This window comes from Pelobates fuscus, chromosome 9 (genome assembly GCF_036172605.1).
Source record: "Pelobates fuscus isolate aPelFus1 chromosome 9, aPelFus1.pri, whole genome shotgun sequence".
Taxonomy (NCBI): domain Eukaryota; kingdom Metazoa; phylum Chordata; class Amphibia; order Anura; family Pelobatidae; genus Pelobates; species Pelobates fuscus.
In genome coordinates, this window is record NC_086325.1 from 131,321,008 (window position 1) to 131,393,096 (window position 72,089).

The window sequence follows — 72,089 nt, forward strand, 5'->3', positions numbered from 1 at the left end:
ACTTATATTTAACTCTGTTTATTTAACTGTTTTATGTAGCATGTTAATTCCTGTTTATTCTCAAGACTAGTGGCCCCTATTCTAACATTGCTGTCAGTCAGACAGTGAGTGATGTCATTAAGTAAAAAAATCCATAAATATTAATGACATGAAATATAAAAAAAAAACATTATATTATATAGCATTTTCCTCCCCTGTGACTGTGAAACACAATGCAGTTTAGCCCATACTTTGTGGTTTTAACCAGACTACTGGGTCATATTCATCCTGAATGACCGATGGAAAAATTATTTTAATTGAGCAATATGGGCTAATGTCCACACTTTTTTTTTTTTTATCAAAAAACAGCCACTAAGCATAGTTAATACTAACAGTAAGTGATTGTCTATCCTTGTGTTCAGGTTCAGCATTGCTGATTTTACTGCCGCGTACCGGTTGATTTTTACTAATGCTATACCGGTTTATTTTTACTGATTCCATGTGGGTTTATTTTTACTTCTGCTATACCAGTTTATTTTTACTAATGCTATACCAGTTTATTTTTACTGCTGCTATACCAGTTTATTTTTACTGATGCCATGTGGATTTATTTTTACTAATGCTTTATGTCGGTTTATTTTTACTACTGCTATACCAGTTTATTTTTACTACTGCTATACCAGTTTATTTTTAATGCTGCTATACCAGTTTATTTTTACTGATGCCATGTGGATTTATTTTTACTAATGCTATACCAGTTTATTTTTACTACTACTATACCAGTTTATTTTTACTGCTGCTATACCGGTTAATTTTTACTGATGCTATGTGGGTTTATTTTTTACTAATGCTATATGTCGGTTTATTTTTACTGCTGCTATACCAGTTTATTTTTTGTAATGCTATATGTCGGTTTATTTTTACTAATGCTATATGTCGGTGATGTAGATTAATTTAGAAATAAACAAATATGTTTAAATGTCTATCTGTTCCTGTCCAAATCTGAGATGATTAAATTGCGTATACGCAGAAGTAAGTTCACACTGACACATGGAGTTCAGGTTAAAAGCACTTCAGAAAATGTAATGGCATCTGGGCAAAAAACAGGCTTGCAGGCCCGTATAAGACCAAAATGACATCATCATTGAATATCAGATAATAACAAATAAACATCATTAATTGGATTAAATGTTAAGTGGCTATGTCAATGTCCACCCATCAATATTATTAATTGGCTCAGGGATTTGAGTGACTAGTGGGGCACCCTCCCATCATGGGATGTCGTCTTTACTCGATGGGAGGGGGAATCTGGCGGCTAGCCATTTTGGGTAGTTAGTGATGTCAGACTCATGATCAGGCTCAGGGTTCTTTTTATGAATAGAACATTTCATTAGTACAGTGTTCTCATGGCCTTGGTTATACTTTGTTGCATATTACAGGAGATTCAATAATTCCGGAGTCAGCTATGTCTTTTTAGAAAATACAGTCTCTATTCATTATACTAAATGCTGTTAGGAAATTCTGTCATGTAATGTAGACAAAATGGAGGGTCTGTCATAATGTGAGGTTATGTGAGATTAAAATGGAGTTAGTACAATAATTCAATACAGGTGCAATAAAGATTTTTAAATAATTCTACATCAGTCCCCCCTATGAAATGTTAGATTCTAAAAAAGATAAACTTTATTGGTTAGTTTCAGAAGACAGGTTAGCCCAAAGGCACAAAACCCTATGAAGTAACGGTTCTTAAAGTCTTCTTAGTTCTTCAGAGGGACATCATAAAATAGACAAGCTTACATTACCATATGGACCTGTGTTATCTGGAGTATAGGCACAACAAGTCATGGTGACAGGTAAACGTTATTGGTTGCAATAGATATAATAAATGCAAATCAAAATATTATTATTAGCAGTGACGGTTGGGAAAATGGACTCAAACTTTCCTTTTACTGCAAAATCATCTGGTACCCCCCTTGGCACACCTATGGCATCACTATATACATGTGTCAAACTTTCCCTTTAGAGGGGTGCTCCTCTTTGTGTTCTGAAGCATGAATGTGGTGTGTCAAGAGTACCTTGTCATGTATCATGTGTATGGACATAATAACCTTGGCTAGGGCACATTTGCTTATGCATCGTAGTATTAAACCTGTCCCACGCTACATCAGCGTAGGTGGACTCGGATCATTTAGTCAATATTAATATCACCACAAACTCAGGATGGGCAAATAATCCTGAGGAAGCTTGGCGTTTGGATCTCTTTAGCTTCACAAGGTCTCCTTTTGGGGTCCTCGGCTTTCCATCGCTGGCAGGTGGTCAGGCATTATTATGGCCATCAAACACCTACTTGTTGGTATCTTTTTATTTTTTTTAACAAGTCATTTTTCCTTTAGAGTCAAAAGTGTGTCAAAATCAACAAATGTTACTTCCCATGTTGCAGAGAGAGAGAGTCTTGAATCTGGAACAATGAATCCACTGAGTGATCTCTGCAACTTTCACAATGCACTATTGGGTATATGGTCTTGGTTGTCACATTGATGACCGGCTAGGCTTCTGGCCATCCTGACAAAATGTCTATTATAACTAGTGCATATTTGACCCAGCAGCTCTTTGTCACCTGGATTCTTGAAAGGGATAGTGAGAGTTAGCTAGGTGCTTAGGATTCTCCTCCTCTTCTGCCTGAGCTGTCCTTGGCACAAATAACACAGGATCGGCAGTAACTGATGATTAGAGGAGTAATTCTAGGTGCTTTAGAGTATTTAGAGATCAAAGAGTTCATGAGGGTCTTGGATAGGTATAAAGTTCCATGGGCCCACTGCCCAGTACATGTTTTTGGGTAAACAGAACTTGAGAGTGTTGGAGTACAGCCCGTCTTCAAGGGTTGCCCCTTTCTGTTTTTCCAGCTTTGTATTTCTTCAGGGTCAGCAGCTGCTTGTCATTCTTTCAGAAGCTTGAGATCTGTGGGTAGGATCTACATGGTGAGTATAGAAGTTTCTTTAGCGGACACCCTTCTGTCCACTTCCCTTGGTGCACTTGTGGCTTGGTTGGCAGCTTGGTCAGCTGAGTGGTGCTTCTTATCTTCCAGATTGATCCAAAATAATGTGCTGCACCCAGGGCATATCTTGAGTCAGTGTAGGTATTGGCATGTCTTCCTTCAGGCATTTTGTATGCCACTGAGAAGGCTGTCAATTCAGCGTCTCGAGCAGATGTGGGTGAGGAAAGTGAAGATGCTTGACGTACCTGATCTTCTGTAGCAACAGCAAATCCAGTATGGTACCTTTCCTCTTTATCCGCAAACAGAGTGGAGTCAGGATCTGGTAAAGCTACTGCATGCTCTGTTGAAAGGTGTCTTGTTTCTTCTTTCATCTGTTCAAAGCAACCATGAGGAGCAGTTGAAGAGGTTTCCTCACCTATTTCTGTGTGAGATTGGGGGGTATTTGTCTTTCTATTTACAGTTCTCTTGCTGACCCCCCTCTGTAGAGAGTTGTAAATTGATTGTTAGTGTTTCATGTTTCGTTCTAATGAGTCAGGTTCCTTTCATGAGATTTCTGGGGACTTAGTGAAGAAAAACATGAGGGACAGCCACCTCCCTTACAGGTGTCTTACTTCCATGGGAATCTGGGTCAGGACCGCACTATTTCCTTGAGAGTGCCCAAAACAGTTCTTTCATGATGAAGTGCACCTCCACCAGTCTGAATAATTTTTCGTTAGAATAATTTTTCGTTAGTGTGGTATTCCCCCCTGGGAAGTGGCGGAAGAGTGGCCAGAGCAACTTTTCTTCAAAATATAATGTTGTCAGGTAGAGGCAGAGTTGTCTATGAGCGGAGGAAATTGGTAAGGAATAAGAAGGGAGGAAGCATATAAAGGATATAGATATGGTAGTGGGGAGATGGAGGAATGAGTAGTGGATAGAGCGAGAGGGGAAGAAGGTGGAGTAGGAAGGACAGGGGAAGTAGGAAGAGGAGAAGGTGGAGTAGGAGGAGGAGAAGGTGGAGTAGAGGGAGGAGTAGAAAGAGGAGGGAGGAGTAAGAGCAGGAAGAAGGAGTAGGAGGAGGAGAAGGTGGAGTAGAGGGAGGAGTAGGAGGAGGAGAAGAAGGAATAGAGGAGAAGTAGGAGGAGAGAGGAGAAGGTGGAGTAGAAGGAGAAAGTGGAGTAGAGGGAGGAGTAGGAGGAGGAGAAGGAGGAATAGAGGAGAAGTAGGAGGAGAGAGGAGAAGGTGGAGTAGAGGAGGAGGAAAAGGAGAAAGTGGAGTAGAGGGAGGAGTAGAAAGAGGAAGAAGGAGTAAGAGGAGGAGAAGGTGGAGTAGAGGGAGGAGTAGGAGGAGGAATAGAGGAGAAGTAGGAGGAGAGAGGAGAAGGTGGAGTAGAGGGAGGAATAGGAGGAGAAAGTGGAGTAGAGGGAGGAGTAGGAAGAGGAGGGAGGAGTAAGAGCAGGAGGAAGGAGTAGGAGGAGTAGAGGAGAAGTAGGAGGAAAGAGGAGAAGGTGGAGTAGAGGGAGGAGTAGGAGGAGGAGTAGAGGAGAAGTAGGAGGAGAGAGGAGAAGGTGGAGTAGAGGGAGGAGTAGGAGGAGAAAGTGGGAGACTGTAGATGAAGGGGAGGGATCGGTGGAAGGAGTAAGCGGGGGTGGGCAGGTAAGGGAGCAGACAGGTGATGTAGCAATGGAGGCTGCAAATAGCCCATGTACAACAACTATTAACTGGCCCTATGCTTTCCCTAGAGAAAAATAATAAAAGGCTAACATGCTCATCTTGTCTGCACAGGCCTCGAACGTTTCACTCCGTGGGTGCCCCGCAGTGGCTAGCCCACCACTTCTCCCACACCAGACTTGTGCCCGTGGAGACAGACGCTATCCCTGACTCTCGTTCTTTATTTTATTAATTTATATCTAACATCTCAAAATGTAATTCCTACTTATATCACAAATATACATTATCACAATTTGATGTCTCGCAAATGGGATAAAATTTATTCTACTCTTCACTGATAATGTATTTTTAAAACATACAAAATAGACAAATAACATTGTCTTCTGCAAAATAAATGAAAAAGATAATGGAGATTTTGTTAAGCTTATAAATAGCTATACATTAATTCACATTTCTTGTTCTCCAGTTTCTGGCTGTTAATGACAATGTACAATGTAATAGAGCAGCAGAAAATGCTAGCAGAATGCTTGGTTGCATAGGGAGAGGTATTAGCAGTAGGAAGAGGGAAATGCTCATGCCATTGTACAGAACACTGGTGAGACCTCACTTAGAGTACTGGATACAGTACTGGAGACCATATCTTCAGAAGGATATGGATACCTTAAAGAGAGTTCAAAGAAGGGCTACTAAACTGGTTCATGGATTGCAGGATAAAATTCACCAGGAAAGGTTAAAGGATCTTAACAGGTATAGCTTGGTGAAAAGACGAGACAGGGGAAATATGATGAAAGCATTTTAAATACATAAAGGGAAACAACACAGTAAAAGTGGAGACTATATTTAAAAGAAGGAAAACTACCATAACAAGAGGACATAATCTCAAAAATAGAGGGACAAAGGTTTAAAAATAATATCAGGAAGTATTACATTACTGAGAGGGTAGTGGATGCATGGAATAGCCTTCCAACTGGAGTGGTAGAGGTTAACTCAGTAGAAGTGTTTAAGCATGCGTGGGATAGGCATAAGGCTAAGCACTTGCTGCTAGTAACAGATCTAGAATCAATACACTATAATGCCCAAAGTCTCAATTCCTATGCATATGCAATAATAAAATATCTGGGCTTACAACAAAAATTATGTTAGTCAGTCTTTTAATCTTGGAGGCAAACATTATCCAGTAAAAAAACAGATTGGAACACACTCCCACCTTATTCATTTGTTAATAGTTATGCTTATAATGTTAACTGGTTCCTTTTCAATTAGATCAAAACATTTTGAAACCAATCCTTAATTGTATTACCATTTGTTCAAGAAATCTTGGTTTATTAGAACTTTCTTTTAGTAAATGTTCTTTAAGATAACCCTTCTTCCAGCATGTTATCAATCTTTGTACACAAAGTTCAAACACATTTGTTACTTACACATGAATCGATACACATATATATTCTATCTACATATTAACCATCACTTGTCACAGACACTTTCCTGATATAGGGAAACTAATAGCAGGATTATTTTAGTAATTGTAACTTTCTTGTTCATAATATGTGGGAATTAAGGAAGACAGCATGTCTTAGGATAGGATGAGCATGGTAGGAGTAGATCTCGTCAGCCAGAATTGACACGATATATGGGCGGATATGACCTCACTAAGGGCAGAGTGAGGGCACTTAAGGACAACCTTCTTTTTTTCTAGGGGCCATTTTCTTTTAGGGCATTTCAGAAGCAACATTCTGTCGGCAAAATGAAATACCAAACTGTGGACAGACTTGACGGATTAAATAAGACAGTTTAAAACATTATACATCAACATGATGCAAAAATAAACTCACGGGATGCAACTAACCTCCCCCATCATTCACCAGCCATTAATCACTTAACACGTCCAAATATATATAACGCTACGGAAGAAACAAATCTGAATTTGCAAGCATGCACCCCCCCCCCCCCCCCCCCCCGAACCTCCGCACACGGAGACCAGAAGCAGGAGGGAGAGAGAGCAAGCATGCCCGCCCCCCCATCCCCCTCCGGCCAGAAGCCAGAGAGAGAGAGAGAAGGAGGGGGGGAGGGGGGAAAGGGGAAGAGCGAGACAGGCAAGAGAATTTACAGGCATAAGGTTTAACCATGTCACTGCTGGAAGGACAGTAACAAAACAGAAGGATAGTTGCATTACGATTATTGCAAAAGCAAAGAGACGCAAAAACACAACATTTAGTAATACTCTCAGTGAAACTCAATACAAAACCCCCACCCTCTACCAGGGTAATGGCTAACACAAAATACAAAAACAATTATTATGATATACATACATTCTTAACCCTTTGTGATCTAGTTCTTCCTCAACCCAACCTTCCTGCTGAATAGCTCTTGCTACTCTGTACCAGTAAAGCATTATCTGTAAGCTTGCTTTCTTCTCTGTCAGCAATCTACGCCAGCTTTCTGGCTGCAATCTACCACATGAAGGCACAGCAATTTTACACACTTTAGCAATCTTCAACTAGATCACACGCTAGTCAGCCCTTACCGGGCTTTATAATCCCTGTCTCATATCCCCCTATAAAAGGCGTCCCAGATATAGGGGAAAGAAGATGAAACAGAGTGTCTACAATGGTCGGCTGCCACTCAGAAGGGTGGGTCCCCCCAAGTGCGTCTTCCCAAAACGTAGACTAGTCACTGAATCCGTGTACCCGAGGTGGTAGCCACGGATTGGAGCGGGGTGAGAAGTGTGTGACCAATCACTTCTCTCACAAGAGAAATAGGAGTGGATAGTGTAAATAATACAGGAAGTAGAGTAAGAAAGTAAAAAAAAAGGTAAAGTGAATGCAGAGACAGACACAGGAGTTTGAATGACTCCTAATTAAAACAACAATTCAATTGAAATACAGTGCATGCATCACAGTTCAAATAAAATCAACAGTAATCCCTTTCCTTTCCTCGTGTGACCAAAGTCACCTCCCTCAACCTCGTAGTGTCCCCGCTCGGAGAATGACTTCCTCAAGTCTCCCTACCAGCGGCCACGGAAAACAACTAACACCGGCCCGAGATCCGTAAGCCTCCCTCGTTACAGCAGTCCACTAAGTGTGGCCACCTCTATCCTCACCCCCGTAGCGCCCCTATGAACCCACTCATAAGTCTCACTACCCAGTGGTGATGGAGACAGCAGTGCCTGCCCGAATCCACGCACCACAAATAACAATTGGAATGCCACCAGCCTCAGCGCTCGAAGCTGGAGGGTACCACCTCTCTGCAAGCAGAGCTATGTGCACAATGAGGCTAGCTAGGCTATCAAAGTGACATCAGAAGGACCCCCAGGAAACTATGAGTCTACACAATCTCCACAGATCCAACACCCTCTTTTTCCTTACAGCCACAGCCACGAGGCTCCTAAAAGAGGTAAACAGGCAAAGAAGACCCCCAGGAAAACTTCCACAGGTCCACCCCCCTTTTTCCCTACAGCCACAGCCACGTGGCTCCTAAAAGGGGTAAACAGGCAACAGAGGACCCCCCGGCAAACACCACAGGTCCACCCCCCTTTATCCCAAAAGGGGCACACAGACAAACAGAGGACCCCCAGGCAAACTACCACAGGTCCACCCCCCTTTATCCCAAAAGGGGCACACAGTCAAACACTCCACCCGGGCACTTAAGCTAAACAAGCCCAATACAAACACACCCAGGCAACAGATAGACTAAATGCAGGTAAACAAGTATTAACAAATAAGGTATAGGCTCTCTGGGCAAGATATTACCTGTCTTTGATGTCCTCTTGGCAGCAATCACAGACACTTGAATAGATAAATCAAAGGGGAAAGAATCATACCGGGCTGCTGCAGTCAGTCTCCACCGTGTATTTAGAGGTGATCAATCTCCATCTTTCCCCTGGGATTCACCCACCCAGGTCTTCTTGGACGGCTGCCAGATAGGTCATAACCCAGGCCCCACGTTGGATGCACCAAATTGATGTAGATTAATTTAGAAATAAACAAATATGTTTAAATGTCTATCTGTTCCTGTCCAAATCTGAGATGATTAAATTGCGTATACGCAGAAGTAAGTTCACACTGACACATGGAGTTCAGGTTAAAAGCACTTCAGAAAATTTAATGGCATCTGGGCAAAACACAGGCTTGCAGGCCCTTATAAGACCAAAATGACATCATCATTGAATATCAGATAATAACAAATAAACATCATTAATTGGATTAAATGTTAAGTGGCTATGTCAATGTCCACCCATCAATATTATTAATTGGCTCAGGGATTTGAGTGACTAGTGGGGCACCCTCCCATCATGGGATGTCGTCTTTACTCGATGGGAGGGGGAATCTGGCGGCTAGCCATTTTGGGTAGTTAGTGATGTCAGACTCGTGATCAGGCTCAGGGTTCTTTTTATGAATAGAACATTTCATTAGTACAGTGTTCTCATGGCCTTGGTTATACTTTGTTGCATATTACAGGAGATTCAATAATTCCGGAGTCAGCTATGTCTTTTTAGAAAATACAGTCTCTATTCATTATACTAAATGCTGTTAGGAAATTCTGTCATGTAATGTAGACAAAATGGAGGGTCTGTCATAATGTGAGGTTATGTGAGATTAAAATGGAGTTAGTACAATAATTCAATACAGGTGTAATAAAGATTTTTAAATAATTCTACATCATCGGTTTATTTTTACTAATGCTATACCAGTTTATTTTTACTACTGCTATACCAGTTCGTTTTTACTGCTGCTATACCGGTTAATTTTTACTGATGCCATGTGGGTTTATTTTTACTAATGCTATATGTCGGTTTATTTTTACTAATGCTATACCAGTTTATTTTTACTACTACTATACCAGTTTATTTTTACTGCTGCTATTCCGGTTAATTTTTACTGATGCTATGTGGGTTTATTTTTTACTAATGCTATATGTCGGTTTATTTTTACTGCTGCTATACCAGTTTATTTTTTGTAATGCTATATGTCGGTTTATTTTTACTAATGCTATATGTCGGTTTATTTTTACTAATGCTATACCAGTTTATTTTTACTACTGCTATACCAGTTCGTTTTTACTGCTGCTATACCGGTTAATTTTTACTGATGCTATGTGGGTTTATTTTTTACTAATGCTATATGTCGGTTTATTTTTACTGCTGCTATACCGGTTAATTTTTACTGATGCCATGTGGGTTTATTTTTACTAATGCTATATGTCGGTTTATTTTTACTAATGCTATACCAGTTTATTTTTACTACTACTATACCAGTTTATTTTTACTGCTGCTATTCCAGTTTATTTTTACTGATGCTATGTGGGTTTATTTTTTACTAATGCTATATGTCGGTTTATTTTTACTGCTGCTATACCAGTTTATTTTTTGTAATGCTATATGTCGGTTTATTTTTACTAATGCTATATGTCGGTGATGTAGATTAATTTAGAAATAAACAAATATGTTTAAATGTCTATCTGTTCCTGTCCAAATCTGAGATGATTAAATTGCGTATACGCAGAAGTAAGTTCACACTGACACATGGAGTTCAGGTTAAAAGCACTTCAGAAAATTTAATGGCATCTGGGCAAAAAACAGGCTTGCAGGCCCGTATAAGACCAAAATGACATCATCATTGAATATCAGATAATAACAAATAAACATCATTAATTGGATTAAATGTTAAGTGGCTATGTCAATGTCCACCCATCAATATTATTAATTGGCTCAGGGATTTGAGTGACTAGTGGGGCACCCTCCCATCATGGGATGTCGTCTTTACTCGATGGGAGGGGGAATCTGGCGGCTAGCCATTTTGGGTAGTTAGTGATGTCAGACTCGTGATCAGGCTCAGGGTTCTTTTTATGAATAGAACATTTCATTAGTACAGTGTTCTCATGGCCTTGGTTATACTTTGTTGCATATTACAGGAGATTCAATAATTCCGGAGTCAGCTATGTCTTTTTAGAAAATACAGTCTCTATTCATTATACTAAATGCTGTTAGGAAATTCTGTCATGTAATGTAGACAAAATGGAGGGTCTGTCATAATGTGAGGTTATGTGAGATTAAAATGGAGTTAGTACAATAATTCAATACAGGTGTAATAAAGATTTTTAAATAATTCTACATCATCGGTTTATTTTTACTAATGCTATACCAGTTTATTTTTACTACTGCTATACCAGTTTGTTTTTACTGCTGCTATACCGGTTAATTTTTACTGATGCCATGTGGGTTTATTTTTACTAATGCTATATGTCGGTTTATTTTTACTAATGCTATACCAGTTTATTTTTACTACTACTATACCAGTTTATTTTTACTGCTGCTATTCCGGTTAATTTTTACTGATGCTATGTGGGTTTATTTTTTACTAATGCTATATGTCGGTTTATTTTTACTGCTGCTATACCAGTTTATTTTTTGTAATGCTATATGTCGGTTTATTTTTACTAATGCTATATGTCGGTTTATTTTTACTAATGCTATACCAGTTTATTTTTACTACTGCTATACCAGTTCGTTTTTACTGCTGCTATACCGGTTAATTTTTACTGATGCTATGTGGGTTTATTTTTACTAATGCTATATGTCGGTTTATTTTTACTGCTGCTATACCGGTTAATTTTTACTGATGCCATGTGGGTTTATTTTTACTAATGCTATATGTCGGTTTATTTTTACTGCTGCTATACCGGTTAATTTTTACTGATGCCATGTGGGTTTATTTTTACTAATGCTATATGTCGGTTTATTTTTACTAATGCTATACCAGTTTATTTTTACTACTACTATACCAGTTTATTTTTACTGCTGCTATTCCAGTTTATTTTTACTGATGCTATGTGGGTTTATTTTTTACTAATGCTATATGTCGGTTTATTTTTACTGCTGCTATACCAGTTTATTTTTTGTAATGCTATATGTCGGTTTATTTTTACTAATGCTATATGTCGGTTTATTTTTACTAATGCTATACCAGTTTATTTTTACTACTGCTATACCAGTTCGTTTTTACTGCTGCTATACCGGTTAATTTTTACTGATGCCATGTGGGTTTATTTTTTACTAATGCTATATGTCGGTTTATTTTTACTGCTGCTATACCGGTTAATTTTTACTGATGCCATGTGGGTTTATTTTTACTAATGCTATATGTCGGTTTATTTTTACTGCTGCTATACCGGTTAATTTTTACTGATGCCATGTGGGTTTATTTTTACCAATGCAATATGTCGGTTTATTTTTACTGCTGCTATACCGGTTAATTTTTAATGATGCCATGTAGGTTTATTATTACTAATGCTATATGTCGGTTTATTTTTACTGCTGCTATACCGGTTAATTTTTACTGATGCTATCAGAGCATCAGTAAAAATCAACTAACATTTCAGCATAGCATTGCTTGATTGGTTGTTTTTTACTAATGCTATGTGGGTTGATTTTTACTAATGCTATGTGGGTTGATTTTTACTGATGCTATGTGGGTTGATTTTTACTGCTGGATAGTGCTCTTCGGATTACCCTCTCTGGATTGCTTTAATAGTTTGATTTATTGGCTTGAGATACGGATTTGCATAAGTGAGGTGGGAGGGAGGGAAAAGCTAGGCTTTCCTATTCAGGCAGCACTGGGAGCGCTACCTGCAAGGGAGAATGTCATTACATCTGTCACCAGTGCGCTGTGTGCTAAGATGACAGATGTATTTTATTCCATGAATTGACATTAGGCAGCCAAGAACAGTTCCAGACTGCCTAAGTCACGTATGCCGGCTGCCGAGGGGGCAACTAGCAGTAATTCTGGAACACGCACTAGGTTAAATATGCTATGTCAGGAAATGGGCCAGATATAATGAACAAATTATGGTAGAGAAATTAAAAAGTTAATGTTATTCTTAAATCTTTTGTTATAATTCAGTATTATCATTCTTCTTTATATTTTGTCTTTTCTAGAACCTTAGTTTTATGCTTAAAAGTCAGTTTGAGTGAAGAAAGTCAGAATGGATAACCGCAAGTTTTTTACAAAGCCTAGTAAAGCAAATACATCCTCATCAAGCTCAAAACATGTCAACAAAAAGAGATCACTGAATCACCAGTCAGGCATAATTTTGTTGAGCCAGAAAAGGAATATGCTGAGACAGTGTCTTTAGAAGCAGTTGGCCTCATGAGTGACTCAAGTAGTGATGATAAGGAAGACCATGCTTGTGGTCCTGCAATCAAAACTGTAGAAGATGTTCATAGTAAATCTAAAACATACACGAAAGGAAAATGCATTTCTCTTCCAGCTGATGATGAGAAAACATTACGAACGGCAGTGATACCAAATCAACCAGACTACAAAACAATTCCAGCTCAGGCCATTGTAAAACAAAAGGCAAAGAAGTGTGTTCTACATTTTCAAGAGTGCTGGTTCCAAAGCTTTCCATGGCTGCACTATAGTTTTACTCTTAAAGGGATACTATGTTTCTACTGTGCTAAAGCAGCCGTCCTGAATCGGACTCAACTCGAAAAGAACACTGAGCCAGCATTTGTGTGTGTAGGCTTTAAAAATTGGAAAAAAGCTATTTAAAAGTTTCAAAAACATCAGAGTTGTTCTGCTCATACATATTCTATAAAGCAACTATTGCATCATAAAGATTCGCAACCCATTAATGCTCAGCTTTCACTACAAATTCAACAGCAAAAGAATGATGCATGGCTGTGTCTCATCAAGATAGTACAAACAATAGCCCTGTTGGCAAAACAAGGTCTCCCTCTTCGTGGCCATGAAGACAATGATTGCAATTTTAAACAGTTTCTGCTTGCACGAGCAGATGATTTGTCTTATCTAAAAAATTGGATATCACACAAAGAAGAATACATGAGTCCCGACATTCAAAATGAGATTTTGAAGTTATTGTCTCACACCGTATTACGCCTTATTCGGAAACAGATTGGGAATAATGCCTTTGCAATTATTGTTGATGGCACACAAGATATATCTGGTCAAGAAAGTTTCTGTATCCGCTATGTTGATGAAGACTTGTACCTACATGAAGACTTCATAGGCTTATATCAAGTTGATGAAACAAGTGGATCTGCAATCGCACAGATTTTCAAGGATGCTTTATGTTGTAATGGGCTTTGTATGTCAATGTTGCAAGGGGCAAACATATGATGGAACTTCAAATATGGCTGGTAAATATCATGGTGCCCAGGCATTAATCAAGCAGGAACATCCCTTGCCATTTATGTCCATTGCGGTGCACATTGCACAAATTTAGTTATGCAGGCCGCATCACATCAATGTCCAATAATGGAAGATGCACTTATGTGTGTGCAAGATCTTGGCAAACTCTTTGGGCAATCTATGAAATGCAGAACCACATTTTCAGAAATAGTGCATCATGAAACTGAAGGGCCTCTTAAAGTCTTGCATATTAAACCATTGTGCCCAACACGCTGGACTGTTAGAGTGAAGCTTGTGAAAAAAATTCAGGATAATTACCAGCTGATTTTGGAAACACTTGAAGAAATTGCAAATATCAGAAGTAGTAGAGATATAAATCCACGTGCACGTGGCCTACTACAACAATTTAGGCAAGGGAAAACTCTACTAGGTCTTCAAATCTCTCTTAGCATCATGGATATCTTAGAATGCCTGAATGTAGCCTTGCAAGGCAGAGAACAAACCATTTCAGGACTTTTAGCAAGTGTACAACGGACCCATGATGCTATACAAAAGTTACGATGTGACACGTCCTTTGAAAGAGTTCTTGCTACCACTATTAATTTAGTGGAAAAATACCAGCTAAAAGAGGTTACTGTACCAAGGCGACCTAATATTCCTAAATGTCTTCAACATGGGCCAACTGAACAATTTCATGCAAAGACTGTGAAGGAATACTATTGTCCTCAGTATTTCCAAATAATGGATATTACAGTTGCAAGAAAAAGTATGTGAACCCTTTGGAATGATATGGATTTCTGCACAAATTGGTCATAAAATGTGATCTGATCATCATCTCAGTCACAACAATAGACAATCACAGTCTGCTTAAACTAATAACATACAAAGAATGAAATGTTGCCATGTTTTTATTGAACACACCATGTAAACATTCACAGTGCAGGTGGAAAAGGTATGTGAACCCCTAGACTAATGACATCTTCAAGAGCTAATTGGAGTGAGATGCCAGCCAACTGGAGTCCAATCAATGAGATGAGATTGGAAGTGTTGGTTACAGCTGCCCTGCCCTATAAAAAACACACACCCGTTCTGGGTTTGCTTTTCACAAGAAGCATTGCCTGATGTGAATGATGCCTCGCACAAAAGAGCTCTCAGAAGACCTACGATTAAGAATTGTTGACTTGCAGCTGGAAAGGGTTATAAAAGTATCTCCAAAAGCCTTGCTGTTCATCAGTCCACGGTAAGACAAATTGTCTATAAATGGAGAAAGTTCAGCACTGCTGCTACTCTCCCTAGGAGTGGCCGTCCTGTAAAGATGACTGCAAGAGCACAGCGCAGACTGCTCAATGAGGTGAAGAAGAATCCTAGAGTGTCAACTAAAGACTTACAAAAGTCACTGGCAAATGCTAACATCCCTGTTAGCGAATCTACAATACGTAAAACACTAAACAAGAATGGATTTCATGGGAGGATACCACAGAGGAAGCCACTGCTGTCCAAACAAAACATTGCTGCACGTTTACAGTTTGCACAAGAGCACCTGGATGTTCCACAGCAGTACTGGCAAAATATTCTGTGGACATTGTTATTGTCTCATTTTGTAAATTCCATTTAATTGTAAAGCGCTGCGGAATAAGCTGGCGCTATATAAATACCAATAATAATAATATTAATTTAGGGGAATTTATGATATAATTGGTGAAAAAAATGGCCACAAGTTAAGGCACAATATATGTCATATAAGATGGAGTATCTGCTTTCTTAAAATGAAGGCCTTAGTGGGGTTATTTGAACAGTCAAACTGTTATAATGTCACAAAATGTAAACATCAAATCCATCTATGAAAGTTTTAACTATAGAAACTGAAATACCCTGGTCTCTTATATGGCATTGTAATTTAACAGAATAGTGGCAAAGGCATAAAATGGGGGTATCATACTCAGCAGATATAGCTGCTGCTAAACACAATATGATGTTTTGTGCAGGAACAGCACACACCAGCTTTACGAAATACATTTAAAAAAAAAACCCATGTTATATGTGTGCATGTAAAAAAACAGATAAAACACAATTTTATTAAAGGACACGGAGGCTCTTATTATGCTTTTTTCTTTCTTTTATTCTACAGCAGCAAAAGAAATATTGTACATATATTCTATGAAAAGAAAACAATTCAATCACATCAATCATATCATAACCTCTAAAGGGTTACTCAGATACCACATATGAACCAATCAGAGTGTCCCCATTACAACAAAGTCCCATGTGACCCTAAGCCACTCCTCTTTCTTTTGCTGCTGCAGCCTCAGATAAGTACAAAACTTTACTCTGTTACTGACAGTTTTAGTTGTGTTTGTATTTTCACTCATTTTACCTTTAAGTTGTTTTTCCTCAGCTTTAGGTTGTATGTCTCTTTAACCCTTTCGGGTTTTGCTGGTGAATTTCGTGTCTCCCCCCCTTGTCTTCCTCGCCCCCCTCCCTCCTCCGGTCGGTTTGTTTATTTCCCCACCGTCCTTCTCCCGATTTCCTCCCTCCGGGTCTATTTCTTCACCGGGTACCGCTGCCGATCGCGGTCCCCGGCGGTCCGCGATAACCGCGGTCGCCCGCGCATGCGCACAACGCTAGTGCGCATCGTGGCGGCCATCTTGGGACTGGCAGTTTTGCCGCGCTTCTGCTAGCGCAGCCAATCGGCTGGTTTGGGGGCGGGGGATACCCCTGTTGCCGGGCAAAACTCTCCCTGTGTTCCCCAGGAACTTATTCCTGAGGGAACACTCGGTGAGCTTACTGTTTTGGTGTTTGTCTAGTGCAATTGCTTCTGTTGTGCTGGTTCTGCCCCACATTAGTGCCTGGTGCCTACTGTAATAATTTTCCTATTTGCATCACTGTTATTGGTGGTATTATTTTCCTAGAGGTGGTAATTAAAGGGGTATACGCTACACCGTGCCTGTAAAAAATTGTACTGTCATCCTAACCATGCAGACTGACAACAATGCTTATGGTGCCGCTACACCTAGGGCCACCATGCCCACCCCCCCCTTACAAGGCCCCAAGATGCCCACAGCGTTGGACTCAGAGGAGTTGGACTCAGATGCCCACAGCGCAGGAGCATATGGACTCAGAGGAATTACATTCCCTGCTAGATGCGGCCATGACTAAGTCTGTGACTCAGGCCATATTTACCGCCATGGGTTCCATGTCGGATAATTTATCCCATTCTATTACCACGGCGATGAGAGCCACACAATTGCCAACTAACCCCGTGGCTAACCCCCCAGAGAATAAGCCGGCGGCCCCTAGTGGGCGTAAGGCCGCTAAAAAATCTCGTCATTTGGACGAGTCAGCCTCCAAAACTTTAAAGACGGACAGGGTACGTCCTGTCACAGAACCTGTGGTCGGACCACAACGAAGAGCCCCCCACCGGGCAAAATCGGTGAGGAAGTGGAAGAGGGCTAAGGCCCTATTGGAATCCTCCGACTCTGAATCGGAGCTAGAGGAGGCAAAGAGTGAGTCCGGAGAGGAGGACTCTGAGGAATGTAGTGAAGACTCTAACGAGGTTCAATGGGGGGACTATAGCTCCGTCGCAGGCACGGACATAGACCGTAAAGACGGAGCGGACGGCTCCGCCTTACTGGATCCTCAGGGTGAACCTTTGTTTGACCCTGATAACCTGCAACACCCGAGGTCCTCTGAATGGTACCCCTTGGACCACGTGGCTAAATATATAGCGGCCCGCATCAGAAAGCCACTAGATAAGGTGGCACGAAACAAACTACGGGCAGAGTGCCCTCGCCCCACGGTCCCGGATATGGCATGCGCCACCCCGGACGTGGATCCAAAAATCGCCCAATTTCTGGGCAAGTCAGGCTGGAAGGCTAAGAAAGGCCTAGACTTTGCCTGGCAGAACTGCCAGGACAAGGTATTGGACATCCTTGGACCACTCGCAAGGATGTTCGATATGGTAGAAGGCGCGTTGGCAGGGGGTACACCGCTGGACCTGGAAACCCTCAGGGGGTGGATCCAGCGTGCCGTGTGTCTTCTGGGCAACGCGAATACGGCGGTGGCCACAGAAAGACGCAAGGCGATTTTAATAAAAATTGAGCCTAAATTAGTTAATCTGGCTATCTCAGAACCAGGTCCCCAGGCTAAAGCCCTTCTGTTTGGGGATAATTTCGTAAAGGAACTAGGCACCTATGTGGGCACCTTCACAGCACTGGATAAGGCTCAGGCCAGTATGAAGAGAGTGTTCCATCAGAGGGTTTTTGGCGGGGCCGGCAGATATCGGGGCCGTCTGCCCGGCCGCTCGCCCTGGGGATCATACCGGGGCTCTCGTGGCTCCGTGCATCCTAGATTCACACCCCCGGAACCCAAACACGCTTCACCATTCTTCCCGGTACGGGGCAGACCGTGGCAGACTCGAGGACTCAGAGGCTCTTCATATGGCCGACGACCTTATGGTAAGTGCCCTACCTCCTCATATGTCTACACTAACTGTGGTGGGGGGCAGACTGAGCAAATTTGTCAAGGCATGGCACATGATCACTGCAGATGCCTGGGTGCTTCACACGGCCCGGGGTTATTCTATAGATTTCGTACACTACCCGGTCCAAGTGGCCACGTAGGTTGGAATGGAATTCAAACAGGGAAACACCCGATGGTGTGCCGACTCCTACGAGGCATAAAATTTGCACGACCACCACGACCTCGATACTCGGAGGTATGGGATGTGAACCTCGTTCTCCGACTTCTTGAAGGTTGGCCGAGGAACGAAGACTTGTCGATCAAACAACTCACCACAAAATTGGTCACGCTGCTTTGCCTCATCTCCTGTAAGCGGGTCTCAGATGTACGAGCATTGGACATTCAGGCACGCCCATATACACCGGAAGGGGTGACCTTTGATATATCGAGACGTACAAAAACGTCCATCAAGAAGGTTTTTTACCCCGTTTTTCCACATAACAGTAAGTTATGCCCAGTAGCCTGCCTCAAAGAATATGAAGCACGAACGGCGAAGGTCCGAGACCCCCAACGGACGGAATTATTCCTGGCCGTTCGACAACCGCATCGCCCGGTTTCCACAGTCACTCTATCTCGATGGGTCAAATGGATCATGACGTCAGCAGGCATTGATACTTCCACATACGGAGCACATTCAATGAGAGGTGCCATGGCATCAAAAGGGTTTTCATTAGGCTGTAAATTGGAAGATCTTCTCTGAGCGGCCGACTGGTGGAGAGAATCCACTTTCCGTGAATTCTATTTTCGTCCGGTTTCTCATTTTTCCACGTCGGTGATCACACAGCTTTAAACTAGCATAATAATAGCCTCCGTGTCCTTTAATAAAATTACCAGTCATGATTTTATAAAGGACACGGAGGCGAGTATTATCCCACCCACGAGAGGTAAGTTACCCGCCTCTGAGAATATTATGTATGTTATGGGATTAGAAATGTGTGATAATGTGATATCCTATTACCATTTGAGTGATTATATTTAGAAAGATTGAATGTTAGATAGTTTTGGAATATGAACGTGGAGAAAATATTATACAAGACCATATTTTACCATCTTGTTTCTCTGTCTTACAGCTTCCTAATTGGAGTGCCATAATGGTTCAAGCATGCCCATAAGTCTACGAATGGAGGATGACCAGTTTTTTCGTCCAGTTTGGTTGGACCTTTGTTTGATGTCATCTTCTATTGGATTCAAAGTATTTGTTCTTCTACACGAGTATTGTTTGTTTTTTTCTGTTTTTCAATGTCGAGTTTTGGAGTGTCCATCAGCAACACCAAAAGAAAGAGGAGTTGCTTAGGGTCACATGGGACTTTGTTGTAATGGGGACACTCTGATTGGTTCATATGTGGTATCTGAGTAACCCTTTAGAGGTTATGATATGATTGATGTGATTGAATTGTTTTCTTTTCATAGAATATATGTACAATATTTCTTTTGCTGCTGTAGAATAAATGAAAGAGAAAAGCATAATACTCGCCTCCGTGTCCTTTATAAAATCATGACTTTACGTCATGAAATTAGTAAAATCTGGTAATTTTACTACAACATTTAGCAGAGGTTGGCGGTGAAAAGGCAACATAAAAAGGGTCAAAATAGCCTTAGGTAAATTGCTTGTTATGCCTACATATATATATATATATATATATATATATATATATATATATATATATATATATACTTTTGAGTGGCAATTTTGATTTTTGTGATGGCTATTAAACTTACAAGACATACCAAAATTGTTTTCTATTGAAATTTCATTTTACTTCTTGTATTTTATGATCTGTAACTTTCAAAATAAACTGAAATCCTAGACATATTATGTACTCTGTAAATCAATACACATACATTAATTTATTTTGAACTTGATTTCCTAAGCTGGACATATTATGCACACGTTATTATTGCCAAAACTATGAGGGGAAAAAAAAATACTTTTGTTTTTCTTTCATTTTTATTTTTTTGTTTATAATAAACCCACATTTATATATGTACATGTCACATCACATCAAATTAAAGCCCCCTTTGCCCTTTAACCCCTTAAGGACTGAGCCAAATGTACACGTTGTGAACAAAACAAAACGTAAACAAAACCTGGCATTTGCGCTATATGTCTGTCCAACCGTATTTCACCTCTTTCATATTAAATGCACCCCCCCTTATTATATATCATTTTATTCAGGGGAAACAGGGCTTTCATTTAATATCAAATATTTAGCTATGAAACATAATTTAATATGAAAAAATTGGATAAAATAAGAAATGTTGTTATTTTTTTTAGTTCTACATGACATTTTAACTGTCAATGTCATAATACTGTTTGCTTTTACTGCAATAAAATACACATATTTGTATTCAGCAAAGTCTCACGTGTAAAACAGTACCCCCTATGTACAGGTTTTATGGTGTTTTGGGAAGTTACAGGGTCAAATATAGCACGTTACATTTGAAATTGAAATTCGCCAGATTGGTTACATTGACTTTGGGACTGTATAGTAGCCCAGAAATAAAATTTACACCCATAATGGCATACCATTTGCAATAGTAGACAACCCAAGGTATTGCAAATGGGGTATGTCCAGTCTTTTTTAGTAGCCATTTGGTCACAAACACTGGCCAAAGTTAGCGTTAGTATTTGTTTGTGTGTGGGAAAAAAACGCCAATTTTGGCCAGTGTTTGTGACTAAGTGGATACTAAAAAAGACTGGACATACCCCGTTTGCAATACCTTGGGTTGTCTACTATTGAAAATGGTATGCCATCATAGGGGTAATTTTCATTCTTGGGCTACCATAGGGTCTCAAAGACAACGTAACCAATCTGGCGAATTTGAATGTGAAAAAAATGAAACACAAGCCTTATATTTGACGCTGTAACTTTTGAAAACACCATAAAACCTGTACATGAGGGGTACTGTTGTACTTGGGAGACTTTGCTGAACACAAATATTTGTGTTTCAAAACAGTAAAAAGTCCCGCACGGCTCGGCTGGAATACTGAAACACTGGACATACACAGCAGGCACCAGCGGTATGCATCCAGAACTGTTTTACTGTCCACCAATACACTCCTGGCGCTTCCCGGACGTGGGCATCGGGTGACTGATAACTCTCTGACGGGCATGGGCCTGATGTCTAATGCTTAAGCTCCAACAGTATTAGTCTGATTTGCATCAATATTCCTCTGCATGCCCTGCTCTTGTGTTAAATTGATTGGTTTGTTATGTTTATTTTCTTTCTTTCTGCTTTTCTTTTATTAGTTCTGGGGGTGCAGGGAGCAGGAGGGAGGCAAACTCCTGGCTAAGGTGGCAACTGCCATTTAGCAGACCTAGCTTTCTAGCTCATACATTAGTATACGAATAACCAGACCTAAAATGTCTCTAAAATGCAAAACGAAACTGCCTCTCTCTCGCAAGCAGGCATAGCTGCACAATCAGAACAACTACACACTGTCCTTTGCCGTTGCGCATAGCTAGCCAGAGTGAAGAATAGAGACCATAAGTAGTATCAGTCAGAGGCAAATGGGGTTAGCTTGACCGTCTCTTTAAGGTTATCGCAAAAACACGCATCTTACTTAGCTGCTAGGCAAGAGTACCTTGTGGCACACTGCTGAATACTTGGAAGGTGCCCCCACTGCCCCCTGTGCAACACGATATTGCAGGCCAACGCTCAGGCTGTCACCGTCACGGGGCCTCCCTGGGGGCCTACTCATGTTTCCCATCGTTATGTACTAATACTAATAATTAAAATACAGAAAAGTGTGCAGCGCTCGTGATGGATACACGTGATAATATATTGGTGGTATATCCCAAAGTTATATGTATAAAATAAGGATAAATACCTTATTATAATAGATCTGTGTCAATTAAGCTCCTATACATAATAAACAAAACAGAGCATAGTATAATACTGTAATGTGAAATGAGTTAAATATAGCAGTCTTAATGGTTCCACTCACATGGGTTGGAGCCTGTTAATAAATAAACTGGCTCAGGTATAAGCGCTTTAAGAAGGAATTTCCACTGGAGTCCACAAGGCTGGAGCTTCAGCTTCCAAATGCAGGAAAAATAGAGCAGGCAAAACACCAATTTTAGAAATATATCAAATGAATTATTTATTAAAAAGCATTTAAAATCTTACATTCCAAATTGGGTAATGTCAGCATCAAAGCACAGATCTATTATAATAAGGTATTTATCCTTATTTTATACATATAACTTTGGGATATACCACCAATATATTATCACGTGTATCCATCACGAGCGCTGCACACTTTTCTGTATTTTTGTGTTATGTTGATTGTGGGACTGTGGTGATTAAATCCCACTAGTGTGTTCTAGCAGCTGTTTTTTAGCGCCACAAATTATACTTCTTTGTTTGTTAATACTAATAATTAGCCTACGACCTTCTCAGTCATAGCTTTGTATGCCTTACCTAAATGTTAAAAACTACCATTATGAACATGTTTCCCCAATTACACAAAAATGTGCTGTCTGATATGCCATGAAAATGATTGTTATTATATTGTTTGCTTCAGCTGTTGTGGCAAAGTGAACCTGTTTGTTACTCTCAGCACAACAAAATAAAGAATAAAATAAAAAAAAAAACAGTACCCCCCATGTACAGGTTTTATGGTGTCTTGGAAAGTTATGGGGTTAAATATAGTGCTAGCAAATTAAATTAAAGGCAGGTCCCGCTAATTGTAATTAATTATGATTCCTAATTATGTAAAAATATTACATAAATATATGTGTAGAATTAATATATGTATATATATATACGTATGTGTATATATATATATAATTTTTTTTCAATATTTTTATTTATATATAGGTATATATATATATATATATATATATAGTGATATATATACGTATATATTTATGTATAGATATATATATATATATTTTATCATGTTCCATTTGTATTTTGATATAAATATATATATATATATATATATATATATTCCTTGCTAATCATGGCAGCACTTAACATATGGGTTAGCTCCTCCCTCCAGCCAATAGGACAGGAAAAACTATTAAGAATTCAATTATCCCTGAGGTATAAGAGATCCCAGAAGACTAGGTTCCTCAGTCTTTTTTTCCTGTCCTCCTAGCCAGACAGGACAGCTTGTATTTATTACAAGGATATATATTTTTTATGCTCACCTGGCTATGTCCTTCAGCCTTACTCCCTAAGAGGTCAGCCTCCCTCTATAGGAAGACCAGGTACATGCAACCCACCTCTTGGTAGCTGGGGACCCCTGGTAGCCAGAGGAGTTAGTATTTCCTCTGGCATCCTCCTGAGAGCTGCTAAATGCCTGTTCCTACAGGTGAATCTTCATACTCTGGCGGCGGATCAGGACACCCGCACATGCGCAATGGTAAGTGGACGCGAGTAGCCCTTTGTTCGCCAGTATCAAAAATGGCGGCTCCGGGCGCTCGCGGCATATCGCGCATGCGCAATTAAAGGCACAGCGCGCCTTTTCTATTTAAAGGGGAAATATGCGGTTTAGTTTTGCCGCGAAATTCAAATCCCACAAGATATACTGACTGCTCTCTGGGAACCAAGCTACCTCTCTCTGCAGGTATTTAATTTTAACATTTTTTCATTTTTAAGATACCTTTGGTTCAAAGGTTTTTTTTCTGTTATATATCCTTTAAACATTATATATATTTTTTTCGCCTTTTTACTCAGCCTGAATTTGTGTGCTTATTATGGATCATTCTCCTACTTCTGCCAAATCAGCGATTCTAGGTCATAGGTGAGCATTAATTTTTTATTTTTTTTATTTTTCTCATTTTTTCCATTATAAAAAGAGTGCAACAGAGGGTACAGTCTCTTGACTTCTGTAATTTCAGCCCTCAAGACCGGACAGGCCCTAGATCTCCTTCCAGGAGAAGGGATAAACCGGCTGCCTGCGTTGGATGTGGCTCCAGACCCTTGGATAACTGCAGGCTATGCAAAAGATGTTTAGCTCGTGTTGCAGGAGAATCTGAATTCCAGCAGCCTCCACAAGCATCCACCTCTGCCCAGGATATAGCCTCATGGATAAAACAAGCGGTGGCAGAGGGCATTGCTGATTCACACAAAGGCAAACGTCCTAGATATGAACATCCCCAGGAAGATCACGATTCTTCAGAGGAAGATTTCATGCAGGATACAGGTTCCCTGAACTTTGATCAGATATCTTCCAGTGATGAGGAATACTCCTGCCCCCTAGACTCCAAGGCAGTAGAGCGTTTGATCTCTCTCGTGAGAAGAACACTGGAACTACCTGACGAGGTGCTAGAAACCTCAGCAGCAGACAAACACTTCGGGGATCTCAGTAAAAGGAAAACTTCATTTCCGGTACACAGGTCCATTAAGGATCTTATCAGTAATGAATGGAAGACTCCTGAAAAGAGATTTTCTCTGCAAAACCGTCTGGCAAAATTATACCCCATACGTGAGGAGGATTCCAGGCTTTGGACCTCTAACCCAAAGGTTGATGCCTCAGTTATTAAGGTGGCTAAACGTTCTATTCTCCCAATAGATTCCAACGCTTCACTGAGAGACCCTATGGAAAAAAGAATAGACGCTGACATTTCAAAATGTTTTTTAGCAGCAGGTACTGGATGTCACCCTGCGGTTTCTATTTCTGCTATGTCCAGAGCTATGAGAGTATGGATCCTGGACATTGAAGAAGATTTGGACAAGGGGGTCAGAAGGCAACACATTGCAGATTCCTTAAGAGAAATTAGACTAGCCAGTGAATGGCTCTTAGAAGCCTCTACGGACATAATTAAAGTCATGTCGAAGGTTATGGCATTCTCAGTTGCAGCCAGACGTGCACTGTGGCTCAGATCATGGGGGGCCGATATGGCCTCAAAACATAACTTATGTTTCCTTCCCTTTTTGGGTGAGGTTTTGTTTGGAAAACCCCTTGAAGAAGCCATCAAGAGAGCACTCGATGTCAAGCAGGTTCTGCTTCCGCAAGATAGGCGTCCAAGAAGACCTCCACTTGAACGTCGTTCGTATAGAGAACACCCTTCCTATAGAGACAGCAAGGCTTATAGGCCAGGTCGTGAATACTATAGACCAAACTTCCAAGCAATTCTGAAGGTTACTACGCCCAAGCACCTTTGGTAGGAGGAAGACTTATGCATTTCCAAAGGGTTTGGGCAGAGATCCCAGACATATGGGTGAAGTCCATAATTACAGAAGGCTATTCTCTAGAGTTTATGGACATTCCCCGATCAAGATTCATAAGAACCAGTTTGCCCCTGAATTCGCACAAAAGAGAAGCATTAATTCAGTACACTGGAGACCTTCTACATCAAAAGGTGATTGTTCCTGTTCCGGTCAAACAAATGTTTTAGGGCTTCTATTCCCCTCTCTTCCTAGTGAAGAAACCTGGAGGAAAGTGGAGACCCATTCTGGACTTGCATCAACTAAATATTCACTTGAGGGTGAGAAAATTCAGGATGGAGTCTCTTCGCTCTATCATTCCAATGGTAAGTCAAGGAGATCGGCTAATTTCAGTAGATCTGAAAGACGCTTACATCCATGTGCCAATAATTCTTCATCACCAGAGGTTCCTCAGATTCTGCGTGAACAATCTTCATTTCCAGTTCCGGGCTCTACCGTTTGGAATCAGCACAGCCCCAAGGACCTTTTCAAAGATCCTGGTGACGGTTATCGCATTACTCAGAAAGCAGGGAATAAAGGTATTCCATTACCTCAACGATATCCTGATAGTCGCTCCAACATGCAAGGTTTTGCTACAACATCGTCTGAAGGTACTCCAGACACTAGAACGCTTTGGCTGGTTAATCAACTACCAGAAGAGTCAACTGCAGCCAGCCAGAAGGTTGGTGTTTTTAGGAGCAGAATTCGACACCATGTCAGCAGTAGTATCTCTGGCCCACGACAGAAAGCTGAATATACTGTCTCGCATTCGAGAATTTCAAATTGAAAGAATGACCACGGCAAGAACTTGTATGAGAATCATAGGCTCCCTTTCCTCCACGATTGGCCTAGTGAGATGGGCTCAGTGGAACCTCCGCCCTCTACAAGAATACTTCCTTCAGGAGTTCAATTCAGCCTCACAGGAATGGGAAACTAAGATATCCGTTCCAGATCGCATAAAATTGTCCCTCAACTGGTGGCTTTCTTGGGAAAACCTATCCAAGGGTTTTCCTCTGATGGAGGTAGACTGGATGATAATCACCACGGATGCCAGTCAGGATGGTTGGGGTGCACATCTGAAAGACCATTTTGTCCAGGCTCTATGGCCCCTGCACACCCGTCATCTTCCTTCCAATATAAGGGAATTGAGAGCAACCTTCCTGGCTCTTCTACACTTCAAGCCTCTCATTCAGAATCGATGGGTGAAACTGAGGATAGACAACAGGGCTGCTGTTGCATACATCAACCATCAGGGAGGTACCAGAAGTTATGCACTGATGAAGGAGATCAAGCCAATCATGAATTGGGCACAGAAAACTCTAGCCGGGCTCTCTGCCCTATACCTCCCTGGGAAGGAGAATACGATTGCGGACTTCCAGAGCAGACATCAAGTGAAGGAGACAGAATGGAAGCTATCCGACTCCGTCTTCCAGCAACTGATAAGGAAGTGGGGACTCCCACAGGTGGATTTAATGGCTACCGCTCAGAATGCTCATCTTCCATGCTTCATGACAAGGAGATTTCACCCTCTGGCATATGCTCAAGACGCCCTTTCATCAACATGGCCTTTTCCCTCCGATCCAGCTCATTCCCGCCCTCCTGAAGAAAGTCTCCAAAGAACGATGCAGGATAATAGCTATCATCCCGTTCTGGCCTCGTCGTCCATGGTTTCCACTCTTGAAGAGTCTGTTGATAGACGATCCATGGGAAATTCCGGTCTTCTGGAATCTTCTGTCTCAAGGACCTCTAGTACACCCGGAGCCACACAAGCTGCGTCTTCATGCATGGCTCTTGAAAGGAAATCCTTAAGCGATCAAGGGTTTACTGAAGATGTTGTTTCCACCTTGTTACGTTTCAGGAAGATTTCTACCTCTTCCACGTACTATAAAATATGGGGGGCATTTGCGGACTGGCTTCATGTTGACGTGAAGGATTTAGAGTCACATTCTATTACCCAGGTTTTAGGATTCTTACAAGCTGGGTTGGATAGAGGTTTAAGTCTGAACACTCTCAAGGCTCATTGTTCCGCTATCTCTGCCATGTCAGGTGTCAGATGGGCTATGAACCCCATGGTAATGCGCTTCATGAAAGCAGTTCTTAGAATCAAACCACCGATCCGGGCATTCAAGTGTCCTTGGGATTTACCTTTGGTCCTACAGGCCTTGATGGAACAACCTTTCGAACCGTTGGAAGAAGCTCATATGTTGTCCCTGACTCAGAAGACCCTGCTTCTACTGGCATTGGTTTCAGCTAGAAGAATGGCGGACATAAGTGGTTTATCGGTTGAAGAACCTTATACCACTTTCTATCATGACAAAGTCATTCTCCGTCCCAGACCAGAATTTCTACCTAAGGTAGTCTCTCCTTTCCACCTGAACCAGGAGATCGTTCTTCCAGTCTACTTTCAGAATCCGTTGAACGAGATGGAAGAAAAGTGTCACATGCTGGACCTTAAGAGGTGTCTCTTGATTTACATTCAACGGACTAAGGCATGGAGAAAATCTCCTCAACTCTTCATTCTCCCTGGGGGCTCACGTAAGGGCGAAGCGGCCTCTGTCTCTACTCTCCGTTCCTGGACTGTCTCCACTATTTCAAGGGCTTATAAGGTACGAGGTGTTCCTGTTTAACAGAATATAAAGGCACACTCTACCAGGTCGATTGTCACTTCATGGGCTGCAGAGTCTGGAGTGTCACCAGAGAGCATTTGCAAAGCTGCTAATTGGTCTTCTATAGGAACGTTTGTTAGTCATTATAAACTGGATGTTTCTTCGGATTCTAGCCTGCAATTTGGACTTTCGGTCCTAAACTCATGTACTTCTCGAAGCAAATAAATATTTCTGAGCATCTATTCCCTCCCTGTGGTATTTACTGCTTGGGTATTCCCCATATGTTAAATGCTGCCATGATTAGCCAGGAATAGGGAAAATATATTCATACTTACCGTAATTTTCTTTTCCTGGCTATTCTTCATGGCAGCATTTGGGTTACCCACCCAATTTATTATGTCGGATCTGCTTGCTACTAGACTGAGGAACCTAGTCTTCTGGGATCTCTTATACCTCAGGGATAATTGAATTCTTAATTGTTTTTCCTGTCCTATTGGCTGGAGGGAGGAGCTAACCCATATGTTAAATGCTGCCATGAAGAATAGCCAGGAAAAGAAAATTACGGTAAGTATGAATACATTTTCCCTATTAATATCACAATACAGTTAGAACGAAATAACACACATCTATATATTTTGTAATTATTTATTTTTAATTATTTTTTTAATTGTATTTTTTAACGTATTTACATTTTTTTATATTATATATAAATATATATATAACAATAATTATATATATATTTAATCAGTATCAGTCTACGTGTTATTTGATATTAATATATATATATATATATAATTATATATATATTAATAGTAAAATACACCTAGACAGTGTATGTTTGTGTATGTATATGTGTATATATATATATATATATATATATATATACTTAGATCATATATATATATATGATATATATATATATGATCTAAGTATATTATTATTTTTTTCACACTTATTTTAATTAATTTTATTTTATTTCCAGCCAGCAGGGGGACTAACTGTCATTACAGACAGTCCCCCTGCTGGCAATGCCTGAGCCAGCTAACCCGGCCATGTGATTGTGAGGTCCTCGCAAGGACCTCAATCTCACATGGCCGGGGGGGCCCCCAAGAGCAAGGACGTGCTGCGGGGGGCTCCCTGGGAGTCCCCCTAACCGCGATCGTCTGCGTGGGATCACCGGCGACCGGGTAAGTAACAAAAAACCGGAGGGCGTACTATTACGTCCGGCGGCGTTTAGAGCCGCTTAAAATAGGGCGTAATAGTACGCCCTCCGGTCTTAAAGGGTTAAAACACCTTATATAATATGTTTTGGTGTAATAATGAGAGAAATGCAAATAGCGGTTGAACACAAACAGACAAAAATTAAAAAATTGCTTGTGTCCTTATGTGTATGTCCAGCTTTTGAAGTTGCGTCCTTAAGGGGGTTGAATTTTATGGCAAGACAGGAGGCTTCATATTTGCTTATCTTTCTTTACTGAACCTCCCAGCAGCAAAGAAATAGTTAACAATAGTGTAAAAACAATTCAACCAATCAGAGTGTATAACAGTATTATATGATGTCATCAAACTCCTCCCAAGTCCTCTTTTCTTTGCTGCTTGCCTCCCAGGTGAGTCTGCTCCAATTATATCGCCTTATGGTTTTTGCCTTTAATGCAATATTTGAACTAATTTTCTCATTAATTTGTAAAATTTTATAGCACCCATATCTCTATTATCATTTTAAAATAATTTTCTGTGGTAATGTTTTGTTTATCAAACATTCATTCTCACTAGTTTCTCACACAATTTATTATCAGTACACAATACCCTTACTACATATAATTATACCTAACATGTTGGTTTATTTATGTCTCTGAACAGTTTTTCAACTTTTTCGCCATTGCTCCCCTTTAACATTCGTCCGGGTTTGCCTCCGCGATTTTATTTCATTTGTGGCCGCAGTTTCCTCTCGATTCTGAGAGACCGCGGCTCACCCTTCAGTTTTTCAAATCAGTGCCACGGACTCCAATTTCCAGGAGCCCGCTGCTCAATTTCGTGCCCTTTCTCGGTTCCCGCCTTCTCGCGTCTGCAATTACCTGACGCGCTTCCTCCCACCCCTTTTGCTGGCGGCCATCTTAAACCGCGATTTACCTTGTTATTTATGCGTGATCGCTTCACCTCACATCGGATCCGGTAAGTATCTTATTTACTTGCTGCTCATAGCACCCTTAAAGTACTACCACCTTTTTCCAAATTATTCATTGTACCTTTTGGTTTTTCTTGACAAGAAAATACCTGCTGTATCTTATTATTAAATAAAGGAGGGCCTTATGGGTGACCCCCCCTTTTTGCTCTCTCACTTGATTCATTGAATGTTGTTGTGGGTGACCCCCACCTTTTATTCACTTTCTAATCAATTTATGACAGGTGTCTCAACACAATTACTACAAGTGAGTGACCCTCACCTTTGCAAATAATACAATATATTATTTAAAGTGACCCCACACTTTATTAAATATTTTACAGACATACTCATAAAAGTCTGAAAAAAAAAACCAACTGAGTGGTGAACCCCACTTCTTATTGTTACAGTGGTCCAATCCACTTTTATAATTTAGTGGTCTACCCCACTATATATTGTGTGCCGTCCTTATATATCAAACTATGCTTACTTGGGTGACCCTCCACTTAGAAATGTTACTAAGCACAATTGGGTGAACCCCATTTAACATTCTTGTCTTACGACTATTTATCAGAATCACTAATACAGTCCTAACGAAAATGTCTGACAATACTGAGCCTGCAATCTCTCAGGAACTTGAAGCTTGGCTGGTTTCAACCATTACCAAATCCATCCCCAAGGCGTTAGCAGCCTTCCATGAAAAGACTCCTGGCGAAGTCAATGCCACCGCACATTTACTCTCTGACTCAGAGGACTCTCAGCCATCAGATCAGGAGGTCACACGTAAGCGCCCTTGGGAAGGGAATAGTGCGTCTGCGGGCAAGGCTCCTGCCAAGTCCCAAAAATTAACTGTCACTCTCCCCGCCCAAACAATTTTTGACCCCTTGGAGGGGTCCACTTCTCAAATGGGCGATGGGTTTGAGGATTACTACCTTGGCTATTCTGATGAGGACCCCTCGGCGAATGCGCTAGGGGATACCCCATCGGAATTTGTCAGGGAGACATTCATTACCAAAAAGGACACAGATGCAAACATCTCTATGCCCAAGGGACCCGACTCAGACACCCTTCTGGATGCCTCGGGTGTCCCTTTTGTCGACCCTTGGGTCATTAGATATCCACGTTCGGCCGAATGGGCCCCACCTGACCACATCTCTAATTTTTGCAAGATGTGGCTGCGTAAGCCCCTTGAAAAAGAAATAAGGGCTAAACTCAGAGCAGAATGACCTCGGCCAACTATAACAAGTAAAGTGGCTCTCACGCCAGAGTTTGACCCGCTAATTGTGACCTTCATCACTAAAACAGGGAAAGACCCTTGCAAGCTCCTGGATATCGCTGGTCCCATCATCCAAATTGTCATAGCTGACGAAGCTATAACTAGTGGGGAGTTTGACCCTCACACAGTCCGAGAATGGGCCCAAAGAGCCCTATGTTTCCTGGGCAATGCAAATGTGGCTATATCCACTGAGAGACGTAGGGCGGCACTATATAAACTCAATGCTAAATTAGCAGACTTAAGCTCCCGAGAACTGGGACCAGAAGCCAATGGCTTGTTAATTGGGGACTCTTTCATGAGAGATCTGTCCAAACATGTAGCCTTATTTACTACCTTAAACAAGGCCCAATCCTCCCTACGCAGGGTATTTCGCTCCCAGTCAAGTCAAACGAACAGCAGAGCTGTCTTCACAGGCTACAGGCCTCGTCCCTCAGAAAACTACTGGAACTCGGGACCACCCCGACCCTACCACGGGCAGTTATTCACCAATAGAGGATCCATCCGGGGATGTGGATCTGCCTCCTTACGCGGATGCACTGATCCAGGTAATAAACCTTCCTTTTTTTCAATGTACCTATAGCAGGTCGACTAACCCATTTTTTCCAACAGTGGGAACTGCTTTCACAGGATCTGTGGATCCTACACACAGTCAAGGGGTTAAAAATAGATTTCCTTTCCACTCCCTTCCAGAACACACCACCAGCACCATTTCGGATGTCTGCAACAGACAACCTGGCATTACACACAGAATTGAACAAACTGGTGGAAAAAGGGGCGATAGAAAGATCACCCTTCCCACATACCTTTCTAAGCAATATTTTTCTGGTCCACAAAAAATCCGGAGACCTGCGTCCAATAATCAATTTGAAAGACCTGAATCACTATGTCAGATATCGTCATTTCAAAATGGAGGGCATCCATCTCCTTAGGGACCTCCTTTGCTTGGGAGACTGGTTCTCTAGATTCGATCTCAAGGACGCATATCTCACTGTCCCTGTTGCCCGCAACCATCGGGCTATTCTTCAATTCCTCTGGCAAGAGGAAATTTGGCAGTTCACATGCCTCCCGTTCAGTCTTTGTTCCGCACCATGGTGTTTCACAAAGCTGATGAAACCAGTGATGGCGCCACTCCGATCACAGGGGATTCGTTCCATTGTATATTTGGACAACATCCTGATAATGGCTCAAGATCCAGACCTTTTACGTCAACACATGGACATGACGACAGCCTTATTACAAAACCTAGGTTTTGTAATCAACTTTCAGAAATCGGACTTGGAACCTTCTCAGAAGGTTCAGTTTCTCGGATTCCTAATAGACTCCGTACAGGCAATTTTACAACTACCTTCTACAAAGGTCAAGGCTATAAAGAAAGACATTAGCAAATTGCTATCAGCCCACGAGATTCGCCTACGCGATCTGGCTCATACCTTAGGCCTACTGTCTGCCTCTATCCAAGCCATTTATCCAGGACCCCTACATTACAGAGCCATGCAACGGCTCAAGACTTACTATCTAAACCGTGAATAGTGCAACAGTAGTGAAAGGACCAAACTGATCAATCCACTAGAGTTGTTGTGGTTGAAGGGTAGCAGGGCATGACCCAGAATAAACAATAGCATAAGAAAGAACTGAAGTGGGTGAAAGGGAACAATACACCCATAATCAGAATCTAAACCCTAAATTTATCTGCTCCATCAGTAAATTGCATACAAAATTGCCAGTAATGGAGCATAGAATGAACTAATTGTAGTAATTATAAATCTTTATTAGTCCCTCTTAAGGGAAAATACAAAAAACACACACAAAAAAAGTATGTACAGTGACGAAAGTGTTAATCAACGGTCTAGCCACAAAATAATATTCTCATTATAATTGTTCCCTTTCACCCACTTCAGTTCTTTCTTATGCTACTATCTAAACCGGTCCACCTCCTACGACCAGCTGATCTACCTAACTTCACTGGTGGCTTCACAACATGGAAGCCTGGAATTGCAAACCATTTTCGGATCACAACTAGACTTCATGCTGGAATCCGATGCCAGTCTCTTGGGGTGGGGCGCTACGTGCGCCGAAAGGTCCACGGGGGGACTACGCTCCCCCTCCGAACAAGCACTGCACATCAATTGCCTAGAATTGATCACAGGATCTTTTTGCGATTCGCAGTTTCACAAAAGATTGTTTCAATTGTTCACTAGTACTGCGCATGGACAACGTCTCTTCAGTGCGTTATGTGAATCGGTTAGGAGGTTCCCGATCCAAATTACTGTCCGACCTTACCAAGGAACTCTACCAATTCTGCCTAGAGCGGAATTTATCCATCAGAGCGGAATATCTTCCGGGCACGGACAACCTAGTCGCAGATTGGTTCTCTCGTCATTGGAGGGACGTAAGCGACTGGCAATTGGATCCCCACTGGACCTGTTCGCGTCTCGGCTGAATCGCCAGACGGAGGCCTTTTGTCAGCTGGCTCCCAGATCCCCAGTCCTGGGCAGTCGATGCCTTCCTACACCCTTGGCCGGAGACAGGAGCTTATGCGTTCCCGCCTTTCTCCATGATCCAGCGCCCCCTTTACCGGGTCAAAGCCCTAGTAGTGAAGATAGTTATTTTCACTCTGCAATGGACAGCCCAGACTTGGTTTCCAACCCTGCTAGAACTGTCTGTGAATTGTCCAATTCTACTACCTCGATTCCCCCAACATCCTCAAGAATCCAGCAGGGCACTGTCACCCATTCGCCCTTCAAGGGCGGCTCCAGCTTGTAGCTTAGACCATTTCAGGGGATCTTGAATGTCTCGGGACTTTTGGAGACAGCTCAGGCCCTCCTATGGGACTCCTGGGCCCCAGGCTCTAGACGAGCTTACCTCGCTGCATGGCGGACATGGGCCAGCTGGTGTTTGGAAAGGGATTCTGATCCCCTTTTCAGCACCTCTGATGATCATCCTAAATTTTCTGTCTACTCTCTTTGATCAAGGCAAGTCCTATAGATCAATTAATGTTTTTATTTTTTTTTTTATAATTCTTTATTTTTGCAGTGCATATGGTGGTAACATTCAGGCACGTGGTACCCCAAAGGCAATCCGCATGCATATTTCAAAACAAAGAGTGATAACATGGAAAGCATTAGGGTATGGTAGTACAATGCACTATTTTTATATTTATGAACAGGCTTAAATCACGCTATTTGTAGATTGTTTTTTTGAACATGCTAAACTAGGCAATTTTATGTATACGTTAGTAATCTATGAAACAGACGATTATATCTGCGTTAAACCCCAGCGATGCACATGAAAACGAAAAACAGTGGTCTAATATTTATGTTCGTGTCTACAAGCTGAGTTACATGCTAGTGGATTCGTTTTTGTAATCGCTTATGTAGTCGCTATGTGGTTGCATATGTAGCTTATCTCATCTATACTTGGTTAGGCTTAAGTAAGATTGTTCGATTACTTGTTGATCTGACAGGTATACTTAGGAATACCCTACATTTATGGATAACATTAGCTTGTCACAGTTGCTTAGAACATTTGCTCATACAAGTTGCCTAGAACAGTAATAATAAAGCATAGTGGGGTATGCAGCTTGAGAGTGGGGTCGCATGTGAAGACAGACTGATCTGCTGAGAGGGTGAGAAAGGGGCATCTGGTACCGTCCGTGTAAGCCCAAGGTAAGTCCTGTTTTGTCCCTCAGGATGGGGGCTGTCAGTGTAGAGTAGAAACTGCTAGCAGTCCTCTGCGACGGGACTCAGTTCCAGCAGCGCTTGCAGTGTGTGTAGCTTTACGGCTCCTCGATCTGTGGCTGGAAAGGGTGGTGACGAGCTGTGCCCTCCATTGATTCCCTGGTCGGGTAAGTGGCTTTTGTGGCGCTCTCATGGATGTGGGAGTAAACATGTGGCTTGCCATTGTAGATCTGCCCAGGTGCAAACTCCAAGCTCACTTGTGTGCTGTGTGTCACTCCTACCCCAGTGCCATGCTGAGAGGCTGCAGCTTTCCCTTTGTCCTGTGTCCGGTGCGGTCGCCGTACCTGTAATCAGACAGCTGTTGTGGCTCAATATCGAAGGAGCGGTAGTATAGGTGCTCTGAGCCGCCGCCATTTTGGATTTGGGCCTTGTATGTCCGGTGCCGTGTGGTCAGCTCTCAGGTCGGCTTGCGTGCGCCCCAATGTGGACCGGGATGACCCCCCCGGCCCAGAGGGGGGGGAACAGGAGCCGGCAGGCATTAAACATTCCAGCGTGGGGCAGTATAGTAGGGAGACAGGGCAGCGGCCGTCCACCCCGCTCCCCCTAAAGTAGGCCGCGGCCTCCAAAGTCCCGTGCTTCCCGTTGGGGGATCCGGGACTCCCGATCTCGGGGTCCGCTACCCTTCCCACCGCTGTGTGAGTGGTTTCTCGCTGTTTGTGGGTTTGGATGGCTGCCTATTTTGGCTCCGATGTCGGATTTCTCCGGAGCCCATCCGCCATGCGACCGGTCAGCATGGCGGTCCGGCCCCGCCCCCCCAATTAATGTTTTTAGATCTGCTAGTTCTGCGGCCCACAACCCTATTGACAATGCATCAGTAGGAAAACACCCTTCAGTTTGTAGACTTTTATGAGGGATCAGGCTAGCCAGACCCCCTCTTCCAAGATATTCCAATTTCTGGTACGTCACTCAGGTTTTTTCCCTTTTAGACTCCTGCCCCTCTAATGAGAATTTGTCGTTACGTCAACTCTCTGCCAAACTGGCCTTACTCCTATGTCTGGTATCCTTCCATAGGGTCTCTGATATTCGAGCATTTGATTTCCACGCTGTAGTTTTTTTGCCTGAGGGCGTTAAATCTAACATCACCAGGCGAACTAAGACTAATTCCTCCTCTGTATCTACCCTTACTTTCCGAATAGACAGTCGCTTTGCGTGGCGCTCTGTGTAAGGCACTATATAGATGCCACAACCACTCTGCGTTCCCCTACAGGACCCCTTCTCGTTTCCTATGTCAGACCACACAAATCGGTGTCCACTCCCACCGTCGCGCGCTGGATCAGATGGATACTAGCCCAAGCAGGTATTGACTCCTCTTTTGGAGCGCATTCAGTCAGAGGAGCAGCCGCATCCTCAGCTATTCGTGCAGGTAGTTCCATCTCAGACATTTTGGCGTCTGCGGATTGGACCAGGGAGTCCACCTTTCGTACATTCAATTTCAAACCTATGCCACATGCTGCATCTTCTATCATATAAGAGCGTTAAAACAGCAAATATGAAGCCTCTTGTCTTGCCATAAAATTAGGGATTATTCTAGCCCTAGAGACTGAATAATCTAAATTTTATTAACGACAGAAGGCGAATATTTTCCCTCCCTTCTTTGTTTTTCATTATCATTTATACCCGCCCTAAGGTAAGTTACTACATTTTTTTTTCTTGTCGATCTGTTTCAAACACATTCACACATCATGCCATAGGTTTACACCACAACACTCTAACCAAGAGTTTGATATACTCAACATCATTTTACATGAAATCTATTGAAATTGCTGTCCCTAGTATGCATGCCATAAACTTGCATTCAACTAGTATGAGAACCTATACTCTCATGTTTTTTTTTCTCTACTTACCTTTAGTTTGAAGAATCCCAACACTTGTGATATTTGGATTCATCAATCCCGTTGAAAGTTTACATGGTTGACTACATCAGGACCTTGGATTGGTTACGGTTCATAGTTATAGTTTACATGGTTGATACTCGGATATCGTCGGCTACAGCAAGAAAGAGGACTTGGGAGGAGTTTGATGACATCATATAATACTGTTATACACTCTGATTGGTTGAATTGTTTTTACACTATTGTTAACTATTTCTTTGCTGCTGGGAGGTTCAGTAAAGAAAGATAAGCAAATATTCGCCTCCTGTCGTTAATAATATTTTGATTATTCAGTCACTAGGGCTAGAATAATCCCTAATTGCATAGATCAGTTTTGTGTATACTTAGTGGGTTATCAGAGCCTTATAATTTCACCACTGAAAATTGGAGAGCTGTATAGATCAGAACAGAATAGTTTTAAACGGCACCAAGGGTTGTGAAATACAGGGCGATCTGGTATCGTACAAATATCAAGATAAAAAGTGACGTTAAGGGGGCGGGGCCGGGCCGCCGAGCTGAGCAGTCGCAGGACAGCTCGGCTCCTGCACAAAAAGGCACATAAAGCTGATAAATTGTGATAAATTGTGATTTTGATGGAAATAATCACCTAATACCTGCGGTCCATGAAGTAACCGGGCTGCCCGAGCTGGGGTGAGGCTGGCTCCCGGAGTTTTAGTCCCTCAGAGGAGGGACTGGCGGTGAGTGGAGCGGACGGCCGCCGCACCACTATCCTGCCCGACGGAGCCCGACATACAAGCACCACCCGGTCCTGATCCCCCCCTCTGGACCGGGGGGGGGGGGGATGATCCCGGTCCAAGCAACGGGGCCACGCTCTGAGGCACCGTCACATCATCATGCAGACTGGTGACCTGCGATTAAGATGGCGGTGGCCACGTGCACGAGACCTGCAACACAAAGCCTGAGTTGGACTGCAGCTATCACCTGGCCCGGCGCACAGGGCACTAAGCGGTATATCACCACAACCGGCAGCTGCCACACTGCCACACGCTAGAAGAGACCATCGGACCCTCTGCCCGCAACACGCGCCTCCCAGGGTACACTGAACCCACCTAAGATGGTGGCTTGCCAAGTCCTCGAGCAGCAGGCAGCACGGCGGTGATCTCGCCAGAGAGCAACCCCTGCTGAGGCATCCTACGCAGTGGGGATGCTCAGATTGTCCTGGGAATCTTCGATCCGGTTCAGCTACAGCTCTGATGGACTTGGCTGCATCACCTGGCGGCGCCCAGCCTAGAAATCGGGAGATAACCTTACAGGGGAAACGAACTGTTCGCCAGACGCCAAGCACACGACCATGCAGCACATAACTGGGCAGCCAAGCCTCACACATCACTTAATAAGCCAATTTTTATGCCTTAAAATTGTTATGCTTCGATTTAGGCCTGTTGCCCAATTAGCCTGCACTCATACCCATGCCGAACCCGACCGACCCAGGCAAGCAGACTCGGTCACTGTCCAGCATGTACCTACAGGCACAAGCGGAGAAACCTCACATTAGGACTGGGGCCCATGATGAATGAGTTCCTGGACAGTTGCCCCAGAAGGCATAGGCTGCAATGAGGGAGACACTCTGGGACTCTTGTATAGCTCTCATGTTTTAACCACTTGTAAAACAAACTATGCAGGGCCTCAGCATACCCCCAACCAGAAGGCACCCAGGGCTGCCGTAATAGGGAAGCTATTCTGCCTTAAAGGACCACTCTAGGCACCCAGACCACTTCAGCTTAATGAAGTGGTCTGGGTGCCAGGTCCAGCTAGGGTTAACCCATTTTTTCATATGCTATGCTATGTTTATGAATGGGTTAAGCCTTCCCCCTATGTCCTCTAGTGGCTGTCTCATTGACAGCCGCTAGAGGCGCTTGCGTGATTCTCACTGTGAAAATCACAGTGAGAGCACGCAAGCGTCCATAGGAAAGCATTATGAATGCTTTCCTATGTGACCGGCTGAATGCGCGCGCAGCTCTTGCCGCGCGTGCGCATTCAGCCGACGGGGAGGAGAAGAGGCGGATCGGAGGAGGAGAGCAGGAGGAGATCTCTCCGCCCAGCGCTGGAAAAAGGTAAGATTTACCCCCTTTCCCCTTTCCAGAGCCGGGCGGGAGGGGGTCCCTGAGGGTGGGGGCACCCTCAGGGCACTCTAGTGCCAGGAAAACGAATATGTTTTCCTGGCACTAGAGTGGTCCTTTAACCTCCCCAACATACTGTGTAACAATCAGATATCCTTTACTGAACACCCTTGAGATCATACCCTATGTTGCATAGGCAATGCTAATGAGCTTCTGTGTTTCTCATATGTGACAGCACCAGCTTGCTTACATACGTAAAGGTACTACAAGTCATATCACCCTATCTAATATTACCTACTTGACCAAGCTTGACGCTATAATCCTGTTTATATAAAAAATTTGCAATTACTGTTACCGCATGTTTCTTTTATGTTTGCACCAGCTGTCGTGGCAGTTCAAAACTGATTGTTAATTCTATGCACAAATAAAAAAAAGAATTAAAAAAAAAAGTGACGTTAATGTCATATTTGAATATACTGTAATAGGGCGCAGCGATGGTGCAATATCGAATGTTTATAATATGAAATAATAATCACATTATAATTTAACCCCAAATTACTTTTTTGCTGTAAATGCTATAACTCACTGGTTTGTGAATCCTTCTTTTTCCAGGAGAATAACCTGCAGATCACAACCGGCGCCACTTTACTCCATTCACTCATTACGCCATCATCATAACAAGGGACAAGCATCACTAACTGTGCAGGATCCTTCTTTATCTCTATTAGTAACAGTGAGCGAGGCAGGGCTGAGAGGAAGCCTGCTATTGGCTGATATTCTGGCCAATCATTAGACCCTCTCTATGAGATCTATAAGCAGCAGTGAGCAATACAAGGATGGAGGAAGCCTGCTATTGGCTGATATTCTGGCCAATCAGCAACCTCCTGTTTATCTCTACTAGAAACAATGAGCTTTGCAGGGTTGAGGGAAGCCTGCTATTGGCTGATATTCTGGCTATCAGCAGGTTCCTTTTTTTTATTTATATCAACTAGAAGCAGTGAGCTATGCAGGGCTGAGGGAAGCCTGCTGTTGGCTGATATTGTGACCAATCAGCAGGCTCCTTCTGCAGCAGTGACCTATGGCTGTCTGGAAAAAAAGACTGTTATTGGCTGATAAATGATCAGGCTCACTCTGTACTCTGTAACTCTGCAAGAAGCAGTGAGCTATGCAGGGCCAGGAGGAAGACTGCTAGTGGAAGGAAACCCCCAGCAGCCTCCTCCTGCAGCTGTGACTTCAGCAGAAGCACAGTGAAATGGAGCAATGTGTGCTCCTGGAATAATGCTTTTTCTGTATATTATGACCTTGACCAGTCTGTTTGGGGTAAAAAGCATCAACACCGTCCACACACAGGGTCCATAATAACAAACACAGTGCAAAGGGCTGTGAGGAGCAGATAAAGCAGTAATGCAACCAGTGACACATGTATATCCATAGCCATATACAGTACATTATATATTATATCCATAGCTCTATACAGAACATTATATATATTATATCCATAGTTATATACAGAATATTATATCAATAACAATGTACAGCATTCATAGCCATGTACAGCACATTATATATTATATCCATAGTCATACATAGCACATTATATATTATATTAATAACCATGTACAGCACAATATATATTATATCCATAGTTATATACAGAACATTATATAGTATATCAATAACTATGTACAGAACATTATATTTTATATCCATAGTTATATACAGAATATTATATCAAAAGCCATGTACAGCATATTATATCCATAGTCATACACAGCACATTATATATATTATATTAATAACCATGTACAGCACATTATATATTATATCCATAGTCATACACAGCACATTATATATTATATTAATAACTATGTACAGCACATTATATATTATATCCATAGTTATATACCGAATATTATATCAATAACCATGTAAAGCATTCATAGCCATGTACAGCACATTATATATTATATCCATAGTTATATACAGAATATTAAATCAAAAGCCATGTACAGCACATTATATATTATATCCATAGTTATATACCGAATATTATATCAATATCAATGTACAGCATTCATAGCCATGTACAGCACATTATATATTATATCCATAGTCATACACAGCACATTATATATTATATCAATAACCATGTACAGCACAATATATATTATATCCATAGTTATATACAGAACATTATATAGTATATCAATAACCATGTACAGAACATTATATATTATATCCATAGTTATAAACAGAATATTATATCAATAACCATGTACAGCATTCATAGCCATGTACAGCACATTATATATTATATCCATAGTTCTATACAGAACATTATATATTATATCAATAATCATGTTCAGTATATTATATAGCATATCCATAGCCATGTACAACACATATATTTTATATTTGACCATATATAGCACATTATATTTTATATCCATAACCATATTACAGCCAGTGCTGTATTTACAAGGCATTTGCCTTGGGCGGCACTTTAAGGGGGTGTCAAAAAACGCCGCCCCCTTAAGTGCCCTGCCACATGTCTTGTTAGCCTCTTTCATGGGGGGACCCAAAAGCTGGCCGGCTGGTCACCTCAGGGTCCCCCAGTGGAGCGCGGCTGCCAACATTCCAGTCGGGCGGCGAGGGAGAGACATCCTCTGAGCTCTTCCTGCTCAGCTCCCCTGCGCGCTCAGAGGTGATGCTGGAGCCGGAATATGACGTCATTCCGGCTCCCCACACCACTCAGCGGCGCGCGCGGGAGCTGAACAGGAAGATTGCAGCTCCCTTGCCACATGCAGTGACCGGCCGCCCATCTACCCTGCCACACAGGAGCCAGATTGCCCAGGAGGCAGCAGCAGCCAGCCCATCAGCCCCACTGGACCCCAGGGAAAGAATCCACTCCAGCTCTCCCAAAGGTAGGGAGGCTTGGTGGATTTAAATTAATACAATAAGTAAATAATTTGTGAGTGTGTGAGGCAATGTTTGTGAGTGTGAATCTGTCAGAATCAGGGTGTGTGTCAGTGAATGTGTGTGTCTGCCAGTGAGTGTCTGTCATTGTGTGTGTGTGTGTGTGTGTGTCTGCCAATGTATGTCTGTTAGTGAGTGTGTATGTCAGTGAATGTGTGTGTCTGTCAGCAGGGCCGCCATCAGAAATTTTGGGGCCCCTGACAAAGCACAAGGTCTGGGCCGCCCCTCCCTCCCTCCCGGGCCCGCCCACGCCCTACCTGGTCTGCTGACAATGATGCAGGACTGAATGTGGTGTGTATAGTGTAAGTGAATTAGAATGTGTGTAATGGATGTAGTGTTTGTGTGTATTAGATACCGTTTGTGCAGTGAATGCAGAGTGTGTGTTTGTGTAGCGGATGCAGTGTGTATAGTGAACGCAGAGTGTGTGTTTGTGTAGCGGATGCAGTGTGTATAGTGAACGCAAAGTGTGTTTGAGTAGTGGATGTAGTGTGTGTATAGTGATGTAGTGTGTGTTTGTGTAGTGGATGTAGTGTTTGTATGTACTAGATGAAATGTGTTTAGTGGATGCAGTGTCTGTAGTGGATGTAGTGTGTGTATTAGACGCAGTGTCTGTGTATAGTGAATGCAGAGTGTTTCAATGTGTGGTGGATGTAGTGTGTGTACTGTGAATACAGGATGTTTGTGTAGTGGATGCTGTGTGTACAGTTAATTCAGAGTGTATGTTAGTGTAGTGAATGCAGAGTGTGTGTCAGTATAGTGAATCCAGAGTGTGTGCATAGTTTAATGAATGCAGAGTGTGTGTTAGTGTGTAGTGAATGCAGAGTGTGTCAGTGTAATGAATGTAGTGTGTGTTGAATGCAGAGTGTGTGTAAATGTGTAGTGAATGCAGAGAGTGTGTTAGTGTGTATCGGATGCAGAGTGTGTGTTAGTGTAGTGTGTAGTGGATGCAGAGTGTGTTAATGTGTAGCGAATGCAGAGTGTGTGTCAGTGTAGTGGATGCAGAGTGTGTGTCAGTGTGTAGTGGATGCAGTGTGTGTGTTAGTGTATGCAGTGTGTGTTGTGTTAGTGTATGCAGTGTGTGTTGTGTTAGTCTATGCAATGTGTGTTGTGTTAGTCTATGCAATGTGTGTGTTAGTGTATGCAGTGTGTGTTGTGTTAGTGTATGCAGTGTGTGTGTGTAAATGTGCAATCTGCGGGGGGGGGGGGGGAAGGGGCATTTTCCCATTAAATTTTTATTAAATTAATTAAATGTTATTCCCCCCCACCCTGCTTACCTGTGTCCAGGGAGGGGGGAGATTCCATGATCCCTGGTGGTCTGGTGGTGGGGCCCCCGGCCCCCTGTTACCGCGGAGGGGGCCAAGGCAGCACACAGCTTCCCCTCTCTTCTAATAACTCTTGCGAGACCCGCGGAGCGTTGCCATGGTAACCGGGTCTTGCGAGAGTTAATAGAAGAGAGGAGAAGCTGTGTGCTGCCTGGGCCCCCTCTGCGGTAACAGGGAGCCGGGGGCCCGCAGCTGCACACATAGATAGCGATATTCGCTATGTGTGCAGAGAGGGAAAGTGGGTCCATGCTGGGATGATTAGATTATTTTCTTCTTCCCGTGCTTATTCTCCATAGCATCCGTATTTGATTCTCACAGTTCACATTAAACTGTCAACCAGCGTTATCTTGTATTGTAACTGCATCTAAACGTTCCTTGTCAGAACCAAGACCAGATCCCCCCCTGAATCTCTCATGACACTTAATCAATTCAGGCTTCCAGAGCAGTCCGGGCCCCCCAGGACCGCCGGGCCTGTGACAACCATCATGGTTGTCACCCCCTGATGGCGGTCCTGGGTGCAGATCATACACTGTTTTGCTAGGGGCAGTGGGTCAATATTCCATGCAGCAGGGGAACCCCTGGCCAGCACTCCAGAAGAATGCCCAAACTTACTTACGGCAGAGCCGGCCCTTGCAAGCAGTGTACTGCAGGGGTTAACGTTAGTGTACGGCAAGGGTTAATGTGCAGTCAGGGCCGCCACCAGAAATTTTGGGGCCCCTAACTCAGCTCAGGGTCTGGGCCCCCTGAGGCCCGCCTCCAAATACCGCTCACTGGGTCCACACACAGACACAAACGCACACACTGATACATACTAACAGACACACATACTGAAACAGACATACACGCATACAGGCATACATACTGACACACACATACTGAGACATACACACAGGCATACATAGTGACAGACAGACACACATACATACAGACACCGACATACATACATACATACATACACACACACACACACACACACACATTCATACATACAGACACTGACATCCATACACACATACATTCATAATGGCATACAGACTGACATACATGCATATATACAGACATACTGACAGACATACATGCATACAGACATCCATACACACATACACACAGACCTACGTTCATAATAATATGCAGACATACATTCATACTGACATACAGACATACATATATACATATATAATGACATACAGAAATACATATACACATACATAGACATACATACAGACATACATGCATACAGACATACATGTATGCATACAGACATACACAAACATACATAGACAGACATACATACGTAGACATACGTGCATGCAGTCAGACAGACATAGACATACACACAGACATGCATCCAGACATACATACATACATACAGACCTACGTTCATAATAATATGCAGACATACATTCATACTGACATACAGACATACATATATACATATATAATGACATACAGACATACATATACACATACATAGACATACATACATGCATACAGACATATACATACATACAGACAGACATACATACATACATAGACATACACACAGACATACATACATACACACATAGACATACAGACAGACAGACATACATACACAGACAGACATACATACATGCATACAGACATACACGCATACAGACAGACAGACAGAGACATGCAGACAGACAGGCATGCATCCAGACAGACATACATACATAGACATACATGCATACAGACATGCAGACAGACATACATACACATACATGCATCCAGACACACAGACACACACGCATACAGACAGACATAGACAGACAGACAGACATGCATGCATCCAGACAGACCTACATACATAGACATACATGCATACAGACATACACATACAGACAGACATACATGCATACAGACAGACATACATCCAGACAGACATACATACACAGACATGCATACAGACACACATACATACATACAGACATACACGTACATGCATACAGACACACAGACATGCATACAGACACACAGACATGCATACAGACACACAGACATACACATACATGCATACAGACACAGACATGCATACAGACAGACAGACATACACAAACATGCATACAGACATACATACAGAGAGACACACATACACATACATGCATACAGACACACAGACATACATACAGACACACACACACACATACATACACATAAATGCATACATACAGATACATACATTGCTGCTTGCACATCTTATGGGACATGTTTTACATTACCCAACTTTTATCAAGGAGCACAGTTTATGCTGGTGACACACCTCACCCCATAACAGCTCTATAATTACCAGCACTACCACCAGCACCCCCAGGTAATAGTCAAGGTCTAAGTTTTTGTCAAACTGCCCCAAAGTTGTTTAGGAGATGGCACCATAAAAGCCATCTCACAGACAGACAGACAAACATACACATACATGCATACAGACAGACAGACACAGACAGACAGACACAGACATACATACATACATGCACACACACAGCTCATTTTCCAGCCACCCTTCTGTCTCTTACCTTTTCTTTGCAGGAGGGTGGCTGGGGATGATGGGAGTCGGCGCTGCTCCCTCTTCATTGCCGGGCTCTCCCTCTTTACGGCTGGGCGGGCGGGCGCGCTCCTCCCGCGCGGAGTGAGCTGGGAGGAAGTGAGCACTTCCTCCCAGCAGCACTTGCGGCTGCTTTTTTTTTTTTTTTTTTTAAAGGGGCCCGGTCGCGCTATACAACGGCCATAGCGCTGACCGGGCCCCTGAAGGAGGGGGCTCATCGGGTGGCCCTAAGTGTGTGGGCCAACCGATGGGCCCCACACGTGGGGCCCGGGCGGCCGGGCCCCCCAGGGCCGCCGGGCCCATGACAACTGTTATGGTTGTCATGCCCTGATGGCGGCCCTGTCTGTCAGTATATATATATATATATATATATATATATATATATATATATCTGTGAGTGTGTGTCTGTCAGTGTATGTCTGTGAGTAAGTGTGCGTGTCTGTCAGTGAATGTGTGTCTGTCAGTGTATGCCTGGTGAGTGTCTGTCAGTGAATGTGTGTCAGTGAATATGTGTGTCTGTGAGTGTGCGTGTCAGTGAATTTATGTATGTCTGTCAGCATGTGTCTGCCAGTGTATGTGTGAGTGTCTGTCAGTCAGTGGTTGTGTCTGTAAATGTGTTTCTGAGTGACTGTGTGTGTCTGTCAGTTGGTCAAATCAGTGAGGATGTGGATGTCAAATCAGTGAGTGTGTCTTTATGTCAGTGTATGTGTATCTCAGAGTGTGTGCCTGTCACTGACTGGCGGTGTCAGTGTGTGTCTGTCAGTCAAAGTGCGTGTTGGTTTTCGTCATGCCTAGGGTAGCAAAAATCCAAAATACACCACTGTATACAGCACATTATATATTATATCCATGTACAACACATTATATATGATTTCCCCCTTTCATAATATTGTAAAGCGCTGCGGAATTAATTGGCGCTATATAAATACCAATAATAGTATAATATAACAATATCCTTAACCATATACATCACATTATATATTATATCCATAATCATGCATAGCACATTATACATTATAACCACAGGGGTGTTGAAATGTTTTTAAAAACTACTTGTCCAGGGACTAAAGCGTTTGCCCAATCTACTTGTCCGCTGTGACAATCTACTTGTCCTGATAAACAATTCTTTAAATTAAAACCGTATTTAAATAAGGTCTTTATTGATAGTAATTTAGGAGAAAGACCGAACAATACTTCAATGCAATTAGCAAATGCAAGTAGGTAGTGAACTTAAACAGAATCATTTCCAAATGAGAATTGTAGCTCAAAAAAATATAACTATAATTAACTGAGGCAATCTCATGAGACCATTTATATCCATTGACATGCTTGGTTACAGAAAAGGCAGTGCTTAGACTGCTGAGCCTACAGGGTCCATATCTTTGCTCCAGAACCACTACATTAAACTGTAGTGGCTCTGGTGTCTAGAGCGCCCCTTTAAAAAGAGCATTAATAAATAGCTATGTAGTGTGTAGGTTATGCAGTGTGTGTAAGGAACATAATGTGAGGTGGGATAAGGATGTAGTGTGTATTTGTGTAGGTTATGTAGTGTGTGTAGAGAACATGGTGTGGTGCAGTATAGAGATGTAATGTGTAGGTTATGTAGTGTGTGTGGGTAGCATGGTGTGGTGCAGGATAGAGATGTAGTGTGTAGGTTATGTAGTGTGTGTTGGGAACGTGGTGTGGGATAGGGATGTAGTGTGTAGGTTAAGCAGTGTGTGTATGGAACATGGTGTCGTGCGGGATATGGATGTAGGGAACACACTATAGTGTGGTATAGGGATATAGTTTGTATGTTTGTAGGTTATGTAGAGTGTGTAAGGCACATTGTGTGGGGCAGGGCCGGACTGGGAAAAAAATTAGGCCCGGGCATTTTTCAATCATAGCGGCCCCCTAAGAAGGGGGCGGGGCCATAGAGGGTGTGTTTTGTCATCACTAATGGCAAGCACGTCCCCTCTCAAAGTGAGCATGTTGGTTCAATGCGCAGAGCCCCGCTGAAGATCTCTGGCATTAGAAAAAGGCCCTGAACTTGTTCTGCGTAGCGCAAGCAAATGTAATAACATGCTTGCGCTGTGTTTGCTTTTAAATTGTCTCTGGTGTCTCTACAAGTGGGATACCAGAGGACAAAAGGGCCAGGAAAGTGTATGGTGCATGTGTTTGGAGCCTGCTTGTGGGATTGCGTGTGTGTAGAGTGTGGTGTGGTATTGTGTAAATAGGTCAATTTCATTTGTGTTTGTGGTGTAATATGTGTGGCTACGGGCTGTAGAGAGTGTGTGTATAGGGGGCATAGTGTTATAGGGGATGTAGCAAGAGTGTGCATACGGGCTGTAGTGTGTGTGTATAGGTGACTTAGTGTGTGTAGGGGTTGTAGAGAGGGTGTGTTTAGAGAATGTTGTTTGTGTTTGCTGACAAGGAATGTAGTGTGTGTAGGTGGTGCAGTGTGTGTGTGTAGGAGATCTAGTGTGTAAAGGACCCAGAGTGTGTATAGGAGATTGTGTGTGTGTGTGTGTGTGTGTAGAGGATTAAGAGTGCATATAGGGATCTAGCGTGTATCTGGAGCGTAATGTGTGTAGTGGTGCAGTGTGAGGGGTATAGTAGTGTGTATGTATATATATATATATATTTATTTGGATGTATTGTATGTGTGAGGGGCGCAGTGTGTGTGTATGTAAGAGGGGTGCTGTGTGTGAGGGTGTTTTTATCTGCCATCACATTCTAGGTTTCTAATTTTCTTTGTCTGTTAACTCACTGAGGGTTATTTTATATATATATATATATATATATATATATATATATATATATTATATATATATATATGTGTGTGTGTGCTGTATGTGTGTGAGTGAGGGTGCTGTGTGTGTCTGAGGGTGCTGTGTGTGTCTGAGGGTGCTGTGTGAGTCTGAGGGTGCTGTGTGTGAGGGTGCTGTGTGAGTCTGAGAGTGCTGTGTGAGTCAGGGTGCTGTGTGAGTCTGAGGGTGATGTGTGAGTCTGAGGGTGCTGTGTGTGAGGGTGCTGTGTGAGTCTGAGGGTGCTGTGTGTGAGGGTGCTGTGTGAGTCTGAGGGTGCTGTGTGTGAGGGTGCTGTGTGTGGGAGGGGGCTGTTAGTGTGAATGTATTTTTTATTTAAATATATATATATATATTTTTATTAATAATAAAAAAAAAAAGTTATATCCCCCACCTCCCTTCTTACCTTTAGCCTGGGAGGGGGAGAGCTGGGTTTCCATGAAAGGAGCCGTTCTGCCATCCTTCCCTGGTGGTCCAGTGGTGAGAGTGAACTCTAACCTGCAGGCTAGAGTTCACTCTCGCGAGATCTGAGCGTTGCCGCGGTAACCGCGGCAACACTCAGAATCCCGCGAGAGGACCCGGCGGAGATGCTGGCTAGAGCTCCGCCGGTCCTCTCCTCCCTCCCCAGCCGGCGGCCGCCTGTAACAGTGCCTGTGGGCCGGTGAGGGAGATCTTTGATCTCCCCACCGGCCCCCCATGGAGACACACAGCATGGCCGGCGGCAGAAATCCTTGCACTGGCCCTGAGTCAATATTATTATTACACAATCATTATTATGTAGTAAGTTCATCTCTTATATTTAATAAAAAGTATGTGAACCTTTTGGAATGATATGGATTTCTGTACAAATTGGTCATAAAATGTGATCTGATCATCATCTAAGTCCCAACAATAGACAATCACAGTCTGCTTAAACTAATAACACACAAAGAATGAAATGTTGTCATGTTTTTATTGAACACACCATGTAAACATTCACAGTGCAGGTGGAAAAAGTATGTGAACCCTTGGATTTAATAACTGGTTGAACCTCCTTTGGCAGCAATAACTTCAACCAAACGTTTCCTGTAGTTGCAGATCAGACGTGCACAACGGTCAGGAGTAATTCTTGACCATTCCTCTTTACAGAATTGTTTCAGTTCAGCAATATTCTTGGGATGTCTGGTGTGAATCGCTTTCTTGAGGTCATGCCACAGCATCTCAATTGGGTTGAGGTCAGGACTCTGACTGGGCCACTTCAGAAGGCGTATTTTCTTCTGTTTAAGCCATTCTGTTGTTGATTTACTTCTATGCTTTGGGTCATTGTCCTGTTGCAACACCCATCTTCTGTTGAGCTTCAGCTGGTAGAAAGATGGCCTTAAGTTCTCCTGCAAAATGTCTTGATAAACTTGGGAATTCATTTTTCCTTCGATGATAGCAATCCGTCCAGGCCCTGACGCAGCAAAGCAGCCCCAAACCATGATGCCCCCACCACCATACTTCACAGTTGGGATGATGTTTTGATGTTGGTGTGTTGTGCCTCTTTTTCGCCACACATAGTGTGGTGGAATCTCGGTAAAAATAAATTTAGTAGGCCGAGATTACCACGTGGCATGTGTACGTGCATATGCTGACGTATCGATCAGTTAGTTGCACGTGGCAAGATACGATCAGTAGTGTACGGAGCATGTGCAAGAATACAGGATGTAGTATTCCCCTCCTCCATTGTGCTGGACAGGCCATGCGGTCAAGCAGGAAGTTAATTCTTATTTGTATTGATTGGTCAAGAGAATGTGCGGGTGGAGCTTAATATGGGAGGAGTTATATGCCTATATAAGGAGCCTGCACTATTGTCCGGGGCTCAGAACTTGTTGTATTTTGGTGACATTAGTCCCTCTGAGTCCCGATCGGTGAACCGAATAAAGAATCTCTTCCTTCCTGAAGAAACCTGTGTCCATCTCTCTGTGCTTGGCTCCGGTATCAATAGTGTTGTGTGTTTCTTCCAAACAACTCAACTTTGGTTTCATCTGTCCACAGAATATTTTGCCAGTACTGCTGTGGTACATCCAGTGCGAACTGTAAATGTACAGCAATGTTTTTTGTACAGCAGTGGCTTCCTCTGTGGTATCCTCCCATGAAATCCATTCTTGTTTAGTGTTTTACGTATTGTAGATTCGCTAACAGGGATGTTAGCATTTGCCAGTGACTTTTGTAAGTCTTTAGCTGACACTCTAGGATTCTTCTTCACCTCATTGAGCAGTCTGCGCTGTGCTCTTGCAGTCATATTTACAGGATGGCCACTCCTAGGGAGAGTAGCAGCAGTGCTGAACTTTCTCCATTTATAGACAATTTGTCTTACCATGGACTGATGAACAGCAAGGCTTTTGGAGATACTTTTATAACCCTTTCCAGCTTTATGCAAGTCAACAATTCTTAATCGTAGGTCTTCTGAGAGCTCTTTTGTGTGAGGCATCATTCACATCAGGCAATGCTTCTTGTGAAAAGCTGGTGTGTGTTTTTCATAGGGCAGCTGTAACCAACATCCTCCAATCTCATCTCATTGATTGGACTCCAGTTGGCTGACATCTCACTCCAATTAGCTCTTGGAGATGTCATTAGTCTAGGGGTTCACAAACTTTTTCCACCTGCACTGTGAATGTTTACATGGTGTATTCAATAAAAACATGACAACATTTCATTCTTTGTGTGTTATTAGTTTTTTAGTTAGTTTTTTAGTTGTGACTTAGATGATGATCAGATCACATTTTTTTAAATTCAAAGTTTTTATTGACAAGATTTTTCAAGGGGACGGGGGGGGGGGTACAGAAAGAAGAAGGGGTTGGGGTAGGGGTGTCAGGGATAACAATGATACAGCTCGACATGCAATGCAGCGTGACGATGCTTATGAGTACACAATGCATAGTACAGAACAGATAATGCAGAGTACAGAATACAGAATACTTGGGATGCAATATACACAGATGGTCACCCAGTGTGCGGTGATTGTTATATAACATATGGTGCTTGAGACATAACCTATTCTGCGCTACATTGTTGTGTATTGTTTGTGTATTCGTTGTTTGTGTGTAGTGGTGTAGCGTAGGGATGCCGCTGCGGGCAGGATGAGATGTCTTATGGGCTCGTTATCTATTTTGATTGCTTGCTAGCGTAGGTCATATTAAATGTGGGAGCTGCTTTTCATCTCGGAGACAAGGGCCTTGATGTGTCCTTGTGCGAAGTGCGTTTGTATCCTGTGAATTAAGCAGGGGGGGCACCATGTAGCGTTGTAGATAATTTTGCAAAGCAGCCTGCTTCATGATATCTTGGCGTTGAGCTATGACCCTTTGTGCATTAGTTCAATTTTGTGGTTACAGCATTGATTGTTTCTAGCTGCCCCCTTACCAGATCTCCGTGTCGCTTGTGGGCCTCGGATAGTTCGAGGGGGTTCGGTAGGGACCCGTTGGTAATTATGTTGCAGGGGGTTCTGTTTGGTTAGACAACTAGAGCCCTATAGGTAGTCAAAGGGGGAGGGGGGTGATTTTCCAGTATTCGAATGTTAGGTCCACCGGTGGTGTGACACGGAGATGGGTTTACATGCTTCGGTGGCAGTATGTAGTACTACAATCTCATTTTGTTCCAGAGTTGTGACAATGCCCTAGTTATGTCGGTTCAGAATCAGAATCTGGAGGTGTTGGGTTGTCAAGGGAGCTTCTTTGGTGGGGCGAGGGAGGTGGGTTTGTAAGTTGCCTTTCCCAGTATGTTACCCATGGGGCCCAAGTTGATAAGAGACGTGTCTTGTGTACCGCCGTTTGAGTGGATAAGCACTCATGGGTATAGTATTGATGTATTTTGGCCAGTAGGAGAGCCTTAGAGGGGCATTGTGTTAGCTTCCAGTGGTTTGCAATTAGGTTTTTCACTGCTAGTGCTATGAGCGCCATGATAGTTTTTACACGTTTTGGTACCAAATTGGGATATGTTAGAAATATACCTGTGGGGGCGGGGCCTGACAGCCAACATGGCCGGTCGCATATTGTAAGAGCTCCTGCAGCAAAGAGCAAACTTGCTAAGCTACCGACCGATACACGCACATTACCGGCAATCAGGGACCGGTACCAAACGCAGGAAGGCTCCAGGACCAAAATGACATCTGTCCGGCACCGATGTGCCGCGGCACAACTTAGACTGACCGTGCGGCCTATACCAGAGCCGAGCCTGAGGACCGGGAGAGGCGGCCGATCTCCTGGTGTGGGTCAAGCTCCTAAACGGAAGCCCATCGCAGCCCTGCTACCCCCCCTCTGGACCGGCGGGGGTCATCCCGGTCCTCGCAGGGGTCGATCACCCCCACAAGCGCACCTGACCGAGCGACACAACCCTCAATCCATCGGGACCTCGTGGGCCCAGCCAAGATGGCGGCGCAGACGAGGCCCGAGTTCCAGCATGCAATTGTTAAACCACCTAAGCACACAAGGGCCTGCATTGACCGGCTACGCAACTATTTCTGGACATTACTCAAAGCCCGGAGGCAACCCTACAGGCAGGCGATGAGAGAGGTGGCGGCGTGGATACGCCCGACCACCTGACGCACCCTACAGTGGAACCCCCCTCGCAGCACCAGGGCGGCCTCCAGTCTGCAACAGACCCGAAGCTCAACATGGCGAGAACCAGCGCCGGGCCCCTTGAAAACCGAAATGCATGATCAAAAGCCACGGAACAAGGACCAAACTACCCCTCACTCAGTGGTCCCAGCAACCAAAGACCCAAATCATACGTACCGCACAAGGTGCTGGCGGGAAAAAGCGACGAACCCCTCGAGCGCCATCTATCCCTCTCGCCTGAGCCAGGGTGAGCCCACCCATCGCCCCCTCTATGCCACCCACCACACGGGACTCCCTGATTCCCGAGCTCCCTACAAAGTGATCTACACAATGGAGGATGGATTTACAACTCGGACCCTACGCGGGGTCGGGGGCGAGAGAGCTGTTACACGGAGCCATAGCTCTCCCCTTGGACAATTCCTTCCAGTTTCCGTGCTTGGGAGTAGGATGAAGGCTCTGTTCTGAACCCAGGACTGATCAACTGCTACCGAATCCACTTCTTCCTGAGAGCTTCTTTAACCCACAGCTGCATGTTCGGATGGGAGGATGAGCAGCCACACGGCCATCATTACGTGCTCAGGTCATGGGCATCCACCTGCTGTCGGTCTCCCATCCACTGACATTGGCTAAATGACACTACCCATAGACTACCTCTACACGGTGGACGAATGGTCACTTAACTTTGCGACAGCAGGGAAGAGCTTATGAGGTTCCTGCGGAGCATGCAATTCTTAATGACGAGCTCCTGGTATTATTTCAAATGTATTAGATTCTGTTTTTCAGTTCCTTTAGCTTAATGTACATTGCATGTCAGTTGCCTCACTTTGTAATATAGTTCAACTTAAGAATTTAAGCATGTACTAACCAGCATCCCTGTGAAGGGAGACTAACCACTAGACTAAGCTGGTCCCCCTTAAATGTTAAGATTGATAGAGCGTTATAAGCATAAAACATCAACACAGGTTAACAAACTATCTACACTACAATTTCGTTAGCTTATACTTAATCGTTATTTGAAATGTATAACCATTGATCTTAAGCGGCATTGTGTTCTAATTCACCTGTTACCAACGTGATTTTGTTACAGCTTCCACTTAAAAATTTAAAATGCTGCCGACTAATCCTGACTACAAAAGCAATGTTTAACCATAATATATAAAAAAGAGGTACAAATGTTAAGGAAATGTTAGATACCATTGTTAGTGAATCCTATACTGTATCCTAAATGCACATTTCCCTCTCTCTATTCTGTATCCCATCTAATATACCTCAATAAAATACAGATTGACAAAAAAAAAAAAAAAGAAATATACCTGTATGTATGTCTAGAAGCGGCGCGGAAATGCCTATGATTTGCAGTATATTTTGAGCCTCCTGCCATAGCGGACAAATACGGGGGCACGACCACCAGATGTGAGTCATCATGCCACTGTCTGTTCCACATCTCCAGCAGATCAGATCACATTTTATGACCAATTTGTGTAGAAATCCATATCATTCCAAAGGGTTCACATACTTTTTCTTGCAAGTGTATATGCATCTATTTTAAATGCATTGCATTCTTATGTATTTCCACGTATTTTATTCTTTGTTTTATGGATATGCGATTGTGAGGTATTCCACAAATTTAACCTTTCATGCATGCAAGTAAGTTAATCTTTTAAAGTTTTTTAACTTTATTCTTATATATGAAGCAAAATATTTCATTATATATATACCGTATTTCTTTTTTTTTTTTAATTCTTTATTTTATTTGTGCACAGAGTTAACAAGCAGTTTTGCACTACCACGACAGCTGGTGCAAACATTAAGGATACATGCGGTAACAGCAGTGTGGTAACAGAAACATTGCACTTTTTTTTTTAAATAAACAAGGTTAAGTCACTAAATGTTAAACGATATGCTTGTTGTATAAGTGACATGTCATATGGATACAGCACAATTAGTCTCAAGGGGGTTTAACTTATGTCACAGAATCTGCACTTTTTATGGTAATATGCTTACATGCCTAGAGGGCCTGCCCGAACGTAGGACAGGTTATGTGTTTCAAGAGTCAGAGAAAGAGAAAACCTCAGGCAGGCTCACAGATTATCATTAAGCTTTAGGTTAGTTAAGATAAACAAATAGTAGTTACAAAAAATTATTATTATCCCCCGGAGACTCCCCCGGCTATGTGATGAGCAGAGCAGCCCCTTAGGCTAATAAAGAGTTAATAAGGGAAGGCAAGCGTTTATAAAAGAAAGCAGATATCAATAGGAGAGGGCCCAGAGTAAAGATTTAAACTCCAAGTGTGATTAGATGTTACAGCGTGTTGGTAGCAGATATCCCAGCCATCTCAGGAACTTGCTTCAAGTGTCTCTCTCGAGCTGTAAGCTGCATTGACTATGGATTCTGCTGTAGTATTGAGAGTTCGTGTGAGCCGTTGCCCCCTTGTGGTCAGACTGTCTTCAGGTGCCGTAGCCCTGTTGTAGAGGCGTATCAGGCTGGGATCCTTCTTTGAATTGTCGCCCCGTGCTGGGCCGGCCCGAGGTAAATTTGAGGGGAGCGGCGTGGGCTGCTTCGCTGGTCTGCCGACGTCTCCATCTTGTTCGCTGTCTGTGGGCCCTGACTCTTAGCTGTTCTGGGCTGGTGAGTACTGGGTGGGCACAGCACAGAGCCCCAACTGATTTGGTCTCCCCATCCTCGTCGTCAGCCTCCACCAGGGTACTATGGGGAGTTTAGCCAGCCAAGAGGGAGAGTTTGTATGCCGCTGGGAATGGGCTGTCAGATTTGAGTTTGCCGCCATTTTACATGTGGCTCCGGGTTTCATCCACAGTGTGGTGTTGTTTCATTGTTGCGGGGTCACTGTTGCCGCAGGGGTCTCGGGGCGTTGACCGGGATAACCCCCACCGGCCCAAGGGGGGGGAGACGGGGCCAAATCCACAAGCTTGTGGGAGTCTGGCGTGACACTGTCGGCAGGATAGCGGGGCAGCGGCCGTCAGTGGCGTCTCTAGGATTCATTTTTAGGGGGGGCACATGGTGGGCCAGGGACAAAAGTAAGGGGGCACATTTAACCCCGCCCTCACCACAGTTTGACCCCGCCCCTGCCGCATGTTAAGCCCCGCCCCCGACGCAATGTGTTGTTTTTTTATAATCCCTGGTGGAGAATTCATTATTTTCCACCAAGGATTATTAAAAAAAAAAAAAAAAAAAATTTCCCTTGATATAGTCCACACACATACACACATACACACACAGACTGCTGAGTCCTTACACACAGAGAGACAGACTGCTGACCATACACACACACACAGAGACTGCTGAGTCCATACACACATACAGACTGCTGAGTCCATAAACACACAGACTGCTGAGTCCATACACACACACACACACACACACACACAAACACACACTGCTGAGTGCATACACATAGACAGACTGCTGAGTCCATACACACAGACAGACTGCTGAATCCACACACACACACTGCTGAGTCCATACATACACACACACTCACAGACTGCTGAATCCATACACACACATATTGCACATATTGCTGAATCCATACACACACACTGCTGAGTCCATACACACATACAGACTGCTGAGTTCATACACACATACAGACTGCTGAGTCCATACACGCATACAGACTGCTGAGTCCATACACGCATAGAGACTGCTGAGTTCATACGCACATACAGACTGCTGAGTCCATACACACACACTGCTCAGTCCATACACACACACTGCTGAGTCCATACACACTGCTGACTCCATATACACTGCTGAGTCCATACACACATACAGACTGCTGAGTCCATACACACACACACACTGCTGAGTCCATACACACACACACACACACACACACAGACTGCTGAGTCCATACACACAGACAGACTGCTGAGTCCATACACACAGACAGACTGCTGAGTCCATACACACAGCCTGCTGAGTCCATACACACACACATACAGACTGCTGAGTCCATACACACAGACTGCTGAATCCATACACACAGACTGCTGAGTCCATACACACACACAGACTGCTGACTCCATACCCACACACTGCTGAGTCCATACACACACACACACACACAGACTGCTGACTCCATACACACACACGCACACACTGCTGAGTCCATACTCACACACAGACTGCTGAGTCCATACACACACAGACTGCTGAGTCATACACACACAGACTGCTGAGTCCATACACAGACCGCTGAGTCCATACACACACAGTGCTGAGTCCAGACACACACACATACAGACTGCTGAGTCCATACACACACACAGACTGCTGAGTCCATACACACAGACAGACTGCTGAGTCCATACACACACACACAGACTGCTGAGTCCATACACACAGACTGCTGAGTCCATACACACACACACACAGACTGCTGAGTCCATACACACACACTGCTGAGTCCATACACACATACAGATTGCTGAGTCCATATACACACACACACAGACTACTGAGTCCATACATACACACATACAGACTGCTGAGTCCATACACACACACACAGACTGCTGAGTCCATACACACACACATACAGACTGCTGAGTCCATACACACATACAAACTGCTGAGTCCATACACACACACACACACACACACAGACTGCTGAGTCCATACACACACAAACAGACTGCTGAGTCCATACACACATACAAACTGCTGAGTCCATACACACACACACACACACAGAGACTGCTGAGTCCATACACACACACAGACTGCTGAGTCCATACACACACAGACACACAGACTGCTGAGTCCATACACACACACTGCTGAGTCCATACACAAATACAAACTGCTGAGTCCATACACACACACACAGAGACTGCTGAGTCCATACACACACAAACATACAGACTGCTGAGTCCATACACACAGTCTGCTGAGTCCATACACACACACAGACAAACAGACTGTTGAGTCCATACACACACAGACACACAGACGGCTGAGTCCATACACACACACACACACAGACTGCTGAGTCCATACACACACACACACACACTGCTGAGTCCATACACACACACACAGACTGCTGAGTCCATACACACACACACACAGAGTGCTGAGTCCACACACACTGCTGAGTCCATACACACACACACATACAGACTGCTGAGTCCATACACATACACAGACTGCTGAGTCCATATACACAGACTGCTGAGTCCATACACACACACACGCTGCTGAGTCCATACACACACACTGCTGAGTCCATACACACATACAGACTGCTGAGTCCACACACACACACACACGCACACACACACACACACACACACAGACTGCTGAGTCCATACACACAGACACACAGACTGCTGAGTCCATACACACACACACAGACTGCTGAGTCCATACACACACACACACACACACACACACACAGAGACTGCTGAGTCCATACACACACACAGATACACAGACTGCTGAGTCCATACACACACACACACACACACACAGACTGCTGAGTCCATACACACACACACACACACACAGACTGCTGAGTCCATACACACACACAAACACACACACAGACTGCTGAGTCCATACACACACACACACACAGACTGCTGTGTCCATACACACACACACACACACATACAGACTGCTGAGTCCATACACACAGACTGCTGAGTCCATACACACAGACTGCTGAGTCCATACACACACACTGCCGAGTCCATACACACATACAGACTGCTGAGTCCATACACACACACACACACAGACTGATGAGTCAATTCACACACACACACACAGACTGCTGAGTCCATACACACACAGACACACAGACTGCTGAGTCCACACACACAGACTGCTGAGTCCATACACACACACACAGACTGCTGAGTCCATACACACAGACACACACACTGCTGAGTCCATAAACACACACTGCTCAGTCCATACACACACACACACATACAAACTGCTGAGTCCATTCACACATACAGACTGCTGAGTCCATACACACACACACAAACAAACAGACTGCTGAGTCCATACACACAAACTGCTGAGTCCATACACACACACACACAGACTGCTGAGTCCATACACACAAACTGCTGAGTCCATACACACACACACACACACACACAGACTGCTGAGTCCATACACACACACTGATGAGTCCATACACACACACTGATGAGTCCATACACACATACAGACTGCTGAGTCCATACATACACACACACAGAGACTGCTGAGTCCATACACACACACACACAGACTGCTGAGTCCATACACACACAGACTGATGAGTCCATACACACATACAGACTGCTGAGTCCATACACACACAGAGAGACTGCTGAGTCCATACACACACACAGACTGCTGAGTCCATACACACACACACACAGACTGCTGAGTCCATACACACACACACACACAGACTGCTAAGTCCATACACACACACACACACACACACTGCTGAGTCCATACACACACACACAGGCTGCTGAGTCCATACATACACACTGCTGATTCCTTACACACAGACTGCTGAGTCCATACACACACACACAGACTGCTGAGTTCATACACACACAGACACACAGACTGCTGAGTCCATACACACACACACACACACACACACACACACTGCTGAGTCCATACATACACACAGACTGCTGAGTCCATACACACACACAGACAAGCTTCCTCACTAGCAGACAGACAGACACACACACACAAGCACATTAAGCCTACCTGTCACTGGAGGCTGTTGCTGGGGGTCAGACAGCCTTCTTCCATCCTTTCCAGCAGCAGCATGGGCTGCTGCTTAACGGCAGGGGGTGTGGCTTATGTGCAGGAGGCAGGGCTTCGTTTGGGGGCGGGGCCTGTGCCGGGGAAGCTGCTGGGTGCTGAAAACACCCAGCACTGTTCCAGCTGCTCTGCCCTGCATTCCCTCCCTCGGGCTGTAACACACTGTTACAGCCCGAGGGAATAGAATCTAAACACATGGCCAGCAAGTTGCCAGCATTTGGGAGGCCCAAGGGGGGGCACAGCATGATGTAGGGGGGGCCATGGCCATGGCCCCCCTAGCGACGCCACTGGCGGCCGTCTACCCCGCTCACCGCCTGAGTAGGCCTCATCCTATGCGGACAAAATGAGTCTCTCTGAGGGACTAAAACAGGGATTGCAAGCCTCTCCTCAGACCCAGTGCCCCCTCATGTGCTGGACCGTGGTCTCTGGTCTTCAGGAAGGTACCAGGTCAGCCTTTAATTGCTTAAAGTTCACCTGATTGCAGGAGCTGTTGTTTTGTGCGACTGTCCTGCATGGCGGTCAGGCCCCGCCCCCCCATTATATTTTTTTATACATGAAATTTATTTGTGGTATAAGCCAAGGTGTTTGCAATATATGTGGCTTTAAATGTAACAAATTCGCTACTACAAGTGACTTCTATTTAAATAGGATTCAATGTCATTTTGTAGCAGCGTTTTGAAATGTCCATAAAGTTATGTTGCGTTCCATGCGGGTTGCACATGCGCGCTGAGCCCTCCTGAGTAGTCGCAGAGCATGACGTGATTCTGTGCGCCAATACATGAGACGAGACGGAGGATTATGCCCTCACGCGCATGCGCTATTAAGAAGAACACACCGAAGGAGACTTGGATTCTTACCAGCTCCTGAGGAAGTCCTGACTATGATGGGACAAAACGAGTAGAGCCACAAGATCTGCAATCCAGTACAAAGACCTTATTACCACTACTTGATCTACATTGGAAGGTATTCCTAAGCCCCTAGGAGTCATGACCAGTGGGGTTTCCGATTGCACCTTTAGACTGATAATAGTGGTTGGCTTAGGATTTGTTTTCTGCTCCTGGAATAGTACAGTTTTTATGTTTTTGTTCTGACTCTTTTTATATTTGATTTTATGTCTCATTGTATAAGCAATAAACTATGTTATTTTAATATATACGTAAGCTAAATCCCACTATATCTTGGGTACTCAGCGCCCTCTAGTGTACGTTTGGGTATTTACTCACTTATACACTATCTTTTTTGCTAGAGGTATATGTAATATAGCACAAAATGCCACGTATCTAGCTGGCAGAGGTACATGTTATATAGCGCACAGTGCCATGTATCTAGCTGGCAGAGGTACATGTAATATAGCACACAGTGCCATGTATCTAGCTGGCAGAGGTACATGTAAAATAGCACAGTGCCACGTATCTAGCTGGCAGAGGTACATGTAATATAACATAGCCACGTATCTAGCTGGCAGAGGTATATGTAATATGGCACACAGTGCCACACATCTTGCTGGCAGAGGTACTTGTAATATAGCACACAGTGCCACGTATCTAGCTGGCAGAGGTACATGTAATATAGCACACAGTGCCACGTATCTAGCTGGCAGAGGTACATGTAAAATAGTACAGTGGCACGTATAAAACTGGCAGAGTTACATGTAATATAGCACTCAGTGCCACTTATCTAGCTGGCAGAGGTACATGTAATATAGCACACAGTGCCACGTATCTAGCTGGCAGAGGTACATGTAATATAACACAGTGCCATGTATTTAGCTGGCAGAGGTACATGTAATATAACACAGTGCCATGCAGCTAGCTGGTAAAGGGACTTGTAATATAGCACACAGTGCCATCACTGCCATATATCTAACTGGCAGAGGTACATGTAATATAGCACACAGTGCCACGTATCTAGCTAGCAGAGGTACATGTAAAATAGCACAGTGCCACGTATCTAGCTGGCAGAGGTACATGTAATATAACACAGTGCCATGTATTTAGCTGGCAGAGGTACATGTAATATAACACAGTGCCATGCAGTTAGCTGGTAGAGGTACTTGTGATATAGCACACAGTGCCATCACTGCCATATATCTAGCTGGCAGAGGTACATGTAATATAGCACACAGTGCCATGTATCTAGCTGGCAGAGGTACATGTAATATAACACAGTGCCACGTATCTAGCTGGCAGAGGTACATGTAATATAACACAGTGCCATGTATCTAGCTGGCAGAGGTGCATGTAATATAACACAGTGCCACGTATCTAGCTGGCAGAGGTACATGTAATATAGCACACAGTGCCATGTATCTAGCTGGCAGAGGTACATGTAAAATAGCACAGTGCCACGTATCTAGCTGGCAGAGGTACATGTAATATAACACAGTGCCATGTATTTAGCTGGCAGAGGTACATGTAATATAACACAGTGCCATGCAGTTAGCTGGTAGAGGTACTTGTGATATAGCACACAGTGCCATCACTGCCATATATCTAGCTGGCAGAGGTACATGTAATATAGCACACAGTGCCATGTATCTAGCTGGCAGAGGTACATGTAATATAACACAGTGCCATGTATTTAGCTGGCAGAGGTACATGTAATATAGCACACAGTGCCACGTATCTAGCTAGCAGAGGTACATGTAAAATAGCACAGTGCCACGTATCTAGCTGGCAGAGGTACATGTAATATAACACAGTGCCATGTATTTAGCTGGCAGAGGTACATGTAATATAACACAGTGCCATGCAGTTAGCTGGTAGAGGTACTTGTGATATAGCACACAGTGCCATCACTGCCATATATCTAGCTGGCAGAGGTACATGTAATATAGCACACAGTGCCATGTATCTAGCTGGCAGAGGTACATGTAATATAACACAGTGCCACGTATCTAGCTGGCAGAGGTACATGTAATATAACACAGTGCCATGTATCTAGCTGGCAGAGGTACATGTAATATAACACAGTGCCACGTATCTAGCTGGCAGAGGTACATGTAATATAGCACACAGTGCCATGTATCTAGCTGGCAGAGGTACATGTAAGATAGCACAGTGCCACGTATCTAGCTGGCAGAGGTACATGTAATATAACACAGTGCCATGTATTTAGCTGGCAGAGGTACATGTAATATAACACAGTGCCATGCAGTTAGCTGGTAGAGGTACTTGTGATATAGCACACAGTGCCATCACTGCCATATATCTAGCTGGCAGAGGTACATGTAATATAGCACACAGTGCCATGTATCTAGCTGGCAGAGGTACATGTAATATAGCACACAGTGCCATGTATCTAGCTGGCAGAGGTACATGTAATATAGCACACAGTGCCACGTATCTAGCTGACAGAGGTACATGTAATATAGTTCACAGTGCCATGTATCTAGCTGGCAGAGGTACATGTAATATAACAAAGTCACGTATCTAGCTGGCAGAGGTACATATAATATGGCACACAGTGCCACACATCTTGCTGGCAGAGGTTCATGTAAAATAGCACACAGTGTTATCATCCATCCCTGTCTCTTTAAAAACACATTTAAACATGCACTCATGCTGTACTTTTGTCTTTTATCTCTTGAAGTGGAACACAAACAGGGTTTTTGCCAAACTGATAATTGTTGGAAATTCAATGAATTTAAAATGTAAGGTCAAAATAGCAGAGCTGGAAGCATAGCTGACTGGGAGATTTTTTTCCAGTTCAGCTACTCTGGCCTTAGATTTAAAGTTTATTTTAAATTCCAAAATAAATTATTACTTTATTAAATAAGCCTAGTAAGGAAAAAAAACACTCGGATGAAGGTCCTGAATTTAGGATTCTCTAGCTTAATATGGGACTCTTGTCCACTATGGTCACATTGCTGCGTGGGATATTGCTGAGTTAGAGTAACTGTAGGGGGCAGTGTCACATTTGGATGGAACTATTCCTGTGCTTGCAGTATGCATGCAATACCTCCTATGGTCACTTTGCATGGATCTGTCAAATTGCTTGCTAGTTGCCTGCAATACCAGCTGTAGCCACACACAAATTACCACACTGTCTCTCTAACAAAATCTGTGGTAGCTTTTAGGTGTTTGGTATTATCAATCACTTCCCTATAAATACACACAGGTGTTTGACTCTTGTTCCTGAGCATTGAGTTATATCCTGTTATTTTGATGGAAGGGTCCTTGTTTATTCTGCTTCTGATTGTTGGTTTAAAATTTCACTCTGTTACATTGAATTTCCCTGTTTTCTGTGATCCTGGACAGTCCATGGTTACACTAACCTGTCACCAGGTATCAGTATCCACCTTCTAGGAAGTGTGTGTGCTTCGTTAAGCCCGGCCACTCTAAGGACCGGTAATACTCCTTTCTATCCCTTTCTTGTTTCTTTTTAGTTAGCTGCTTACTGGGTTCTCTTAGCCCTTTCTGAACTTCTGTGCAGGTGGATTAGGGTGAACACATTTCCTAAGTTCCATTCAGGGACACTTACTTTCACAAGTGCATTTCATCAAGTTTATATTTCAGACTGGCAAAAACATTAACTGGCTACTTCAACATCTCTTTAGAAATAGGAATACAACAAGTTGCATTAACCCCTTCAGAACCGTCATAGCGAAAAACAGACTGCGGGAAGCGATCAAAGATCGCTCCCGCAGGTATAACCCTGTAACTATCTGCCAGACATCCCAGGCAGATAGTAACAGCCAATTGCGGTGTGTGAGCGATCCGCGATTGCTCACAATTGGCTGCTGTCAAAGTGGGTGTTACAAACACTCACTTTGACAGTGATCTCTGCACCTCTCTCCTCTGTAGCGTTTTGTGAGGCAAGAGAGACCGAGATCGTGTTAGTTTGTTGCAGCAGTGTTCAGTGACCATCAGGAAGTATCAGTATTTTATTTAAAAAAAAATAAAAAAAAAAAATCACCTTTTAACCCCTTCCCTGCCAGATCTGTTACAGCAGTGTATTTGTACTTTTTTTTTTTTTTTGCCCTTAAGGAAACATGACATATGTGCCACGTCATGATCCCCTTTTATTCCAGAAATTTGGTCCTTAAGGGGTTAAAGGGTTAAACTTGTTTTAAAAATCTGTCTTGGTCTGTCAGTTTCCTTCCCCCAAATCTCGATTAGATTTTTTTTAAACAGGAGTTAGTTTAGGGATTACTGTTTAGTCTGTTTTAGTAAAAAAAATAAAAAAAAAATTGTGTTATTTGTTTTAGTTGTGTGTAAAACATGCAGCGTATGTATAACTTGCAGGAGGCATATGCCTTCTTGGCGTCAGACTCTGACGCCACTGACACTGCATCAGATTTTGACCCAGGTCGGTTTTCTGACACGTCTAGTCAAGACAATATGTCATCTGTGTGTGAGCCGGCTGAATAAAGAAGCTGTGCTTCCTCTGCTACGCCAAATGTGGAGGAGGACTGGGTACCTCTACAGTTAGCCGAGCCCAACGTCCCCCCTTTTAGTGCCAATGCAGGCATTAATGTTAATGTGGATGGCTTCTCCCCAATGCAGTATATAGAACTATTTTTAGGGGATTGCTTCCCAGACTAACTTGTATGCTACCCAATTTATTGATAACAATCCAGGTAGCTATACAGTCAGGGAGCATGACTGGCATCCCACAGATGTTGCAGAGCTTAAAAAATTCTGGGCTCTTACAATGCTCATGGGGATTATAAAGAAGCCATCGATTTGCTCATACTGGAGCACCAACCCAATAATGTCTAGTCCAGTATTCTCCCAAACCATGCCTAGAGCCAGATACGAGTTACTGCTGACATTTTTACATTTCAGTGACAATACCCTCTGTCACCCTGTAAGAAATTATAACCCTCTTACAAGGATATTCTTTTAGGGAATGTGTGACAAATAAGACACAAACACAAGTGTATAATAAAATGTATTGTTAATATTAATTTAAGGATACTGTTAGATTTTAAAAAGGATATACACATTACACATTATAACCATAGTCAGTCCAAAACCAAAAGATACATAATAAAAGGGCAATACTTAAACATTTCAATTGAGGTCTTCCCCTTGCGCCTTCATCCTGGGTAATCTGGGACAGACTATCAGTTCACCATGGCCCTGCTTGCTGCGCTGTCCTCTCCAAAGAGACAAAGAGAAGAGAGCCTTCCTTGGATGTTGTCCTTTTAAAGACTGATTCTTGGAGTAATAAACTACAAGTCCCAGAATTCCTTTTCCCTCCCAAAAGTGGTTTATCCCACCCTCTTTCTCCAGAGAGTTCCTTCTTTACACAAGTCTTTCCCTTTGATCTCTTGGTTTGATCTCTTGGTTTCTGGGTAGGTGGGACAGAATTGCTTGGGGAAAACACACACTTCCATGGTTACACCTAGATGTTAAAACAGGTTGGCAGGAGAACTGCTGGAGGGATGTAAGCTTTTGTTTTAGCTGGATGTTGAAGATGCAATTGAAAGCTTTGATCCTTATCACACTTTTATCATGTAAATGACCCCAACTTGTGAAACCAGTCACATACACAGAAAGTTAGATACAATATTGCAGTTTGGCATATCAATTTCTTACAACCCTAGAGATCAACCCCAATACGATAGGCTTCATAAAATACGCCCACTGCTAGACCATTTTCAGAACAAATTTTCAGATGTTTATACCCCCAACAAAATGTATCCATAGATGAATCGCTAATGAAATACAAAGGGAGATTAGGGTTCAGACAATACATCCCCTCAAAGCGCTCTAGGTATGGCATAAAACTGTACAAAGTGTGCGAAAGTGGATACACATTTGCCTTTCATGTTTATGAGGGGAAAGATGGTCAACTGGACCCTCCTGACTGTCCTGACTCCCTGGGGACAAGTGAGAAACTTGTATGGGACCTACTAAACCCCTTGTTTAATAAAGGTTACTACCTTTATGTGGATAATTTTTATAGTAGCGTCCGTCTGTTTTAAAACACTTTAAACTTTATGGTTTACAGACACTGGTCTGCGGCACTGCCAGAAAAAATTCCAAAGACTTTCCACAATCTCTCATAGAGGCAAAATTTAAAAAAGGCGAATGGAAAGAACTTCACAAAGCTGAAGTGCTTGCACTAAAATTTAGGGACAGGAAGGATGTCAACATGCTAACCACCATCCATGACGAACGCATGTCAGACGTCTCTGTCCGGGGCAGAGTAGTATCACTGTACTCGGGAGATGTTGCTGAACATATTGGGGTGTTGTTTGGCAGTGACACATAACAGGATCTGTTACTTCATGCCTAAAGTACCATGTGTGTGACAAAGAAACAAAGATTACTACCCAAAAGTTTGACAAAGGCTGGTGGTAGAATTCAGTGCATGAAAAGTGTTAATTCCACCATTTAAAATACCCTGGGTTGTCTAATTTTCAAAAATATATGGTTTTGATGGGGGTAAAATACATTGGCTCAAATGGGACATGGGCGCAGGTTGATTACATGTCAAAATTCCAAATTGGGAAACTGATAAGCGCACCTGCCAAACGTGGCCTTTTAGCCCCCAAAGAACCCAACAGGCCTATGTATGGGTGGTATCACTGTACTCAGGAGATCTTGCTGAAAACATATTGGGGTTTTGTTTGGCAGTGACACATAACACGATCTGTTAATTCATGCCTAAAGTACAATGTGTGTGAAAAAAGCAGGAAAAAAAATGTACTACCTCATTGTTTGACAAAGCCTGGTGGTAGAATTAGTGCATGGAAAGTGTTAGAATACCACCATGTGAAATACCCTAGGGTGTCTATTTTTCAAAAATATATGGTTTGATGGGGATAAAATACATTGGCCGGCTTCAAAAAATGTCCCAAATAGGACATGCATGCAGGTTGACTACATGTCAAAATTCCAAGCTGGGAAACTGATATGCACACCTGCCAAATGTGGCCTTTTAGCCCCCCCCAACAACCTGACACACCTATACATGGGGGAGGGGGGGGGTGTATCCCTGTACTCGGGAGATGTTGCTGAACACATATTGGGGTGTTGTTTGGCAGTGACACCTAACAGAATCTGTGAATTTATACCTGAATTGCAATGTATGTGAAAAAAATAACTACCTATGCAAGGTTTGGCAAAGGTTTGTGGTAAAATGGCTGCATAGAAAGTATCAAAATATTCTTAAATTAATACCCTGGGTTATCTAGTTTAAGAAAAATATATACATGTGGGGTGTTTTTTTGGAGATTTATGACATAGCAGTGTTACAATGTCACTATTGATACTTTTGAAAAATGTACATTTTGAAACCGCAATTTCCTATTATAGGGTACTTATAGCCCTATAACTTGCAAAAAAAACGTAAACATTGGGTGTTTTTTAAACTCAGGACAAAATTTTGAATCTATTTAGCAGTTTTTCATTTGATTTTGTAGATCAGTAAAAGATTTTTTTTTAAGTAGAATTAAAAAAACTTTTTTTTTTTTTTTACCATATTTTATTTATTTTTTTTAAATTAAATTATATGACATGCTAAAAAATAATAGTATGTAAAGAGTCTTTTTTGTCCTGGAAAAAAAACAATATATAATTTGTATGGGAACAGTAAATGAGAGCGGAAAATTACAGCTAAACACAAACACCACAAAAGTGTTAAAATAGCTCTGGTCCTTAACGTACAAACATTGCAAAAACAGTCCAGTCCTGAAGGGGTTAAAGAACAGTGTTTTTGTTTTTGTTTTTTTTATGAACAGAACTTTATAAAAATCCTGAATAAATTACTAACCATAAATAACAGACTGCAAAACAAGTCTACATATTTCTTAATGTATAAATAACCAATATATTACTTTACAATATATTCTTAAAAAATAAACCTACTAATACAGTAAATGAGAAAATTGTCTCTGACAATATTAATGCTGATTCTAGTTCAGCTCATCACTCTTCAATATTACATGGCACCAGCTCATGCCTAACTGTATTTCTTGTCACTTCTTGCACCTTGCAAGAGGTGTGTGTGGTTTTTATATAGAGAGATATAGATATCGATATCTCTCAAAGCTGTAAAGAGTCTGTCAAAATTGACTTTCACCTGAAGTTCAGACTTTATTCACTCTGCTACATCTATTCCTTGTCACTAGCACAATCCCATCATGCCGACTCTTTCAATTGCTGCATTTGAGCATGGAATGCTGATGACAAAAGCAACCACTTGGTTTGGCCGTTTTTCAGGTCCAGCTTCCATGAATATTGTTAACCATCAGTGTTAAGGTCATCCGCCTCATGAATTTGTACCAGTGGAATTTGTTTGAAGGTGCGGAGAAATGAAAGTATATTCTTCATAAAGGTTTGAAAGAGTCTTCTAAACTCAGACTTTCAACTGCTGCCACCAGGTTATCAAATGTAAGGTTCTCCTTTAAATTTAAGCACTGAATCTTTGACCAATAGTTTGTCTGAAAAATCAAACCACTGTTCCAAATGAACGGCTTTTTCACAAAATGCTGGGAATTCAATTTTTATTGCTTGCAGACTAGGTAGTTTCTTCAAAGCTTTCGAAACAAAGTATAAAAATAAATGGTCTGTCAGGTCTTTGGATTAGTTTGCCTGTCAATGTCATGATCTCCTAGACATCAACTGCAATCAGATTATGTTTCTCCAGTTTTAATATGGCTGTCTAAAAATAAAATAGGCAAGCAGTTGTGTAAAAACTGAAGATATAACTCAGGAACTGATGGCAGGTCCAGCTCTATGGTCTCGCCGTCTTCATCCACAATAAATTGCCATATCACTTTAGGTGTTTCGTCCTCACCAATGCTTTGAAAGTAAGCTTTTTACAGCTGGCCAATTTATTTTTATTTTATTTTTTACTCGATTGCTGGATAAAGAGACAACCATTTTGTTGGTAAATTTCTTTCAGTGTTGCAACTCTTGGCTGATATTGAAGTAATTGTATAACTTCAAAATTAGACTTTCCACGTCACAGTTTAAGACAACTGAAGCCTTTTTAGCTGTATTATGAAGTATGAGCTGGACAGCCAGCTGGAAATATCAGATCATTTTATAGCATGAAGCTTCTGGTATACACCATCATGCTTACTAAAGATCACACTCACATTGTCAGCAGAATATGCAGACATCCTATCCACAGGCCATTTGATTTAATCACATTTAAAATTTTGCTCTGAAATTGCTGCAGCACTTTCATCACCTTAATAAAAATCCAACAAACTTGTTACCACACCTTTTTGGAGGGCTTAAAGTAACGCAGAACTAAGGGGAAAAGTTTGGCGTTTCCATGGTTAGATGCATCTGATCAAACACTAAAATAAGCACTGCTGTTTTTAAAGTCATTAACTATGATTTCTACACTGTATGCCAGCACGTTTGGTACGACGACATTACATCTTTGTGGCTTTAGCAGAATTCTTAAAAAGAACAGGAAGTTTAATGGTGAAGTCCAAAGATCTATGAGTGACTGTGGCACACTGAATGGTAAACCATTGATATTTCAGCTGCTATTTCCTCTTGCAGTGCCATATACTTAGAGGGAATCACAAATTTGAAAAGCATGTCACTTTGTTTTGCAGCCCATTCAGCGTTTTTGTGACTTTCACTAAACATGTGAATTTTGATGTCCCCTTCACCACCATGACAAATTCCAAATTCTCGCCTACACAGAGTACAATATGCTCTGACTTTTACCAGTCACTGTTATGCAAGTATAAGTTGTTTTCCATGAGTCTCGGAATTGGCACATTCACTTTCTTTTATTTTGTTGCTTCTGAAGAAGTCAAAGGCCCCGGTTACTGGAATTTAGTCTCTCAGCTCAGCAGTGCAGCACCGGTCTTTTCCTCATAGGCTGCTGCTTGACGTCACGTGACCCGGCCGTTAGTCGGCAGGGAAGGGGAGGAGCCACACAAGCCACAAGTACTATGCAATGCTGAATTCGGCGATCGCATAGTATAAAGACTGGCAGCAGCGGTGCAGCTCAGGCCATTCCGGGACACTACATTGTCCTGGACTGAGGGTGTGCGGGACACTCTAAAAATGCAGGACTGTCCCGGGCGATCCGGGACACATGGGCACCCTTAGGTGGATGCAGGTCTTCCTTGCAGCCCACACCACACAGGTCTTTCTTACAATCCTTTAGGAATAATATATTTTAATCCTAATGTCTGGATCAGCTATGTACAAACAATTATGCCTCAGAATGAAAATATACAGTTTTCTATTTTTTTTTTATTTTTTTTTTATCTAACTTATAGTAATATTGAATGATACATTAGTCCTAGTAATGCCCTCAGATAACTTGGAAAATAACTATCTTGTAAAGGTTTTTGTGAACGTTCCTTCTCTGGTAAATTACTCTCTAGAATTCTCTGTGCTCCTAGCCTAGATGCTGAGTATGACAAACTAATCACTGGAGGAGGCATTCTAATACAAGGTGCCTTAAACTGCTCTTATGTCTAAGGGCTCACTTTACAATCTCATCAGTAAATGGCAGATCTCTAATAGCCTGTAGTTTAAAGGGGTTATAAACAGATACACAAGCTTGATGCTAAACTTGGCCAATAGATAACTGCTGCTGATGGAGATCGACTAGTGTTGGCTAGTGAACAATAAGATTAACATTCAAAATCCTGTAGACAGTCAGACATTCCATGAATATAGGATTGCAATTCATATCTGTTTAATGGCTAAACACTGCATGCTTTTGATTTGAACACTAGTTGTGATATTGATATTTATCATTGGATCGGTCTCACTTTTGAATTTTAGAGTTGTGGATAATATCTCAAATTCAAGTAATATCCTAGCTCTATTTTAGTCTCCAATTGCAATTATGTTCTCAGTATATCATAACTATTTACTTGAATTTTAATTTTTTATTTTACACATAACATTAGGTTTTCCACTGATCTTAAACTTGCATTTT